The sequence below is a fragment of the Rattus norvegicus genome, chromosome 4 (genome assembly GCF_036323735.1).
Source record: "Rattus norvegicus strain BN/NHsdMcwi chromosome 4, GRCr8, whole genome shotgun sequence".
NCBI classification, from domain to species: Eukaryota; Metazoa; Chordata; class Mammalia; order Rodentia; family Muridae; genus Rattus; species Rattus norvegicus.
This window is the reverse complement of record NC_086022.1, coordinates 7649979-7705952: the sequence shown is the minus strand read 5'-3', so window position 1 is coordinate 7705952 and position 55974 is coordinate 7649979. Positions and strand designations below refer to the sequence as shown.

The 55974-nt window shown below is 48.6% G+C and overlaps 1 protein-coding gene and 1 long non-coding RNA gene across 12 annotated transcripts; one reads left to right on the top strand and one right to left on the bottom strand.

The window, feature by feature from the left end:
- Positions 1 to 8927: 8927 nt before the first annotated feature.
- Shh (sonic hedgehog signaling molecule) lies at positions 8928 to 18081 on the bottom strand. Its single transcript, NM_017221.1, is given in 3 exon segments — positions 8928 to 9763; positions 12348 to 12609; positions 17465 to 18081. Coding segments are annotated over 3 exon segments (1314 nt in total). The 5' UTR covers positions 17768 to 18081; the 3' UTR covers positions 8928 to 9014.
- On the top strand, positions 13250 to 53137 carry LOC102546975 (uncharacterized). Of its 11 annotated transcripts, none has more exons than XR_005503380.2 (6): positions 13254 to 16485; positions 16719 to 16960; positions 17428 to 18302; positions 19126 to 21527; positions 23289 to 23405; positions 23573 to 53137. It is a non-coding gene; the product is annotated as an uncharacterized LOC102546975 (long non-coding RNA). The 11 variants fall into 11 exon arrangements; XR_005503383.2 differs by having other exon boundaries at positions 13255 to 16960; positions 19126 to 20029; positions 20203 to 21527; XR_005503381.2 differs by having other exon boundaries at positions 13256 to 16960; positions 17428 to 17534; positions 17697 to 18302.
- Positions 53138 to 55974: the final 2837 nt, after the last annotated feature.

Here is a 55974-nt window from a genome sequence, read left to right as displayed (position 1 = left end):
TCAGAGCAATAGTACTTTACAGGAAGGACAGAGTCCCCATGCTAGCAGAAGTCTGGAAGTGTGTTCCAGCCCACAGGGGAGGAGGTAGCTTCAGATATTGAAGTGGCAGGCAAATTTGACTTGACCTGTGGCAGAAAGACTAGTGAATCACTGCTGTCTTTAGATTGCACACAAACAACTGAGGAACTTTTAAAAAAATAATGCCTACATATCTATGTGTGTGGGTGCTCAATAAGTTTCTTTTTGGTATTGTGAGAGGCATCATTTCCCCCTGGAGCTAAAGTTACAGGTGGTTGTGAACTGCCCGACGTGGGTACTGAAAACTGGACTTGGGTCTCCTGGAAAAGGATTACGTACTCGTAACCACAGAATCATCTCTCCAGCTTCTAGACCAGTTAGTATCATTTGAAAAGGTAAACTCTTTCTTATTATCTTCTTTACCTCCTCTTGCTGACCCTTGTCAACAGGAAGGCGTGTGTGTGTGTGTGTGTGTGTGTGTGTGTGTGTGTGTGTGTGCATTGTTCTCTCTTGCTTGCTACTGTGACACAAATAGAGTCACCTAGAAAGAGTTGGGGAAGTGCCACTCTCAGACTGGCACGTGGGTGGGCACATCTGTAGGGAAATTTTCTTGATTAGTGATTAGTGGATGGTGCTACCCAGGTGGTGTAAAAAAGCAGGCTGAGCAAGCCACAGAGAGCAAGCCAGTAAACAGTGCTCCTCCATGAAAACTGCATCGCTTCCTGCCTCTCAGTTCCTGCCTGAGTTTCTGCATTGGCCTCCTACAGTGATGGAAACCAAGTAAATCATTTCCTTATCAAGTTGCTTATAGCAATAAAAGGCAAACCAGGACAGGGAGCATGTGTGCACATGTGGATATGGAGGTCAGAGGACAATCTCAGGCATCATTCCTCAGGGTCCTTCTATCTTTTGTTTGAGACAGGGTCTCTCAATGGCCTTCTCCCAGCATGGTTGGCTGGCTGGGTGACTATTCAGTGTAGAGATCCACTTGGCTTCACCTCCTAGCTTGCCATCATTGAGATCAAGTGCACACCATGTAAGCTCATTTTCTCACATGTGTATGTCATCATTGTGTGTGTGTTTGTGTGTGTGTGTGTGTGTGTGTGTGTGTGTAGACCAAAAGTTGATGTCAAGTCTCTTCCTTGAACGCACTCCATGTTATTTATTGAGTCAGACTCTCTTGCTAAGCCTGGAGCTTGCTGACATGGACCAGTGTGCTTAGTTTGCCCTGGGGATCCCCCATCTCTGCACCCTTAATGCTGAGGTTACACAGGTGGTGCCCATCTATTTTTAGCCAAATGTTGGGGATTCAAACTCTCATCCTCAGGCTTTTGGTGTAAATATTTTATCCACTGAACTATCTTCTCAGCCCAGGCTTGACTTACATGGACTCTGGAAATCCAAACTTGGATCCATGTACTTTTGTGGAAAGTGCCTTATTGATGAGCCATCTCCTTAGGCCCTGGAAGGAAGTTTCTTGAGATAGAATCTACCCCGTGACAACAGAGGAATCAGGGCATCATGGAGACTTAGCTCAGAAGCAGCAGCAGAGCTGGAGAGGATTACTCCAGGGTGAGAGAAGAGTTCTCAAACAACAGGGAAACTACAGGGAGGAGTGGACAGGTGTGGCACATCCCACTGTCATTAAGGTAAAAAGTCATGTTGACCACTCTAGCCTTCCACAGCCACCACCCTGATCAGTCAGCAACAGTCGGCAGCACTGAAGCCTGAGCCCCAGAAGCAGGTACAACTCAACAGGACCACATGGTTCTTGGCTACATACATAGATACATACATGCATGCATACATGCATACATACATACATGTGTGTGTAACAAAGGTGCAACTACATAATACTACATAATGCTACTACACACTCAATAGATACTAATGAATGGTGTCTGACTCTACGTGCCTGCAAACCCAGTAAGGGGAATGAGACGGGAAGATTTCCAAGTTTAAGGCCTATCTGGGCTACAGCGTAAATTTAAGACCATAGGAGGCCACTAAAAGAAATCTTATTTCAAAACAAAAAGTGTAAAGAAGGTTGTTCCCACGATGCACTGGCAGGTCCTGGGGTAGTTTGTTACCCAACGGCAGAGTGTCGAGGCAGGGGAACTGTGCATATATACAAGCATGATTGGTCTGTATGAGGCTTGGCAGTAACAGTTATGACAGATTCCACCATAAAGCAGGTATTACTATATTTTTCCTTTCAATACAAGTTTATTAAAAACAGGGAGGATGGCGTGAGAGATGTCTCAGCCATTAAGAGTACTGAGTGCTTTTCTAGAAGACTCAGGTTTCATTCCCAGCATTCATGAAAGGCCCACAACTGTCCATAACTCAAGTTCTTGAGGGTCTGATGTCCCTTCATGGGCACTCCATGTATATGGCACACAGACATGCCACTGTAGAATGTGTTAGGAGGTCTTGAATATCACAGGACAGAAACTCCTGCTGTCTAGGCAGCCTTGTCTTATACCATATCTTTCCTGGAGTAGATCCCACATTGCTCTCCAATCAGGGCTGGGTCTCCCCAAGGGATCTCCTCATGTTCTTGGATAGCATTTTGGATTCAGCAGCCTAGACTCCTGGCTGGATTTCCTTCATTTCTTTACTTCTCAGCCTTTCCTTTCTGCAGGAGCTTGAGTGAGTAAGATGGCAGTCCCTCCTCTGTAGCCCACCCCTACTGCCCTCACTCCTGTGTTCTGAGTGCTCTTAGCTCAACCCGGCAGCTTGATTTGAAGGTAGATACTGGATCTGCTGTGGCTGAGTAAGCCGAGGTTCACCCATGATACCAGGCCTGTGTTCCCTGTGACCTCTGTGTACCCATATGCTTTTCTGTTAGCACGGAAGCAGGGGCAGGGACCTTGGGGAAGTTTTCAGTGGGGCCCCCATGAGTGCGTGCAATGGTTCGAGATCTGTAGCTGTCTTTGCCCTCCACCCTTGGTCAGCAGACCACTTCCATTTCTAGATTACACCTTTCCTCCTTGCTTGTCCTCATGGCTAGCGTGACCTTGCACCTCTCCATGTTCCTTTCTCAGTGGTTCATCCCACTGTGTGCAGTGCCATTCCTTAGGACAGTGGTACTGGGATGTATGCCAAAGCTAGATAAGCATGAGACCAAAGCAAGCTAACAAGCAGTGTTCCTCTGTGGGGCTCGCCGACTGTAACCTGTGAGCTGAAATAAACCCTTTTCCCCCTAACTTGCTTTTGGCCATAGTTCTTTTAAAGTCATAGCAACAGAATGAAATTAGAACACTGTCAGGCCCCTTCCAGTCCTGTGAGCAAGGGTGCCTTTCTCTCCCCCAGGCCTCAACTATCTGCCATCCAACTTATCTTTATGAGCTCTGGACGAGCCACACCTCAGATGACTGGACAGATGGGGACCCACATGTCCACTGCTACAGAGTAGGGTCAGTGCAGTGCTCCTATTTGACTTTTCTTTTTAAATTTTTATTTATTTGTACAGGTATATATCTCCTAAGCCAGCTGGTTGGGTCCACAAGACTTTCTCCCAACATGGCCACCAGAGGGCGCTCGGCCTCCACGCAGGGAAGAAGGCTGTGCTTGTGTCTTTTCTACCTAGCAGAAGAGACCATAGAAAATTCACAGCTGCTAGAAAATGAAAGGGAGTGGGGAGGGTGGGGTTCACCAACACAAGACACCCTCTCACCCATGCCTCATGCTTATGAGATGGATGGAAGTCAGAAAATAGAGAGGACATTGTATGGGCACGAGTACCTTTTTCACTTCAGGCCAGAAGAGAGCTGGGGTTGTCCAGGCTCCCTCCACAGCTGTCTTTGGGGCACCTATCTCTGCAAGTGTTGATGGTGTAGAAGTCACAGATAGAGGATACCTGGGGTTGACCTTGGCTTCCACATGCACGTGCACGCACATGCATGCCCATGCATGTACACCCATACACCATGAACACAAAACCAAACATATACAGAAACATATGCCACACACATAAACAAACAAACGCACAAGCAAATTGGCTTGCAGGGCTGGAGACAGGGACTGGACCCATCAGAAGTGGCCTGCTTCTGTCAGAAGTGGGACTCTCACTCGAATTCACAGGACTGCATGCAGCGCCTTCCTGCCCAAGAGCCAGATAGGGCCTCAGAGGATATTTGGTACATAGCAGGGAAGTCCTGTGTGAGTGCATGTGGATGCCAAGGTAAACACTAGGTTTCCTCCTCTATCCTCCATGTGTGCCTTCTAGGAATCTCTGAGTCTATTTGTTCCAGGGATGTGAACTACTCAGGAGATGGTGTTCATGTTTCTGGGTCCTAGTCCCCTGCCTAACTGTTTGGTTTGTCCTCTTTGCCAGAGATGGGTGGCACCTGGACATCTGTCAGCAGGAACTCCATGGACTTGGTAGACAGGAATCAACATGGGCCTGGGCCTTGACAGTCCTCTCAAGGGTTTAGGCTGGCCTGTAGGCTGTGGGGATCTAGAACCCAGCCCTTGTGCTGTGCTAAGAGCCACTGGAAGGACTTTCCCAGCTGGAATGAGGCTGACTCAGAGGAAAGGAACACTTCTCTGCAGAAGCTACATGCAGACCCCCACCTTGCACACAAGACTCCACTGAGAAATCAGTTTTGGGTGGGGGCATTTGTTTTCTTTGATTTTTGTTGAATTATCATTTCTTCCAGTACAGATTTCTCAGCCTGCTAAGGTTAAACCAGCTTCCTGTTTGGAGATATGGCTACCCTACTGAACTCTAGACTGGACCATGGTAGTAAACTTCATGCCAGAGACAGGAGTCAGCACTTTTGATGTGGTAAAATAGGTATTGGTAGTGAATTTTCTTCTTGAGAATCAGGCTCCTTCCCAATCCCAGACACATCTTTTGGGGTGGTTTGGGAAGTTTCTTTTGGAAGGTGGTGGCTCTGGGCATGGGCTGTTCTCTCTGACCAAGTACATTGGGATTGGCATTCAGCTTTGAAGTTTCACCACCAGGTGGGGGTGGCTTCCCACTTCCTTGAACACAAACCCTCTGAGGTCTCCTCTGGCTCTTAGGGAGAAAGGCATTGTGTACAAGGCCTGTGGCTTCTAGTGAAAGATACCCCACTTCTGATGATAGCAGGCCCTGCAGCCCCAGTCACCAAGTCATTTTTAATTATTGATTAATCTAACTATCATTTCGTGTTTGTATAGATTAGTTTTTGTATTCACAGTGTGTGAGTGTGCATGCATGTGTGCACATGTGTACGTGGAAGCCAAGGCTGATGTCAGGTGTCCACTATTTGTTCTCCTTATTCTTTAGGACTGGATCTCCTGCTGGACCTAGAGCTCACTGATCTGGCCATGCTAGCTGGCCAGAAAGCCATGGACTCTCCTATGTTCACTTCCCTGGTGCTGGGATCACAGAACAGTGCTGCTCCATTGAGTCTTTTGTGTGGGTACTGGGATCAAGCTTGGTTCCTCAAGTCTGTGTTATAAGCACTTTTGCTGACCAGACCACATCCCCAGCCACGGTTGGGAATTCTACAAAGAGGACTAGAAACACCTTGTCCACAGGAATATATAAATATAAATATAAATATAAATATAAATAAATATAAATATATATATATATATATATATATATATATATATATATATATATATCTGGAGCTCCAGAGGCCTCATGATCTCTGCTGTAACCACAAACTCTCTCACACAGGCAGGAAGGAAGCAATGGGCAAGTTGCTGTGAGGATGCTTGGTGTGTCCCAGTAAAAATTTACTGACCGCTACTCAGCTCTAACTTTCTCAGGTGCCATGAAATACTATCACTTAGATTCTCTGTGTCAGACATTTACAGGTGCTAGGAACAATGTCAGCTTACGAGTTATGTGAGGAGGACTAGATTTGACGAGATTTGTCTCCGGGTCATAACTTGCTCTTTGTCTTTGAATGTACTCCTGGCTTGGGAAAAGTCAAGACCTGAGAAGTGAATTGCAATCTGTTCCTATGAAGTCATGTGTGGGACACATCCCTGGGTACCCAGAGGGAAGGCGCCCAGTGGTTCCGGGTGTTAGGGAGCCCCATAGCCAGCTTCTTTGTGCCCGCTCGAATCCCTGGCAGGAGCTTTGGTGCCTCCTGGGCAAGCCTTGCAGCCACCCAGCATCCTTTGCACCCAGCGTTTTCCATGTGAGTGTGACTCTGACAGCAGAGATGCCACCAGGGGAACAATACGCTGCCACCCTGTCAGCTGCTGAGTCACGTGTCTTCCTGCACAGGGACAATGACCACAGCCTGACTCAATCCCGCCATTGAGAGATTCCATGGGAATTTTTCCTTCCCATTTACAGCTCATTCTCATGGAAGGCCATGAAGGGTGTTCTCGACAGCCATGGGATAGAAGTTCTGTCACATAACCAACAGTGCAGGAAGTCTGTGATTTCTTAACTTACTCAACCCATACAGCCCAAAGATGCCAGTTTTGAGAGCATTCTGATGCATTTGTTTTCTACAAGAACAGATGATCACTCGGGTATGAGGGACTGGCGATAAGTACCATAATGCGTTTTGCACAATTTCTTAATACCACCAATTCTGGAGAGGTGCCTGGGCACCCTGCTAAGGCTGGATGGCCTATATTTTTTTCAGGGTCTTTGTTTGTCACACCTATGTAATACTTTTCTTTCATGGCTATAGAAAGATCCTGTGAAGAAGGACAGAGGGAGCCCTGAAGGTGGGCAGCAGGCCTGTGCCACCCGGCCCCTCCAGGAAAAGGCGCTGGTTGGCGTTATGCATTCTGTAGTGCCCTTGTTCCCAGAGTTCCTCTCAGGCCATGGCAAACGTTGGGCTGAGTGGGCCTCCAGCTCTTGCCTCTGACCAACCAGTGCATAGGTAAGTGATCACGTTGCTAGGCACAATGGAAGTTGTTGGTGTGCATAGTGGTTCCCGTTTGCCTGTCAGAATGGACAAAAGAAAAGCAATGGCCAATCCCATGGGACATCAGACACACCACCTTTGAATCTGCTTCTGAGATGAGATCAAGGAAAAATCTTTTGCAGAGAAATACCAAGGCCTGCTGCTGCCAAGAGGGCTGGCCTTGGGGAAGCAGGTGGAGGACAAATCCCTGGCCCAAGGGGACACAGCCTCCTGGGAAAACCCCTGAGGGTAGGCTGTCGCCAAGATGTTCCTCAGGGCTGCAGACACCCTCAAAGGTCTCTTCTGGAGGGTAGGCCTGCCGAGCAGTTACAAGTTCCACTTAGTGCTGCTTTGTAAACCAGGGCCAGCCTCTGCTTTGGCTCCATCTGCCCAGAGACCCTTCCATCAGATCAAAGCTTCTCAGATGTTTCTTCCCAAAGCACAGAGTGGGCCGTGTTTCTATACACTAAAGAACCAGGGCAGAGTCCCGCTGCAAACGCTGCCAGGCAGAGTAAACTGGAAGGGCTTCTCCCACCACATCTAGCTAACACTGTCACTGCTTGAGCCCTGAGGACAAACTACAGGCTTGGCGATTGTTCCAGATAGACACAGACCAAGAGATACTAAAGTGGCCACCCTCTGGCAGGCCCAGATGGAGAAATTACTCCAACGACCATGCTAGGAGGGAACGACCATGCTAGGAGGGTCAAGAGAACTAAGTTTCTAGGAGATCCTGTCTGGCCTTCAGACACAGCATCTTCAGCTCTGGAGGTTGTTCCCTCTAGGTTGGAGGAAGCCCACAAAGAAGGCTTTGCTGGCAAAGAGTTGGGCCTGGGGTGAGACTGTCCCCCTCAATCCCCCAACTCTGGAGAGTGTGAGCAGAGCTTGGCATAGCAAGCCCAGGGCTGAGGTCTTCCAGTGAGGAGGGCAGACTGTGGCTTTGTTTTGTTGATTTTGGTTTCCTAAGTCAGTAGGTCTGAAATTACAGTAGAAGCATTACAACTCGACAGAATATGGGGCTCCAGATTTCCCAGAAATGAAGCCAAAAACAACATAAAAAGGGGCACAACAGGGATTCTCAGGAAATATCTACTTAACCACTGGGTGCGTGGCACGCTTTATTTCTATAAAACTATTACAAAATATTCAAAAATACATTTTAGTAAATGTACAGCAGTTGTTTCTCAGTTTATTAATGCAAAAACATCCTTGTTTTTCTCTGTACAAACTACAGGCTCCATCCTTGTGGGCTCACCGCTATGTGCACTTTTAAAAAATATTATTTTCTAATAAATTCTTTGAAGTTAAAAATAACAGAGTTCTTCCAGTCTGTCAAAAGAAAAAAAGTGTGTATGTGTGCGTTAACAGTCTTAGTTTCCAAGAACATGACCAAAGTGGCGGTTACAAAGCAAATACATACCTAGAAGGCAGTACAGAAGACGGCTGTTACATTGGAAAATAGTTAAATTAAAATAATATATTTTCATATTTTACACTATTTCAAAAAATGAAATGTCATTCAGTTAAGTATTGATCTCTCAAAAATCTAATTTACAATTCTGTGTATAAAAATATAATTTGTGGACCCCCATGGAGCAGGTTCTAGTTTACACTTGCGGAAAAGCAGGAGCAGAGCAGGCGAGGAATGCGGAGTTTTGCCTTCTGACACGCAGGACAAGGGACATGTAGAAAAATAGACTTTCAGCAGGTTGCTTGGCCTCACAAAATAATCTTTCCCCCACTGTGAGTACAGTTCACACGATAATAAATTATCCAAGACACAAACTAGTTAAGGCTCTTGAAGGTCCGTTCATATTATTTAAAACATCTATTCATACGAAACAAATAAATAGCCAGGGGAGGAGAAAAATAACCCAAACAAGACAATAACGAAAAAATTAAAAAAAAATATTTAAACTAAACACAACAACAGAACTCCCCGGGGTCTTTGCTTCCTTATAGTCTACTTTGGACTGTCCTACTTTTTATTGTTATTATTATTATTATTATTATTAATTATTCTTATAATTAAAAGTCTCCTTCCGTGCGCTTTCCCGGTTGCTTATCTGGCAGTCGCTTCCCGCCCCGCCCGCCCCCACGCCCCCTGCCCGGTCCCGTCGGACTTCAGCTGGACTTGACTGCCATTCCCAAGGGATGCAGGGTCTCGCTGTCCAACAGCCAGGTGCCAATGTGGTACAGCAGCTGCGAGTACCAGTGGATGCCCGCAGCCGGCCCTGCGCCCCTCGCTTCCGCTACAGATTGCGGGGCAGGGATGCTGCCCCCGCCCCCGCCGTCCGTGCGGGCGGGTGCCAGCGCGGCCAGCAGCGCGTGCGCCAGGCGGAAGGGCGCGAAGGCCCGGTGTGCCCAGCTGTGCTCCTCGATGACTGCGTAGCACGAGGCGAGCACCCGGTTGATGAGAATGGTGCCGTGCGCCGTGAGCGGCGCGTACGCACCCGCCGCCTCCTCTCGTAGCGTTACGCTGTGCACCGCGGCGGGCAGCAGCCGGCGGTCCCCGCCGCGTTCAGCCACCACGTACACGCGCTGCCCCGGACGCACGCGGCTGGCGAAGAGTGGGCTCGGTCCCGGAGTGGGCCCGGAGTCGTTGTGCGGCGCCACGAAGAGCAGGTGCGCGGCGGTGAGCAGCAGACGCTCCCGCGGCTCCCGCGTCTCGATCACGTAGAAGACCTTCTTGGCACCTTCGTCGCGGTCCAGGAAGGTGAGGAAGTCGCTGTACAGCAGCCGGCCCTGGTCGTCAGCCGCCAGCACGCGGTCCCCGGGACTTAGATCCTTCACTAACTTGGTGCCACCCTGCTCCAGGTGCACTGTGGCTGATCCCGGGAAGCAGCCGCCAGATTTGGCCGCCACGGAGTTCTCTGCGGGGTAGAGAGAGACCCAAGGTTCAGTGCCAAAGGAGACAGGTACGCCTAGTGCGAATACGTGCGTGTATGCGTGACGGCGCACGTTCAGGTCCCACTCGGCTGGACCAGGGGCGCGCGCTTGGGGGCGGAGAGGCAGGGGTGGGGGTGGGGGTAGATCTAGACTGGTCCAGAGCAGGCCGCCCTATGCCAACAATCCCAGCGCTCTAGTGGCTAAATTCACAGTCAGGCGCATTCCTGAATGACCCTCCAAGATTGCTCCCACACCGGTAAAATTTAGCCGGCTGTTTGCTCCAAGAGGCAGGGGACACTCCCAGCCTTTCTCCTGCCTCGGGCCCTGTCTTCCCCCTCCCCTCCTATGCACCCAGCCTCGCCGCGAACCCAGAAGGATATTTACTCTCCACTTGGATTCCTGAGGAAGCCTCCTTGAGCTCGCACGGGCGCCAGGCGCACTTTCCTCTTTCCCGCCCGGACAGCAGGGCGCTGCGCCTCCCTGTGCGCAGTGCTTTGAGGCTGTGCGGCGGGAACCCTGGCTGCCCCCGCCTCCGGCCTCCTCAGTGAGGGCCTTGGTGTTGGTCGGTGGATGACCAGGGAGCGGAGATCGAAAAATAGCAGTAGTCGTTGTAGCAACTGGACAAACATTCCAGAGGCTTGCCCGAGGTGTGAAAGCCCGAGACTTGTGTGGATTTTCTAATTAAAATCCAATAAAGAGCCTGGTATTGTCATTGTGATTTGTGGGATAAATAGGAGACAGCCTTGGAAGAGGGGACACTTCCAGACCCCCACCCCCATTCTCAGCTCACTCTGCAGCTCGCTGGCGGCCCCCTCCCTATTTGCTCAGGTGCAAACCCCTCCCCCTCGTGCAGTTCACACACAGGGACTCTCCAGAAGCCCGGGCCTCACAAGGCACTATTTGCACAGCCCGGCCTCTTTTCCAAGCACTCGAGATGTGTATTTGAATTTTAAATGGCCAGGCCTGCTAGGAGCGCTGGAAGCGCGGGTTCTCAAGGCCCCTTGACTACCCGCTTTACCCAGCCCTCCGTAGCTCTCGGAGGTTCACTGTCCCAGAGGACAATAATTAAGGATAGGGCGGAGCGCGGGGGGCCAGGGAGGCGGGGGGAGGTCCCAGTCTCTTTGCATTCCAATCTCCAGGATCATGCTTTTGGCAAATAGAGATTGCCAGAAAGAATCTTCCTGCTGGAATTACAGAAGGCTTTTAATCTTCTCATCGTTTTCCCTGGCATGAAGTGCGGGGCTGGCCATTGGAAGCACTCGGTAGCTCCCCGGAATGCGACCCGGGGCTCTAGCGAGCCGGAGTAGTCGTCGAGTCGCACGACCCCGCTTGACACACAAGGCGCGGCGCCCCAGCCCGCGTGTGTAGAATGCCAATGAGCTGCCCTCCCAGGCCGGGGTCTGCACTGCCTTCGGGACCCTCCGGGCTGGATTACCGCTGCTCATTTGTGAGGAGATCCCCTAGGGACTCCTGCCAGAGGGACTCCGCGAACAGGGGTGGCAGGGAAGCCTTGTGTGTTCAGCGCAGCCTTAACACCCAGGGAAGGGCTTACTTAGGGCCTGGGCCCTCCAACTGTATTTCCCGCCCCCAGACTAATAGGAGCTCCGGGGCCAGGGTCCTGCAAGGAGCCTGGTGAGGTGGAACTCCCGAAGCCAACACCTTCCTACAGGACTTCCCATCGCCACTCCTGTGCACCCTCACCAACTATTGCTGCCACTTAGTGTTTCTTGACGTTTAAATTATTTCCAACTAACATGTGTCAGTAAAATACGGTTTTGGAAACTTGGGAAGCTTAGGTGGGGGTGGGTCTCGGGAAGGACAGAGCTCTATGGAAAGTCACCGTGAGCCGCCTGTCCGCGAACACAATTCACAGAGGCACGTGCGCTGGCTGCCTGCCTCCCTAGCTGTACCTCCCCCCCAACAGCGTGTGGCGTTGCAGGCCCAGGGAACTCCGCCTCGTGCCGGCTGGGGGCAGCTGCTCCAGCGGATCGCCTTCCGCAGTTCTGCCAGGGACTTTCTGAATCCCAGCTGGGCTCCTAATAAGAACGGATGCTTCTAGGCTTGCGGTCTCCCGACGTTGGAAGTAAAGAGTTTATTACCTCCCACCAGGCCTTTCCCAGCACAGGCTTAGCGAGTGAGTTAAGTTAGTTTAAAATCCACAGACTCCCAGCGGGGAGGAGCCAGTGCCCGGGTTTATGTCCTGGACAGACCCTTCTGCCCATGGGGGAGGGAGAGGGGGTGGCAGTGGGTTCTTAAGCCCTAAATGAGAGAAGAGATCAAGGAGAGCTCTGTAATCACCAGGAGGACCCCCTTCCACAATGCTCTCTGATACCCTCTGTCTCTAGTACCTGAAACAGGGGGCTCTGGAAAGCACCCAGATATGCTGGCATGTAGCCTAAAAGGTTGCAGAAGTACCCGACTGGGGAGGGGTCACAGGCTATGATTTTCAAGAGCATTCCTCCCTTTTCTTGACTCTCCCTTCTGCCCTGTGTTTTTCCAGACCTTCTGGTGGGAAGGGTGGGAGGTGGAGGGTGATGGAGAAAAGCCACGAAGAGGAGGCTAACTTACCTGCTTTCACAGAGCAGTGGATGTGAGCTTTGGATTCATAGTAGACCCAGTCGAAGCCTGCCTCCACAGCCAGGCGAGCCAGCATGCCATACTTGCTGCGGTCCCTGTCAGACGTGGTGATGTCCACTGCTCGACCCTCATAGTGTAGAGACTCCTCTGAATGATGGCCGTCCTCATCCCAGCCCTCAGTCACTCGAAGCTTCACTCCAGGCCACTGGTTCATCACGGAGATGGCCAAGGCATTTAACTTGTCTTTGCACCTCTGTGGGGAGAAGGGAGAAACCCTAAGTGGCAGACACAGTCGTTGGTGGTTTCTCCACCAACCACAGGTCCAGGACGCAGGGGTTGAGTGAATGAGGACATGGGGGTGGGGGCATGGCAGCTGCCGGAGGGGCAGGTTTTCCCAGGAACCAACTGACAGCCTGTCTCGAACTCAGAAACAGTAGCACCATGGCCTGAGAAACAAGAACCATTTGAGATTCCAGATGCGCTTTGGTGAGACAGGACTCCTGGCATACTTTAGGGGTTAGAAGTCCTGTGTTATTTTGGAGGTCAGGCCTTCCCTATACCTGCTGGGCCTGAGGAAATCCATAGCAACGCTGAGGGGTGGGCAGTGGGCCAAGGACAAGCAAGCAGGTGAATGCTGGTGTCCAGCATAGGCAGGGCAGAGGACAAACATTCTTGGTCTAGGCAGCCACATTCTTTCCTGCAAGGAGCTCCTCTCTGCCAGGCTGGTCTGTGGCCTGATTGTGTTCCTGTTTTCTTTGACCAGTTCTCTTCCTCCCCTCTTGTTTTCTTGGCCCTGCACAGAATGGTGTCCGGCAAGTTTGAAGAGCAAACTTAACAAGTGGATGGGGGTGGGGTGGGAAAGGTAGGGGGATGGGGAGCCAGCAAGGCCCAAGGCTTCTGAGCCCTGCCCAAGAGAGGGTCTTCTGTGAAACTCTCCTTACCCTGCCTCCTCCCTTGCAGGGCACAGTTGAACTGGGGATAGTGGAGGCACTGTTGGGTCACACGCTAAGGCAAAGATATCCTAAAGAGGGGAGTCCAGTGTCTGTGTGCTGGGTGGCTAACTCAGTGCTTGGAATTTTATGCTGCTGCTGGTGGCATACTGGCTTGGGGAGGTGTGAGTGGAGTTAACATGGTAAGGGCACATTACCCAGAGAACTGGACCCCCGTGGTGGCAGGAATAATTTCTGCAGAGGGTAAGACTGACAACCCATGATCCTTCAGGCTGAGAGGATAGCTAGCAGGCTACAGGGATGGGAGAGTGGCCCCTAGATGACAGGGCTCTAGATGTAGCCAGGGAGACTCTTGCAAAAGATTGTTGCCCAGTCTTTCATGAACAGAGAAATGTGTGTGCATCAGGAAAAGGCGTGTATTTGGCAACAATGAGGCCCAGGAGTATGGTTGTAGAGTTCAAAGCACAGCACATGGGAGGGATGCAGTAACAACAGGTCCGCTCTGGTAAGTTTCTGGACCTGCGAACAGTTTTCTTAAGGAGAAAAGTCCGAAAGACAGAGTTGGAGTTCAATCTTGGGGACTGAATCTGTTTTATATGAAAATCAGTCCTGGAGCCAGAGTCAGTTTAGTACCGAGAATCAAAGTCGCTGCGCGCAGGCGCACACCGTGCTACGTTCTGCTTATCTCCTCCTTTATTCCAACCTGCACTCCACTCGCTCCCTTCTTTCTAGGGGGGTGGGAATGGGGGGAAGCTTGTGATGTGGCCTTAACAAGCTTCCCATTCGGCAGTAGGGGAGAGCGAGGGTACGATGGACAGGGCTCTGGAGCCCAGTATCCTGAGCTGCGCCACCAGGGTAGACACAGAGGACCCAGGCAAAGAGCTTTGGGTCGAGACAGTCCCTAGACTCGGAGAGGCCAACTCTGATGGTCCCTGAGTTGGCACCGGTGCCTCAGAACCCTCCCGGACACCAGGCCCAGCGCAACTCAGCAGGGAGATGCCGGGTACTCCCCCGCCCGCTCTGGGAGGGAATGTCGGCAAAGCCGGGAAGCTCAGCCCGGTTATTAATTCATTGGGTCGTGTGCCGCTAATCAAGCCCGACTCTGTGCAGCCACCGTGAAGCCCAGCAGGGTCACTGGGGCCCAGCTTTGTGTCTGCAAGAGGCCAAGTTGTTCCTGAAGCCTCCAGCTCGCCTCCCGGATCTGCACACCAGCGCAGTCCAGGAGCTCAGAGCAGGGACTGTCACGTCCAAAGGTGGGCTTCCCACATTGTGAGGGAGGTGGCGTCTCACTTCAAGAGAGACTCCACTCTCTAAACACACCTTACTTCACTCTTCTCCTAACTGGGGGGCGGGGACAGACCCTACTCTTCAAAGCAGAAAACTATTCTTCAAACCCACACCTGGCCTCCTTTTCCTGGCTAACTCCTAAGCACGTAGGAAATTATTCAACCTGGCTCTTCAGGTGGTTCCCCCCACTTCAGCCGGCAGATCCTGCAGATCAGGCCCTTGCTGCCTCCCACCCCAGACCCCTGGCCGCGGGCACAACAGCCTGGCACTCTCTGGGGCTTGGACTGCTTTAGGAGAGTGTCTGTCTGCGCTTCCCTCTCCGGAGTTAATATTAACCAGGAGCTCCTGCGATCCAGAACTGCTCAGAAAGTTCCACTGGGGACGGTCCTGCCATGGTTGAGGGACTTGGGCTCAGTCACTTTAGAGAGACAGACTGGGAGGCAGGAGAGACTGAAGAGAGGGGACCTCGGCCCGAACCAAGTGGTTGTTAAAGGGGGGATGGGTGGGTGGAAGGGGCGGATGGCAGGTTCCCCGGAGATTCCCTGGCTTCACCCCTTCACCTCTAGTCCTGCCTTCTCGCCACCTCCTTCCTTCCCATTCCCTCTTATCTCTGCCAACCCGGAATAAGAACCAGCGAGGGTTGTACCAAGGGGAACTTCCTAGACTGCCACCTTTACAGCCACCCTCATTTTGGGGGATCTTTGCAGGGTGGGTGAGAAGATCCTGGCCTGGCCTTCCCCACCCCCACTTTTGCTGTCTCTACCACCTCTTTTTGTGTTGGGAACCAGAATGACCACTGCCCAAGGGAGAAAAGTATTTGTTTTCGTTTCCTTCGTCTAAAGGAACTTGACAGAAGGTCAGAAGTTCAAATACTGCTCGCGCGCGCACGAGGCGGCGGCGAGAGTGATCCGTTGTAGGGAGGCTAAGCTCCGGGTCCCTGACTGGAAGGGTGGCGTGAGGGAAAGGACTTAATTGGGGATCTCCGTTTAGGGCGCTGAGGCCGAGGGGCCGCGAGGGTGGCGGGGTTGCAGTCCAGGTCAGACCCGCGGGGCTCCCTGCCTTGCGACTTCTCGCGGCTCAACCCCTGCCTGCGCGCCCTAGAGAGTGAGCGCGCTCGGAGCCCTGCGCTCGGGCCCGGCGCACTCCGCGCCTGCAGGGTCAGGGACAAGCCGCCGGAGCTCAACCCCCGCGCGCTGAAACCCTAGCCTCGGGATCGATAGCGCAGGAGTAAGCCGGGCTGAAAGGCGTCTACCAAGGCTCGGCGCTCTCCCAGCTCTGCGACACGCAGAGGCCCGGCGGGCCGGACTAGGGAGCGGGCCAGCCGAGGACCCCCTTGCAGACCCATCCGAGATGAGGACCCTGCGTGTCCACGACAGGCCTCTTTGCATTGGTAATCTTTTCTCTGATCGCACCTTCCCAAGGACCTCCTTATCCTGAGATGCCCCCCCCCCCTCGGGAGGGGAGGCGAATAGGGTAGCCAGGGGATGGGTGCCCGGGGCCAGCGGGAGAACTCGCTCTTGCAAGCCGGACCAGTCGGGCGCCCCGCGGTCCGCGCAGAGTTAACTGGCTCGCGCAGCTCCCCGACTCCCGCGCGCGCGCGCGCCCCCACACTCGCGGTCCAGATTTAAGGTGGTCGGGAGCAGATGAGGGAGATGGAGAGAGAATGGCCCTGTACTCAGCCTCCACGACTTCCTTTTGCTCCAGCTCTGGCCTGCCACCCTAAGACTAGTCTCCTAGGCTTCCCACACAGCAGGTACCCGGTGGCGAGCTGCGCGTCGCGTCGCGTCGCGTCGCGCGGGCTGTTCCACTCTTGTTTTCTCCAGCCCCCGCCCCCTGCACTTGCGCCCCGCCAGCGCCGCCCCTCCAGCCGCTTGACGCACCTAGCCCTAAAGGTAGGACTTGAATATTTTAATAGGGCAGTAAAAAGGATGCTGACCTATATTTGCAAGGAAACCCATTTCCAGCTCCAGTCATACGTGCATGGAGTTTCAGAAAGTCTCGGTTTGGCTGGAAGATTGGTAGCCTAGAAATCTCAAAGGAGGTGGGATGGGAAGAGAGGCTTTGCCTTCCGTCTATCCACCCTGGTCGCCGAATATTTATTCGCGTCTAATTCTTATGCAAGCAGGTTGAAAATTAAAGGGATTGCAAAGCCAGCAAGTTCCAAGTCCCTCCCCTAAGGTACCGCGGGCTCTGGAGAACTGAGGAGCATCCTTAAAGAAATATCAATACATTCTCGACCGGCACAATTGAGGACGACGGGATCGCAGTCAGGCTACGCGAGACAGTGGGGACAAGACGGGCGACTCTGGAGCTTCTGCCTTTTGTCACAATTGCCCTCTCCTCAGCTTTCCCAGTTACAGTTCTTTGGTAGTGGTGGGGTAAAGGGTGGGGTGGTCTTGGGAGAAAAACACAGAGAAGGGAAAGGTGGGAGCTAGGGGCTGGAAATGCTCCCGGCTATGTTTGCAGTGACCTGGAGGCCCCTTGAAGTGTACAGGGCATCCCCACTCCCTCCATTTTCTGTCTCCACTTGAAAAGGGCAGACACCCACAGAGTGAAGGTCTTTCCAAGTTTCAGGGTAGAATACAGGTAGTTAGAGGAGGTCGTCCCGCGAGACTAACTAAATGAGACTAATAAGATAGAAAACCCCATCTTCTGGTGCTCCATTCCACCAAACCCTAAACTTCCTGCTGGACCCTTCACCTCCTTTCTCCTCCCGGAAGAGGAGTGCTAGGTGGGCAGGTGGGTGGGGAAGGAGAGAGCAAGCCGCCTTTCTACCTGCCCAAAGAGCAAACAGAGCAGGGCTGACTGCTTGGTCACACGCACCCCCCCTCCAGGGAAGGAACCCGTTTCCCACCCGCAATGGGTCTCTACCTGAGTCATCAGCCGGTCTGCTCCAGTGTTTTCCTCATCCTTAAATATGATGTCGGGGTTGTAATTGGGGGTGAGTTCCTTAAATCGTTCGGAGTTTCTTGTGATCTTCCCTTCATATCGGCCGCTGGCCCCTAGGGTCTTCTCGGCTACGTTGGGGATAAACTGCTTGTAGGCTAAAGGGGTCAGCTTTTTGGGGTGCCGCCTCTTTCCAAACCCCCTGCCGGGCCCACAGGCCAGTCCGGGGCACACCAGCAGCGAGGAAGCAAGGGCCACCAGAAAACATCTGGCCAGCAGCAGCAGCATCTCGTCCGCGGAACCTGAGGACTTGCGAGCCGTCCCCGCGCCGGTCTGTGCGCGAGCTGGTACGCGCGGGTGTGTGCGTGTGCGCTCCTCCTTGCGCTCGGCTCTCCCTTCCTCGCTCGGCTCGTTCGTTCCCTCTGGCGCTGCCTGGCTCTTTCTCTTCCTATATAACCTTGCCTGCTGTTGCTGCAGGGGACTTGTCTCCGATCCCCACCCAGACAGGGGCTGCGATGGCAGGCTGCCGGTCGCTGGTAACGGAACACATCGGAGTTGGGTCTCGAGACGGCAATTAAAAGACAAAAAGAGCCTGATTTTAAATGGTAGCAAGGCTGGAGAGCTTGTGAGACAGGCTGCCTTTCGCACTATATTATAGCTGGCAGGGGCGCATCTGATTGGCCAAGCCGCACAAGCTTGTCTTCAGATGTTAACCCTGAGAAAGACTACATTTCTCCCCCCTCTGGCTGCTGTGGCTTTATTTTCACCTGAAGGCTTCTAGTTTGAAAAAAGGAAAGAAAAGAAAAGAAAAGTCTTTACTAAGGTAAAGGTGGGTGCGAGGGAGGAGGCCTGTTTATTGGAATAATACCCCGCACTGCCTGCTTTGTGTTCACGGCTGCTTCCCCCTTACTTTCTCTAAATGGTAGATGCTTTGGTTAAAGCCAGCATAAGTTTTTAAAGGACAGTACAGATGCTTCCCCCCCTACAAGCTTCGACCATCGAAGGCAAAGCTGCCTCCCTCCTATTTACCTTGTTTACACCCTATCCCCAGATGTGAGTGAGCAGGATAGATATCCCAGGGTTGTGGAAACACCTCACCCAGCATCTCCTGAATAGTTAGCATCTTTGGAGAGAGGATAATCACAAGTGACCACGACCTAAAGAGTTGCTGTTTTAAGTGCTCTAAAATACTGTCCTTCATCATGCCTCACAGACTGCACCACACTCAAGCCACTGCAGGTGGATGCATCCGAGCTGAGGGGCAGGTCCAGAATGTCTGCAGGGTGCAGTGGGTGGGGTACATGTGCTGCACCTCAGTACTGGGGGTGGGGGTTGCTGTGTGCTTGGCAGGTGGAGGCAACCGAGAGTGGGCAAGGTGGCACACACGAGCCACCCCCACAATCAATCCAGCAAAGTGCAGGCTGGGGTACGTTGAATGTGGAATTCAGTCTCCTTACCACAGTTGTATTTCACCGGAGCTTGGCAAGCTAGTCTTCAAGGGCAGAAGCTGGCCAGGTGTAGGGCCTGCAGACTGAAGATCTTAGGGATCTAGGGGACAGTGTTCTGACCACAAGAGGCATCTTAGAAGAGGATATGCTTTCTAGAGGTCAATACTGTCAGAATGTCCAACCCTCTCTCTTTTTCAGGAAAAAGAAAAATTTCAAGAAAAGTCTTAAGCCAGAAAAATAGACCGTGAAACTCCCTGTTTTTATAGATGATGGGATTCTGCTCTGGCCTTTCTCCCTTCCCACTCACAGGCAAGATTCCTCTAGGATGAGCAGTAGAGGTGAGCTATTCATGAGGAATGGAGTACCTACTCAGGGATCGAGTCCTCCAGTGTTGTCCCATGGGACCAGCCTCTGGCTCCTGATCCTGTCCCAGTGCAAGCTCAACCTTCAGTGGGGTGTTTCAGAGGTTCCCTTTGCTTAGAACCTTGGTTGCTTTTGAGTTGGTGTGAGGAGAGGAAAGTGCTTGCTACTCCCTAGGATGAGTCTCAACTGGCAGGAGGGCAGAACCTCACTGTCCCAGGGTGGGAAGGGGTTGACTAAAGCTCTCACACCTGCCCTCTCTGGAGTTCTCTATCCTTTGATTTATGAGGACCAAGTGCAGATTCTTAGTGGGAGTTGGTCCCAGCTTCGTGTAGGCCAAATAAGAGCCAGTCTCTCCAGCCTTTAAGTACCAGGGGTGGGGGGGCAACCGGGAAAAATATATACAAAAGGGACCCAGTGTTCTTGCCCCAGGAGGGCGGGTCTGCATGGCATGTAGCTGTAATATTACTAGCTGGTGCTGGGCCTGAGAAGACCTGAGCATCCTGGAGCCCCATCTTGCCTCCCTCTCTTCTTGTTCTCTGTGCATGCTGACCAGCACTCTCTTCTTGATGTCTTTGGATATAGACTGGTGCATGGATCCTGCACCAGCTCTCCTCGGCATCAGATGGATAAGCGGATGAGATTTGAAGACAAACCCCTAAACTGCCTGCGTTCCATGTGGGCACAACTGGCCTAGGAGTGCCCAGACATAGTCAGCTCCCTCTTGGCTGTGGGGAAGGAGGTGACTTGGTTATGCTCTGGCCTATTGTCTGCCCCCACTCCATCTCTAGGGACAAGAGATGCTAGTTCCAGGAGAGTCTGGCAAGGGCTGGCCTTCCTGGAACCTGGGAGGATCTTTAGAAGGAAAATGAAGGGTTATTTGCTAAACCCTGTTGTTTTTTTCCTTGTACCTAGGGGCAGCTTGCTTCTTGCTCCAGGCTGCAGACCGTTTGGATAAAAAGCAATCACCGTTCATATTTGTTGTCTTGAGAATGAGACCAGGAGCCTGGCCACAGGGGAGTGGGGTGGGGGGACATGTGGCCTTTCTTCTCTGCCTCCTTCCCGGTGAATCCCTCCCACTCCCCACTTCCCAGACACCAGACACTTGCTGCCTTCCACCTCCAGACACCAGATGGCTCCCTCTCTTTGCTCTCCCCTCTAGACCATTTGGGCCCCTCCCTGTGCCTGCAAGAGGTTCCAGAGTCCAGCCTCTGCCTGGTGGGGCCAGCCATCCCCTCAACTCCCAGGGGCTACTTTTCATTCGTCTAGCTCTTCCTCCTGCTGGGCTTCGGCAGGCTCTTACCCTTCGAGCACCTTTCCATCCTTCACTCTGAGGAGCACTGGCCAATCTTTGTGTCTGCCCCACCCCCCAAGAGGCAGTGTCCTGGGCATGGCCCCCTCCCCCTTCCAGCCCCTGCCGCTAGATGGCGTCCTCACTCTGCCTTCAACTCTGGCCTGCCGGGTTGGGGAAATTCTGCAGTCTCCAGTTGGAAAGTCCTGGAAGCAGGACTAGGCTCTTTGGCTCCTCCTCTGTTCTCTGCCACCTGTCTTTCCTTCCCAACCCTTACTTCCCTTTCCACAGTTTCCACAGTTTGAGCTAGGGATCCCAGCCCAGTCCGTGCCTCCTGGCCTCTTCTCTTTTCCTGTTTTCTCTCCCAGTTGACTTCTCTTTCTTTGACAGCTCTGTCACCATCTCATTCTGCCCAATCACACAGTTACGTCTCATTTTCCTCCTGAATTTTTTTCAGTTTTGGCAAATAGAGTTTTACCTGCTCCAGTTTGTTCTCTGGGGCGAAAGCTAGGGGAGAGGAAAATTCTACAGTCAAGGAGATACCTACAGTCTGGGAAAGCTGCTTTGGTGCTAATGGTCAGAGAATCACATGCTATATCATACTTTGTCTACGCCCTGTCCATCCTTCAGTGGGTTCTGTGTAAGGTGTAAGCCATGACTGTTTCATTTTGGGTCCAAATAGGCCTCAGCTCTCTGAGCCTTTAGAGTCTCCAAATGGTTTCTGGTCCACTACAGAGCCACCAGGTACATTTGTGACTTGGAAAGAGGATGTAGGCAGGTGGCCTGCTGTATGGCCTAGAGGACCAAGGGATGGGTCTGGATGTCATAACCAGTTCTTCTGACCCCAGTTTGGGCATTTCTTTACCACAGCTGCTGTGGTACTCCAAAATGCCATCACCTCTTTCCCTCCGGTCTTGTAGCTGCTGAAGCACAGAGGCCCCTGGGAAAGGTAAGACATTAAGCCTAAACATTAGAATCACTTGGGGAGCCAACAGCTACAGGGCCTCGTTCACAAACAATCACATCAGCGTTTCTGCTTTGCTGACTCCCTTGATGGGAATCCCCAAGGCTTGGGACGGGGAGAGGAACCACCTGGCTGTAGGTTTCAGCTGGACCGTCCCTGGGGATGTTCTCCAGTGCCTTCAGGATGCTCCTGGGTCCCTAGACACACTGTTCTATGGCCACTCCTGGCTTGGAACAGCACACATGGGTTCATAGGACAGGACAAAAGACTGGAAGTAAGCTTCCGAGGTTCTTATTTTTTCTAGAGCAGGTATAGTGAGGGGCCAGTGTGTGGGTGAGGAGGTATTAAATCGGGAAGTTTGGGGTGTACAGCAAAAGCCAGGACAGAAGGCAGGAAGCTGTGACAGCCACTTTGTCCAGGTTTGTATGCTCAGATGCATCAGGGCATAGGAAGGGGTCTCTAGCTTTGGATGTCCTTCACACTGGGAAATGGGGAGGCAGAGACCATTATACCCTTTTCTTTTTCTGATTTATGGAGCTTCACTACCTGCTTTGATCCTCTCTGGCCAGAGCTCTTGTCAGACAGGCCAACCAATAGAGTATTACGTCATTTAGGTGTCTTCTGTCCAGAAAGAAGGGAGCAGAAGGGCTGGATGCTGATGTATGGAGTTGATATAGGGCCAATGTATGGGAAAGGGCACCCAGATTCATCTGGCCTGGCAGTGAGTGCCATGATGTGTCACAGAGACTTATTCTCTGCCCATTCATCCTGCTTAGCTCCAGGCTGTAGAGGGACATTGGCCCCAGAGCCACCATGGCTCCTACTGTGTCTGGAATCTGTACCAGCTGTAATGTAGACTCCTAATGTGCTGGTTGGATATTCGTCAACTTGACACAAACCTACACATATCTGGGAAGAGAGATACTCGACTGAGGAATTGAGAGTGGCCTGTGGGCAGGGCTACGGCATGTTTTCTTGACTGACCATTGGCTTGGGAGGGTCACCCTTATTGTGGACAGTCCTAACTCTGGGCTGGTAGTCCTGGGGGTATAAGAAAGCAGGCTGATCAAGCCATGGTGAGCCAGCCAGTAAGTAGCACCCCTCCATGGCCTCTGTTTTAATCTTTCTTCAGGGTTTCTGCCTTGACTTTCCCTAGTGAAGCACTGTGCCGTGTAGGTGTGGGCCAAATAAGCTCCTCCATCTTCTAGGTTGAGTTTGGTTCTGGTTGTTTATCATGGTAACGGAGAAGCACACTAGGACACCTAGTCTTTCTAGAAAGTCTTTGGAACTCTGTGTACTCACTGAGATCTCTGACATGGTGCTGTGGAAAGAGAGGCTCAGACCTGTGTGTGACTGAAGGGGCTCCAGCAAGTCCTCTCCCCTTCCCCTCCGACTGGGAGCTCTTCCAGTGCTCAGTCCAGAAAGCTGTGACCCTAAGCTCAGGAGAAGCTGCTGGCCCAGGCCACAGCCACTTTTTAGGGGAGGAGTCTAAGCCCCAACCTCCTTCTACACTGGACACAGAAGACCACACAGCCCCCTCTGACCTCCCACGGGCTGGCTCCTGAACAGCCTGACCTCCCCATGTGGGGACCAGCTGCTGTCCATATCTCCTGTGGCCTGGGCATGGGCTGTGTTCCAGCTGCAGGGTCCAGCTAGAGCCTGGGGCAGGAGCAGTAGCTCCAGGAGCTCCAGGTGCATCAATCCATCTCATGCTTTTGAAGAACAAGTCTTTTCTGCTGTCTTCAGAGGGACCCTACCATTCTCCTTTGAAGCCAAGCCAAGAGCATGAAGCGGTGAAGCTTACGGTTCATGCCTGCTGTGGTATAGAGAAGAGGAGAAAAAGGGCTGGCAGGACGGAGCCAGGTGGGTACGGAGGGTAAGAAGGTGAGGAAAGGGAACTGGGTGAGGTGGGAAGCAGGACACAAAGGGAAGCCAGGGATGTTCAGCAAACACTTGGGTTGTCCAATGTTAGCCAAGCTTCTAGGACCCAACTCACTCAACGAGCTTCTTAGCCTGTAATATTCTCATAGACCCTTTCTCTAGGAGGCTTCAGGCGACCAGGAAACCAGGTGGACGGGTACGGACTGCTTCTTCCTCTGCGGCAGGAGGGTTTTGCAGAGGATTCTGCTGGTTGAGAAGTGGTCACTCACTCCAGAAAGAACCGCTTCCATCAGATGCTGTGCAGCTCTGCTGAGTGTTGTGCCAGCCTCAAGAGTCATGTCACGGTGGCCACCCGGATCCTGGGACTGGGACTGGAGGCTGGACAACAGCAGGGCGCTGCAGAAGATTGCTTTCTCCGAAGAGAGGACATCTCTTCCCCTCTGTCTCTCACCCCACCCTTCAGTGACCAGGGGATTTCACCTCTTTGGGGGCTGGGTTCTTCATTTTTGACTGTCCTACACAGAGAGGGTCTCCAGGCCTGAAGTCACATGTCACCTAGAACTCAGGTTAGCAAAGCTTCCTTGCTCAGTGTTGCACGTTGTCTTTCAGTTAGACTTGCACTGAATTTCAGTTTACCAACACGAACAACCCCACTGAGGAAACGAGCACAGAGTTTGTATATTCTGTCCTATCCCGCAGAGAATCTATGGCAGGAACATCAGCAATAGCAGTCCCCGAGCCCCAGAGCCTGTCATACATCTCCAGCTTATGATCTGTGGGGCCCATGGCTGTATCAGCAGAGGGGAAGCAAGGAATGGAAGCAGAAAAGGAAGCATGAACGTGCACTTGTAAAGATAAGGCACAGAGGAATGTGTGCATCTTGGGGCTCAGGTAAAAAGTGGTCCAGAATCAGAGATGCTGAGGAGAAAACTAGGGGTGTCTGAGAGTGGTTCTCCTCAGCTGCTCTGTCCTGTCGCTTCTTGCATTGGGCACACAGGGTCACTATTCTCTCTCCGAGACTCCATCCTTACCATTGCCCTGGAGGGGCATGTTTCCTCACAAAGAAAGGTGACCTCACCCACGGGCACCAAGCCATGTGTGATCCGTGTGCCCCTGATGCTGACTTTAGCCCTGGCCCCTCAACCACCTCCCTTCTTGTCTGATGTAAGAGTGTTTCCAAGAAGAATACTGTGTGCCCGATAGACACTGTGGGTTCAGGACTAGGCATGTCCACGTTGAATTTTTGTGATGCTTTAACCAGGAACGGAGGGCTCTTGCTGCTGTCCTCAGAGGTTAGCTTGTTTTGAGGGCTCCAGCTTCTCTGTGGTGGCCTGGATGGGCATCGTGGTTACAAAGGAGAGATTTGTAGATGTTGCTTCTGGTTCCTTTTCATGTTGCTGGGATGAAGTGCTACGGCAAAACAACTTGAAGGAGTTGCTCTTGATTCACAATAGGGAAGTCCTCAGAGCAGAGTAGGTGGCAACGGGCCAAACCGCATTTTCAGTCAGGAAGCAGAGAGATGAGCGCTGTTGCCAGGTTCACTGGCTTCCATTTATGCATTGCAGGGCTTAAGCCCAGGGAATGGTCCCATGTATGGTGGGAAGATCTTCTTATCTCAACTAATCTAGCAAACAAGTCATCCACTATAGACATGCCCAGAGAGCCTTGGTCAGGGTTCCTCAGTGGTTGTCACATCAGGACAGCGAGTGTCAAGTCCTATGGTCTTTGGTTGGTACTTCTTATGGCCAGGGTTCCATGTATCATGTACCTGCTGCTATGGAGAATGGACAGGGAACCTGGTGATGGTCCCTGTGGCTAAGGTGCTCCTCTCTCCATTGTAACGTTAAAGCTTTGGCAGAGTTCAGTTTTCAGATTATTCTTAGATTATTGGTGTGTGAGATTCAGGTGACATGTATCTTCAAGCAGGTGTTGTGACTGCTCAGGGCTGAGTCTATGTCAGTTCCTCTTGAGGCAAGTTGCTTCTGTCTGTGAGTCTGGCAGCTGGTTCCTACATGCTCAGTATTGAGTGCTTGGGTAGCCTTACTACATGCTTGTGTGCCTGTGTGCCTGGTCTATATGCTATGTGCAGTGGGCAGCTTAAAACAAGAGTCTTAAAGAGTGGACACGAAAAGCATGTGACTTGCTGGTGGGGTTTGTTTTGTTCGAAGGACTGAGCTGTGCCATAGTTTTGTTTTGGTATCTGAGATGGCACTCAACTCAAATGGCAGAAACCTTGGCCCCTACTTGACAGTCTGTAGAATACCTTCTCACTGGGCCCCCAGCATCTCTGGTGTCAGGGAAAGTGCGAAACCATGTACATCTCATAGCTGCCATTGAAGAATTTCCAGAAAGATTTCCAGTTAGAGAACCAGGATCAGACCTGGAAGGATTTCCTTTGGCTCCAGGTTGATGTAAAAATGAGTCCAGGAACCTCATTCTAAGCTTTTGATTAACTTCAATGGGAAGATTCTAGATTCTACATCCTTGACCTTTGCAGATGGAGACCTGCTCATGCTTGGGGAGCCCTCTGTCTTTGCCGTGGCTATCTTGGGCAGGAGTCATTCCTAGTGCATTGTGTCTGCACTTTCGCCTGCTGCCCTGCATGAGGCTTCCAGCCCTGCCACTGTCTGCTGCCATTCCCTGTGGTGCCAGACATTGAGCTTCTTGTACGTGGACTGCGTACCAGTGGCCTGTGTTGTTTCTTATAGCCAAGTGCTCTCCTGGGAGCTGAACTCTGACATCAAGACTGTGTCAGCACACCTCTGCACTTCTAGAAGGGTCTGTTGGTCTCATTCATCTAAGTTCCTAGCTAAGATGATGTTCAATAAATATTGATCACTGGATGAAAGTTTCTTATCAGTGCAGCACACTCTAGTGGTTTCTATTTGGAAAGGAATTCAACAAAAATAAACTAAGAAAACCAGTTTGGTTTCACTGTGAGGCCAAAGGCAGCTCATAGTAGGATGAGCCAACTGACTTTGGAGAGGCCATTTCTTTAGCTTGGCTAAGAAGAACATTCAATGAAACTTGAGTTTCTCTCAACAATTCTACTTCCTGTCTTTCTCATCCTGTTTGAAGAGTAAATAAGATAAACCATTGTCGGCCATCATGTAGTGGATCCAACTCTTTAGAAAGTACTCTCCTACTTTGTTCCCCCTTTTTCTTTTTTCCTGAGAGAGTCTCACTAGGTAGACCTGACTGGTCTGGAACTATGTATATCAGGTTAACCTCAAATTCCTGTTACTTTTTCGGGGCACAGACACATGTGGCTGCTTTATGCATAAGACCCCCGTAGTGACCTAGCACCGCCGACAGGCAGCACAACTCATAACTGAGTTTCCGGATGGCATCGGGTCCCCTAGGTAACACTTCCAGGTGGTACAGCAGCCACCATGGTCTCCAAAAGACAGGAATCGTGGCTGGATTCTTAGCTTAGTCTCTGCTTTAGGGGTCCAGGGAGATCCTCTTCTCTGCCTTGGAATGGGGGTCTCAGTGAGCTGTGCCATCCGTAACTTTGTAACTCTCCTAACCTATGGCTTGACCTTCCAGGAGGTCCCAGCTTCTAGTTCAGGCACTGTCCAGCACTCACTCAAAGCCATTTCCTTCCCCTCTAAGGACTGCTATGAACTGACTCCCTTGGAGGGAGCTGGCTCTTTCTACCAGCAGCCTCTTCATAGCAGGAGGAGACTCCTCAGAGCCTGTTCCCTGGAAAGTGCCTGGTGCCACTTTTTCACAGATGGGAGGGCTGGGGAGCCTAGACAGCATCTCACTGGGGGAGGGCAGGATGCCAAGAGAGACCCAGAGGTATGAGGAGGAGCCAAACTCCACTTCTCCTCTGGCCTTTTCAGTGTGAGGTGGCTTGCCCCAAAGTACACAGACCCTTAGATGAATCCAGCTCTCTGTTTGAGTGGCACCCAGACAAAGCCTGCCCTGGGGATGCTGCTCCGCTCCCTCCCACCATGGTAACTCTGGCATTCACTGGACCATGGGAGCAGGCCAAGTATGCGTGTGATTGTCTCGATTCTCTTGTTTCTTCACATTGGCAGACGGTGTTTGAATGTTGCGTACATGTTTTTCTTTCTCATCCTGACATATTTATACCCTAGTTTTGTTTTGTTGTATTTGGCCCGGTGGAGAAGGGATGTGTGTGGGAGGTGACAGAGTGGCCGGGACACCCTTTGTATTAGATTTGTTGTGAATGCCCATCTAAGGATCTTAGAATTTGATCACAGAAGGAAGGGACTTGGAAGCATTCTTAAAACTGCATGCCAATGTAATCGCACGGCATTTTGATCCAGCTATTAATGAATCAAATGAAGCAGGTATAAAGGCTTCACATACCTCAGGCAACAGTTCCATAAAGGAGGAAGTAAAACACATAATTAGGCAAATCAAATAAGGCACGGAAACAGCTTTCAAATATTTAGTCACATGTCATTTCCCATTAGTTTACTGTGTGCTTAAATGAGCCTGTGGTTTTATGGCCTGGTTAAGAAGAGCGGCAACTGCAGACGCATGGCTTTCAAAGGTGGCTTCCTCACACCTCAGGGTGTGGAGCAGGGCCGGTTATACCTAACTGAAGGGGAGAAAGAGAATAGGCCTTTCCAAGGATGGCCTGGAGAATGCCAGCGTCACATAAACATCAGTTCATGAGGCTGCAGCTAGAGGGGTCTCTGGGGCACACCCTCCATCCCATTTCTGTGAGGTGGATGGTCTTTTGAACAATTACGGAACTTTTGTTCAAATCTGCTGCATTGTGACAACTATTGGTCATCCTATCGGTCGCCTTTCTTTGTATAAATAATCAATTCTAATCAGTAATTGCATCTGGGCAACAGTTCAACTCTGCTGTCATCTTTTGGCTCCCAGCACCATGACTCTGAGGGCAGCAATACACTTTACTAGAATGGTACTCAAGGCCAGACAGCATTTATTCTTATGTTTAACCATCTGGTTAACACACTGTAGCTTCAACTCCATCTCCACTGTACGGAAAAGAAAGGCGGATACAAGGCAGAATCTTTAGAATGATGACTCCATGAGCTCCCAGAGAGGGGGTACCGACCACCTCTCTTAGTTTTCATAACTGCAACCTGGGATTATTGAAGAGACTTCTTGGGCAAGTTTCTTCTCTCTCTTTCTCTCTCTCCCCTTCTCTCTCTCTCTCTCTCTCTCTCTCTCTCTCTCTCTCTCCCTCCCTCCCTCCCTCTCTCCTTCCTTCCCTCCCTCCCTCTCTCCTTCCTTGCTAAGGTGTTTGATCCTGAACAGAAGGGAGGACTGAGGGATAAAAAATAGCTGTTAAGTCAAAGACAAACCCAAAAACTTCTGCAAAGAGCTTTCAAACCCAAGGCCTTATCTGCACGAATGAGTATCAGGTGGGAAGGGAACTCGGCCAAGGCAAACAGGTGTGGATGCAAAGCCAGCATTAGCTAGGGCAATGGTGAACCTCACTCCTTTGCTCTGAGCCTTGACACTGCGATGCAGATCAGCCTACTAATGGACTTGTATGCTAGACTTACCTGTGGGGTTGCTGTCTAATTTGGCTTTATACTTTCTTAAATTTTATGGTTAAAGGTCCAATCATCTGATTTATTGAGTAAGTTGTTCTCGGGCACCTTAGCTAGATTTAACCTTATGTTACACAACTCTAATCCCAACTACTGCTAAGGTTGTGGCAGGACAGTAAATTTAAGGCCACCTGAGCTACAAAGTTAATCCAAGGTCAGCAAGAAAAACTTAGTGAGACCCGCTCTCCAAAAATGCTAAGGAAGGCTTGGTGGTGGACAACCCGCCTAGCATGCACACGGCCAAGTAGCAGAGAAAAGAAAAATAAGCTTAATGAAAATGAAGGCTGTCCGTTCTTAACTGTCACCCAAGGTTTGGGCAGGAGCACTGGGGCGCCACGGACTACAGAACCACAGGAGCTGGTTTAAATCAGATATGACTGCCACATGCTTTTAGGGGTATTTTAAGTGTGACAATGTCCCCTCTTCCACACACCCCCTCACTTTCTCCCTCCTCCTTTCCTCTCTTCCTCCCTCTCAAGATGGAGAAGAAAAACAATTCCATTGTTTCATTAGAGAAAAAATGGCATTTGCTCCTGGTACAAAAGTTTGTGGGAGATGTGCTGTGAAGGAATAAGAACCCTATTAAAATATTTATAAATCGAAACAACCTCAGAAGCCACATGCTCTATTAGGCCTCTCAGTGTTCTGTTCTGAAAGCCAGATAAATCATCATTTGGAGAGCAAGGATGAAAAATCCAAACAGACACAGAGCTCCGAGGGCTTCAGTAAGAGGAGGCCATCCAGGCAGGGCCATGGATAGCCCAGCAAGCCTTGGCACTTCTGACTCATCAAAAAAGGAGAAAGAGGGGGAAATGTGTGTGCTTTGTGCCTCCAAAGAGCATCAGGAGGCAACTAGTTGTCTGCTATGGGCTTCTGATCCATTACAGGGGAGTGGAGGTTGTCTGAACTGAGCCCAGTTGGGTGGACATGGCACAGGGTACGGAGCTCCCACCTAGACCAGATACCACTCTGGCCCCATGTTGGCTCCTTTCAACCACCCCATGGGGTTTGGAGGGAGACTAGAATTTCTGGGTGTCCAGAAGCCTGCATGCTCACAGGTATAGCTGTTGTTGCCTATTCACACAATCAGTTAGTCCACTGCTCCTGATACTGAGGCAATGCCAACTCCATCCTTTAGTGCAAACACGAGGCCCATCCTGTGCAGATCCCAAGAACAGACTGCTTGCTTCTTAATGGCAGGGAGCCAGAGGCTGAGCATCATACCATACCATACAGTGCCTACACATGTATCATACAGTATGCACGTGCACACACACATGCACTCACGCACGCATGCACACGGAGCCAATGGCCTCTACAGTCTTAGGCAAATGTCGTCGTCTTCTTCTTCTTCTTCCTCCTCCTCCTCCTCCTTCTCCTTCTGATTTGGACACATGGGTGGTATAGGTCACTTTATTCTGCTTGGAGTCAGTACTAGGACCTTCTTGTCTCCTTAGCAGCAGCAGCCAAGCTCTGCTTAGGGCTTCATACCACTTCAGTGTCACAGACTAGTGTCCACTGCTGCATTCTCTACCCAGCAGAGTCCCTGCTTATGTGTTTGAAAGTTCTATCTCCCTTAGAGGCCATCTAAGGTTTGATTCTCTTACAGGAATACGTCAGACTTTCAGAGAACTATAAGTTACTGTCTAGTATATTTGCAGCCTAGATGATCAGATCTCTATTTGGTCCGATCTTTGGCAAGAATGCTCATCCAAGATCCTGAGGCATTTGCTAACCAGAAGGTGACAGTGGAAGGCCATCCCATTTTTCTGTTTCTTCTGAGTTGTGGGTGTTTAGACTTACTGAGAAAGATGTCAGCTGGGGAGCCATCATGGGACCCAAACTGGAACCAACATAGTGACTCAGCAACTCCACTAGTGAGAAATGAGGTCAGTGAACTTAAGGGATGTATGTCCCGACAGGCTCATCCCAGCAAAGATATGGAGGCAAAGATGTGGAAGTAACTGAATGCCCATAAAGGAAACAGATGGATAAAAATTGGTGTGTACTCACTGTGGGATATTACTCAGCCTTGAAAAAGGAGAAAAGTCCAGACATTTTCAAGAACATAGATAAGCCTAGAAGGCACAATGTGACTGGAAGATGGCCAGACATGCTGGTTTGAACAAGAATGTCACCCAGAGTTTCTGGCATTTGGATACTTGGTCCCCAGTTGGTGGCACTGTTTGGGGGGAAGTTTCAGAGGTGTGACCTCATTGGAAGAAGTGTGACATTGGAGGAAGGCTTTGAGAATTATAAGACTGGAACCATTTCGAATTAGCTCTCTCTTCTCTTTTTGCTTGGGGAGATGTGAGGCTTTAGCTATTCCTTCTGCTGTGACTGTTGTCTGTTGCCACAATTCCCTGCCATGATGGGAACCATAACCCAAATAAATCCTTTCTTCTATAAGCTGCCTTGTTCATGGTGTTTTAGCCCAGCAACAGAAAAGCAACAGATACAGAAGTGGAATCTAAAGCCAGCTGAGTGCACAGCAACAATCACAGAAGGGCGATTGTCAGGGCCTGGGATGGTGACAGAGGTCAAAGGTTACTGCAGCTCTCCTACATGCCGGGGACTATACAGTCAGGAGTAATGTTACATGCTTAAAACTGGCTCAGAGAATCAATCTCAAGTGATCTCAAGACAAGAATAAGAAGCAGGTGAGGGGATGCACGTGTGAATTAATGTTGTGACAGTCATTTTATCTCTCATATATGTAACTGAGCATATAGCTGTGCTTGCTGTGTGCTCACTAAGACCCATATAAAAGCTACACTTAGTGCCAGTGGGCAGGGGAGAGGAGATGAGAGACAGGAGCATCCTGGAACTTGCTGGCCCGTCAGTCTAGCTGAGTATATATATATATATATATATATATATATATATATATATATATATATACATATATATGTATATATATATATACATAGTGAAGAATAACTGAAGAAGACTGATGCTAGCCTCTGGGTCTATGTGGACATACACTACCACATACAAATCACACCAAATGACTGAAGCATGTATAATTTTATTGGCTATCTATATCTCTGTAAGCCTGGAACAAGGAAGGAAGTCCATAGTCCTGGGACCCAGGGCCCTGTAACCTCTTCTTTGTAGGTGCTTAGCTTACCGATGCCTTGTGCCCATCCTTTCTTGAGGAGAGAGGGCATTCTTCCCCTCTTGCTGTCTCGCTTCCAATGCCTCTTGCTGACTGGATACCCTGGGGGCAGCTGCAGGTAACCTTCACAGAAGAGCTGATTGCTGCTGGAATAACTGTCCAGCTCAGTGCCCTGCCCCCCATGATGACCTAAGTCATGCCACCGGGGGCTGGTGCTTTAATAGAACCTCTGTGCATGGTCAGCAGCAGCTCCTGGCACATCCTCCAGGGACTCAGCTCTTGGAGGGATCAATGCTATCCACTGGCTAGGTGACTGCCCTGCAGGTGACCAGGAACAGCATGGGCTTAGACATGGCCCCATCCTTCTCTCAGAGTGGTTGGCTGTATCTGGAGTGAGACTCTGAGTGCTTTGTCTCCTGTGACGTCAACAGCCCTGGAATAACCAGTTGCTGTCCCCTTACCCCAGGCCTGTTGCTCTTATGTGTGATGGTGTGGGTCTCTATGGATGGTGAGTAGGAAGCCAGACCTGGTGAGGCACTGTTTGCCAGACACAAATGGGAGGCTGTGAGCAGGTCCTTAGGGTAAGTTCTGAGGCAGTGGGAGACCCTGGAGGGAGGCTTGGGCTGAACAGCAGTTAGTAGAGGGAGCGTAGGCAGTAGGTCCAGGGAGGTTAAGTCCTGGGCCACATACAGAGCCTGACACTGAGGTGGCTAGGTCAGAGTCTCAGTCCCAGCCTCCATTGTGCAGGCAACGGAGGGAATTGCTGCATGTTGGTTGGGCTGTGAGGCTGGTCGATCTCCAGGTTAGGCTGCTTTGATGTCTGGCTATGACTTGAGTCATTACCAAGTAGTGCTTCACTCAGAAGATGGTGGGTCTCTGGAACACTTTGTCAGACTTGTCCTGAGGCCCTTTTCTGTCCTTCTCCACATGAGAGGCTTCTGCCTTGGTACTTTTGTGCATCTGGCCACCTAAGTTGGGTGTACCCGGCCAGGGACTGGAGCTACTGAAGGGGGACCCCGCTGCTACTCCATTTGTCTTTGCTGTGGCCAGCATGGCACATCTCTGAACCAACAGTGGTCTGATGGTCTTGTGGTCCCTTGTTCTTCAGATAGGTCATCTTTAAAAATGGTAGAAAGTAACAAAAGACGTCAGATCTGTGAGGTACTGAGGACCCACCCACTGCCACTGGACTCTCCACTTTGGTGTCACCTTAGAGCAAGCCATCTGGAATGTTCTAGAAAGCCTCTGCCAGCCTGACTTCTGGAAATGATGATTTGAATTGTTTGGGGGTGGTGCAGCCTACTGGTCTTTTCCTAACGATTCTGATGGGTCACTGGGAGGAGGACTCACTGTCTCAGCCTTAAGGAGCCCAGGTATATGGGAGGGGAGTAGCCAGCGGTAGAGGAGCTGCCTGGAGCTGCAGGCAGTAGTTACACTCTGTCCCCATCTGGTGACTCACTTACAGTCAGGGTTTCCTTTTGCTGTGATAAAACAGAGCAATGTGGAGAGGAAACATTATTGTTTCAGCGTACAGCGTACAGCTTGTAGTCTATTATCCAGGGATGGCAGGCCAGGAGCTCAAGGCAGGAACCTCGAGCCAGGAAATGGTACCACAGGCCACAGAATCATGCGGATCACTGGCTGGCTCCCCATGGCTTGCTCAGTGCGTTCCCTTACAATATCTAGGACCACCAGCCCAGGGGTGGAGCCACACACAGTGAGCTGGGCCCTCCCACATCAATCATCAATTACTAAATGCTCCACAGGTTTACTTTCAGGCCAACCTGGTGGGGGGATACTCTCTATTGAGTTTCCCTTTTTCCAAATGACTTTAGTTTGCATCAAGTTGATATAATAGAAAAAAGTTTTTTTGGGAGGGCCTTTGGAGTAACTTAAAATAATACTTACGTCCTTGTTGGAGAGATGGCTCAGTGGTTGAGTGCTTGTGATATTCTTGCAGAAGACCCTCATTCAGTTTACAGCCTCTATCCACATGGGGACTCCCGAGGTCCTGCTCTATCTCGACTGCTGTGAGACAGCAGGAGGGTGCCACTGTGCCACGCATTTAAGTTCTTGAAGCATTTGCAATCTTTGCTAATTGCATAATGATTTTTTTTGAGACAGGGTTTCTCTGTGTAGTTCTAGCTGTCCGAGAATTCGCTCTGTAGACCAGGCTGGCTTTGCACTCAGAGATCTGCCTGCCTCTGCCTCCTGAGTGCTGGGATTAAAGGCGTGTGCACCACTGTCTGGCAGCACATAATGATATTTTTGCTTCCAGAGTGGTTTGCAGCATGTTAGTACTTTGGTCAGTCTTGGGGGGTGGGGCATAGCAGCTCCAATCCTATCCTTTAGAGACCTCTTTGCCTGACTTCCCATGGATGGTTGTTGGGAACCAGAGTCTACTTCCCCAGGGCAGAACTCTTAGTGTCTTGGGAACTTTGTGGCCCCTGGGCTGCATGGTGACAGCTGGTGGGCTGACCTCCCATATGGGAGGCTCTTCCTGAGACAGCCTAAGACTACAGAGAAGCTCAGTGTTTCTAGCAGAGGAAGCTGGAGGTATGGCTACCTTCTTCCCAGGAGGCGTTCTGTGAGTCCAGGCTTCTGGCCTGTCTTGGTTGGAGAGCCCTTGTATAGTGAGGCCCTTGTTCATGTGCAAGGACAGTTGACAAAGGACCTGCAAGCAGCGTCCCAATGCTGGAGAGGGCAGGTGTACTCCCAGTTCTGCACTCGATCTGTAAGGAGGGAAAGATCACAAGGAACGATGACCACTCATGGGGAAGGGCCAGGGGCTTCCTGGTAGCAGAATGGCGGTGGGGGCCTTACCCCTTACATAGCAGTCTCCTTATATAGTAGTCTCCTTACATAGTAGTTTCCTTACATAGTAGTCTCCTTACATAGCCATGACTGGCTTAGATTTTCCTAAGTCTGAGTTTGGGAGTCAGTTGCATACATTATGAATCCCCACTAAAAAGAAAAAAAAATCCCCTCCATTGAGATTTAGAACACTTACTATATTTTCTTAAGGTATAGAAGTCAGTAGGGCTTATCATCTTCAGAGATTATTACAGCTCTCACAGCTCAAAATTTAGAAAATTGTTTTTGTGCATAGTGTGTCTGTTCATTTTGTGTACAGGTACATGCATGTATGCATGCGTGTGTGTGTGTGTGTGTGTGTGTGTGTGTGTGTGTGTGTGTGTGTGAGACGTGTGTATGTGTGAGAGGCAAACTCTGTGTTCTTCCCCTGGCCTCCACGTTTTCCCCCCAAATAACAGAGCCTCTCATTGGCTCAGAGTTCACTGATTAGGCTGGGATGGCCAGCAAGCCCAGGGACCTGCTTGCCTTGGCTTCCACAGAATTGGGGTTACAAGCACATGCCACCACACCAGGGCCTTTCAGTATGGGCTCTGGGGATAGAACTCGGGTCCCCAAGCTTGCACTTTATCGACTGAGCCATCTCTAAGTCCTTGATAGATTACCATTAGCTGTGTGACTCCTCTTCCTATGACCCCGATCCTGGGCAAGCACGCATCTATTCTGTCCACCCCAGTCCCTTGCTGTGCACAAATCTGAAACGGAACAGCATCTTGTGTGGGCTCCTGTTTGCCTCCTTTCAAGTGGTGTGGTACACTCTAGGTGTACCTTTCATTGTAACATTGGTTTCTGCAATTGAGCTGTGTCTTGCTGCACAGATAGGCCATCTTGTATCCACACCTCCACCAAGATCACCTGAGTTTATGTTGGTGGCAGTTTTGACTATTGTACAGGGTGCCACTGTGACCTTTGTGTTCGGGTTTCAATGTGAATATGAATTCAGTTCTTAAGACAGTTTCTAGGTGGCTTTTCAGGAGCCAGCTGAAAAGTCAGAGGGAGTTTGAAAGATGCTAGCAGGAAGAGGGCTTGCCAGAAGGATGTGGGCACTGGTCCCTCGGGTGGCCCTAGATCAGGCAGCAATTTGCAGTTACTACACACTACATAGCTTGCCTGTCAGGAGGGCTGACCCAGCAGTGGTCTGTGTTCTTTCTACAGTTCTTGAAAACTTCATGTATAGTAAATGTTACCCTGAAAACATATGGACACATGTGTGGGAACATAGTCTGCAAACTGTCCTGAAGTCACCCCTCCTGTTCTCTAATCTTCAGGATAGGCCTAGCACAGTCACGTATTGAAGATGGAGTTATGAGTCTGAGAGGGAGTTGACCTGTCCAGGTGTAGGAGGCAGATCTGGGTGAGAGGAGCACAGCTCCGGCTTAGCTTTCCTTGGCTACCCTAGACTGGGGTCTCTTGCCTAGGCTCCTAGGGATCTTGCTTGTGCTCATGCCCCCTGGACCTCAGTTTCCCTGTTACTGAGAGAAGATAGCACTGGCTCAGAGCATCACTCTGAGATTGCATGTGAGCTTGGAGAATCCTTAGAGATACCCCACACTGCAGGCACCCTTACACAGTCCACTTCCATCCACATGCTAGTCACCCAGAAGCCCTGGGAGATCTTCTAGCTTATGGACAGGCTGTCCAGGGTTACATTTCCAGAGCTGCCAGTCCTGGCTAAGGACAGGTGAGCGTGGATGTAGAAGCCCCTCAGCTTCTTCTCCCTTTGGGCAACTAGTCAGAGACTTCGTGTCTTCCTTTGTTGACCTCCTATGATCACTTTCTCCAGTTCTCAAGTCCTGGTCAGGCCATTACCCCAGAACGGCTGTTCTTTATAAATGCCTTTCTTTGTTCCTAGGCAGCAGATTTTGGGGTGCTTGTCCCCAAAATTTTTGTTGTTCTCTGTCTTCTGCCTGAACCAGTGTGCTTTCCAACTATGGTATCTCTGAGTCAGGTAACTTTGCTAATCTGTGCAGCACACGCCTAATGCTTGGAACTAATCATCGCTGTGTGCAAACAGGTGTGAGCTGGACCCTGCCAGCAGGTATCATTATGTCTTTTCTCTGCTAAGAGCTGCAGGAGAGAAGCCCAGAGACTTTGGTGGCTGAGCATGATGAAGAAGGACAGCTGATTATCTGAGAACTTCTACCACGGGACCTTTGATGAATGTATGTGGTCCTCCAGGGCAGAGGCTCTTGGGCTCGGTATCCCATGTGTCAGCGGGGCCTGAGTTTCCCTCCATGAAAATGAAATCCCTGAACTTGGTCATTTACCCGGAGTTCTGACATGGGTCTCTGAGCTGGAGTCTGCTGCCGGGTTGGTGACCAGTGGCATATGGATTTGGAGACAGAAGTAGGGACTGTGATGGTATCTAGAGGAGAGAGGTTTGCAGAGGGGCAGACACTGGCCATTGGTAGCTGGCTATTGACTTTCTGTAGTGTGGGAAGCTCCTTGTCTTCTGGTCAGGTTTTGTTCCCATGTGTGAACTTGCAGAGCAAGAGACTTTCACAGGCTGCATTGGAAAGGGGTAGTCTTCTTGGATCTTAGGCTTGGAAGATCCATAGGTTTTGTTCCCCCAGAGAAGGGACTTACATGTCTCCCACATTCTAGCTCCCTTTCCCTGTCCTGTAGGCACAGGAAAAGTTTAAAGATGCTTGCAAAGGGCTTGAAGAATTGCAGTGCTGATACCAACACCTTGCCAGTGAAGGGGTCCCTGCAGATGATCACCCCATTTTTTTACATGCTGTTGGCCTGGATGGCCAAGACAAGGGGCTACTTTGCTGCTTGGGCCAAAGGGGCATGTGTCTTTCTTTATGTTGGCCACTTGGGCCTTGGCTGGCAGAAATGGGCTGTGGTCATGGTATGCTCATTCCAACTAGGAGAAATCCAAGGCCCCAGCTCTGCTGGGGCTTCAGTAGCTAGCTGTCCATATGACAGCTCTTCTTTATTTGGTAAAGAGAACAGAGCTCTTAAGACATGACCACTAGGGCATCTTATGGCTTTTGGTGAACCTCACCTCCCATTTCTTTCCAGGAACACTGATCTGGAGTCAAGATAAGGACTGGCCTGTTCACCTTGGTCTCCAGAATCTGGGCAACCATTCTCAGCTTCAGTGTTTGTTCTCAGCAACGAGGAGGGCAGGCGCCTTTGTACTCCACATTTGCCTGTGACTTGAGTCCCACATGGTGGTGCGGATACTTGGGATAATAAGGACAGATAAAAGCCATGTGTGTTGGTGCACACGTTTAATCTCATCACTTGGGAGGTAGAGACGGGTGGGTTTCTGCAAGTTGGAGGCCAGCCTGGTCTACGTAGTGAGTTCTCAGATAGCTAGAGCTACATAGTAAGACCCTGTCTTAGAAAAACAAACAAACAAGCAAACTAAAGCTTTGACAAGGGGAGAGAGTCAGACAAAGCTGACAGCCTTCCCCATCTACTGATTATGTCTCCACGTACCTGCCTTTGACAGACACTGTCTCACCCAGCAGTGTCTTCTTGACCTTCTGCCTCAGTCCGGTGCTTCATATAGCAGGAGGTAGAACAAGCTGAGACTCAGATGTTTATAACACACCGTGGATCTGAGAGCCGGTCCCAAGGACCCTCAAGTTGAAAATAAAGTAACTTTGGACTTTCATTTTCTGGACTGTCCATTTTCATAAAGACTTGAAGGTTAATGACATGAATTGAAGAAGAATGGGTTAACCAAATGGAGTCCCCCCCCATGGTAGGCTGTGATCTATGAAGTTTTATGACCCTGTAGCAAGCCTTGGCAAATGCCAGGAAAATGAAGAAAGGGTGACAGGCAGAGAGGCAGCTCAGCAGTCAGGTAGGCTTGATGCTCTTGCAGAGGATCTGGGTTGGGGTCCTGCCTCTACTTTATATCCTAAGGCTCTTCTTTGTGGCACTGATGGCTGCTCTTAGAGATGCCCTGCTTGGTCCACGTGTTCTGGCTGCGAACTCAATGGATTAAGTGCTGTGTGCTTGGCCTTCTTCGAAGGTCTTGCTTCCTGTCTCTGGACAACTGCTGTCTGCACACAGCTCAGAAAACAGGTCCAGCAGGTTGTACGTCCCAATCAGCAAGGATTGGACAGGCTTAGGTCTTCCATTGCCGTCTTCTGTGGTGGCAGCAAGGGCTCTGGCTGCCGTGGAGTCCTGCTACTCTAGGGAGGTTGGGCCCTGCTCAGGTGTGGCACTAGCATCAGATTTTCTCTTTAGGGTCTCTCTACCTTTAGAGCAGCCCATTGATGTAAGTATGCCTGCCATGCCGTCAAAGAGGAAATCTTACCTCTGTTCACAACTAAGTACACAAAGGGCAGGAACTCCACTTGGCAAATGGCCCTGTTTACTCGGGGCTGCCTTCTCTGAACTCAGACAAAGTTCAGGTGTAGTTGCTTGCAGATATGGGGGCTTTGAGTCCCTAGAGCACTTCATGGCCTGCATACCTCAGCTTTGATCTACACCAGCAGGGCTTCACAGACAGCAGCAACTCAGTTGAGAACTGAAGGCCTCCTGGTACAAGCTATCTCCTCCTGGGCTTAAGCCTCAGGACTACTCTGCCCCTTTTCTTATCAAACAAAAAGAATTTATTGGAGGTTGTGACCAAGCTATCCACAGGGAGATCTTGGACTTTACCTTACATGCAAGTATGCTTCTGTCAGGTTCAGGCAGGCCCAGATAGGGCTGACAACAGGGCAGGTGATACAGTGAAGTGCTTCTACCTGGAGGTGCGTTTGTTCCTTACGACGACTGGTAATGAAGTACTGTGTTAGTCAGTTTTCCATCCATGTGCCAGAAAGCTGAGAAGAAAGCTTTAAAGATGGCAAACCTGGCCTTGGCTCATGGTTTCAGATGTTTCTGTTCATGGAGCCTTTGGCAGCATAGTGCCAAGTGTGCAAGGGAAAGGAAGTGGCTTTCCCTGCGGCAGAGAGACACAGAAAGCATGAAAACTAGCCAGTACAGTCAGGTTCCCCGTGATGACACTTTCTCCCAGGTTCCACCTCCTAAAGGCCCCACGTCTTGGCAACCCTGTTAATTGGGACACAGCTTAAATTGCATCGCCATTCGAGGACATTTCAGATTTGAAGTCTCTTAGTACTTGTATTACGCCATTCATTTCTTCTGCGCATGGCTGGCTAACAGTGCTCACAGTTTATTGTGCACAGCATAGCACTTCTTGTGGTGTTTTCATACTTGCACTATTCTTGCGTGCGGTGCACTTTGTGCAAACTGACTCCTCTCATCCTCTCATGCCCTTCCTTCTCCCAGGTAACCAGCTCCCTTTGAACTCTAATGTCCTAGTATGCATATATGTACATCTACATATCTATGTAATATGTATGTATATACAGACATGCAATAGTGAAACTCTAAAATCTAACAGGAAGCTCACAGCCTCAGAATGGCTATTCTAACTGCATTATTAGAACATCTCAATTGTCCATTGAGATGTATAGATTTTGGGTTAATTTCACTGCATGAATTTTTATTAGCAAGCTCTTTATAATAAAGTTTTAATAAATTTGAAAAAGTCCTTCTTTATGTCTGAACAGAGCTACATTACCCACCTAGGTCACACTTTCATTCTCCGGGTGTTGTTGCTGGGCCCCTAGGCTGATTCTGCACTAGGCTGCTCTAACTAATACCATAATCAACACGGAAAAGAGGTCTCTGTGGTGTGCTCACCTGGAGTCCTTCAGGTAGGTACTGCGTGCACGGGAGGGCTGGGCCACATGACAGTTCTCTAGCTGGTGTTTTTTGAAAGATCCCCGTCCTGATTTCCATAGAAACTGCATTACTTTACCTTCCCACCCGCGGTGAATAGGCTTCCTCTTCTCCCACATCCCATCAGCCCTCGCTGTTTGTTTTCTCCCTGATAGCCAATCTGTGCGGAGTCAGATGGAATCACTGTAATTCTGGTTTGCATTTCCTTGACAGTTAAGGATGCTGAACACTTCCTCATCTTGGGCAGTTACTGCCCATCCCTACTTTTTCTATTGAGAGCTATCTGCTCAGTTTCTTTGTGCACTTGCTAGCTGGATGTTTGGTCTTTGTTTTTTGTTCTCTTTTAGGAGTTCTTCGTAGATTCCACAGCAGCGATCCCCTAGGCATTCATGTGTGTGGGTCTGTTTGGAAACATGCTGTGTTGTACACCCAAACTCTCGGGGAGAAAAAGGCAACTTTTCTTCCTTGGCACACGACTGCTCCCATCTGGACCCTGGGATCTCACAGCCCCCGGTCCTCAGACGCAGCTAGATGCCCTCCCTTTCTGGATTAAGCAGCTGTCATTTTCTAGTTGTTTGAACATAGGAAGTTCACCAACACAGACTCATGTCTCAGAACAGAGGTTTCTGGGTGCTCCATTCAGCGTGGAGATTCATAGAAGGGTGGCCTTATGTGTAGGAAGGAACACAGCCGCTGTGGGTACACATGTCTAACTCTACACCTCTTTGTGCGTCCTGGGAATATGTTCCACTGGGATTGACAGCAAGGTAGTGGACCTCGGCAGGGACTTCAGTCACAGGCACTCAGGGAGTATCAGCTTCTCAAAACTTGTCTCTGGGAGGTATTTTCCTGCCCCTTCCCACCAGCTCTGCTTTAAAAACATCTTTCTGCGTGCTTTCTTACAGATCTAGTATGCTGGCTTCTGTATTAACTTTGGAGTTTTGCTTGTCCAGTCTTGATTCATTTGGGACCAGTTCCTGACTTTGTAGACTTGGCTCTTTTTCACTTTCAGGGTTAGTGACAACCTCTTTCCTCTCTGCTCCTTGCCTTGTTAAAGAAAGGAAGGAAGCCAGTCCGTTGCAGATGTCTTAGAGCAGTGGTTTTCAACCTGTGAGTCGTGACCCCTCTGAGGATTATTGAATGACCCTTTTGCATGTTTGCCTAAGACCATTAGAAAACACAGATAGTGATATCACAGCTCATAACAGTAGCAAAATTACAGTTATGAAGTAGCAATGGGAATAATTTATGGCTGGGGTCACCATATGAGGAACTATAATAAAGGGTTGCAGCACTAAGAAGGTTGAGAACTGTCTTAGAGCTAGCATTACTTCATGGGCCATTGCCTACACCCTGTGACTGTATGTTGAGCTCTTTATGCCAAGATGAGATGTGTGCCTGCTTAGATGCAGCTGATGCCTCTGTTTTAGGCACTTCTGTTTTGTCAGATGAGGTATCCAAGGCTGGAGTGGGGCAGGTGGCTGCAAAAGTCTACAGTTGTTTCATTTTGGTCCCCATGAAGCTTGTGTGTTGATATTTGCTTTGTTGCTCCCTGTGGCTTGCACTGTCCCAGGAACATCAACTGACTGTGAGGATGAGGAGGAAGCTGAGCATCCCTGTTTCGCTGGCTTCAGGTGATGGAAATGGACAGAAATGCACCCTTGGGCTGCATCTTCCCCTGTGACACACCGATTCCCTACAGTTTGACGTACATTGTTATTTTTCTTCTCTGAGTGCTTCACTTTGATGGTTGGTCAGTGAGCTCTGAGCACAGCACATGGATCCCTGTCCTCATCATGCTCTGTCTAGGGGGAAGATTATGGCCAGGCCAGAGACAACCCCACCTCATTCCATTCCCTACCTCGATATTGAAATCATCTGTAACAAAACATGGATGTCATGGTACCTGGAGCCTTCCCTGGCTCCTTTGCTGTGTGTATGGGAACCCCTCAGAGCAGCAGCTTTGCTCTGCTGGCTGACGTGGCATACAGGAAACTGCCAAGGTCTACTGACACTGTTACCTTCTACAGCAATCTACTGAATCTGTGTGTCTATCTGCTATGGTGCAGTGGGGCAGGTGCCTATAAAAGTCTACAGTAGTTGCTTCATTTTGGTCCCCACAAAGCTCATGAGTGCATCAACGGGTAGGCAGAATACACCCAGTGCTGCCCTGTGATTCTCCACAGTTGATGTCCTGAGATAGCCCAGAAAGAAACTCCCCTTGAAGACTGGCCAACACTGACATGGAGGAGGGTAACACTCAAAGCTGCTGGAAGAACAGGCACAAGAAGAAAGATTTGAGCCCTGGGCCTGGGTTCTTGTGTATGTTCAGTAGCCCAAGCAAAGGCCAGACCACTAACCAGGGAGGGCTGAGGACTGTAGGCCAGGGCCACCAAGACTGGAGGTGCCTCTGTCCATGGGATTTCCTTACACGTAGAAACATTTCAGAGTGTCTGAAGCCAAGGAGTGCCCCCTCCTTCCAGTCAAATATGAGGGCTTCTCGGGCTTCTGGGGAAGGTGGGAGGGGATGAATGCGAGCCGTTCACAGTTGTTCTGTTTGAGTTTTGCACATAGGTTCTGCTTCGTGCACATGTAGGTTGGGAGTCTACCTGGCTCGTCTCTTTCTCTCAAGGGCAATGTTAAGTGAGTCTCATTCAAGGCTAGTTCTCATTTGGTCCTTGGTGACTGTGTTCCCTGGGGGCCTGAGAAGGCAGAGGCCCCAGGGTACCTGGGATGGGGAGATCCCTGTCAGCACTGAATGCACAATCAGGATAGGGTTCAGCCGTGCTGGGCAGCATGGTCACTGGAGACTTCCCCAGGCTGCTGCTGTGCCCTCTCCTGCTTCACTGTTCCTGTAGCATTGTCTCAGGGAGCAAAGAAAGTGCATAGACCTGGCGGTTCCCAGGAGAAGCTTTTCTGCAGTGGCCATGGGGGCTGGGAGTTTCCCCCTGGTTATTTCCTTAAAGCTCTGGGCCTGCAGGGCCGTGGCTCTCCTTGGGCCCAGACACTGTTAATGATTAACCTGTGAGCCTCTGGTGCTCAGTGTCCCCTCTCTCCTTGCACATGAGCAGCCCTTGTTCTTGAACCTGAGCCAAGGAGTGCTGCAGAAGGGCACAGTCTGTTCAGGGGAGGATGGAAGCCCAGGCCATCCTGTAGAACTCTAGGAGGAGATCAGAGGCTGGTCCTCAACACAGCTCCACCTTTGAATTTAGCACTCTGGAAACCCAGAGACACTGCCAACCTCCAAGAGTCTGTGCAGAGGACTCTGGGACCCTTGCTCTCAGCTGCGTGAGGATGCGTGTGTCCTGCCTGAGTGGCTTCCCTGTGGAAACATCGCCTCTCTGCATTGCCACCCTCTGTCCCCTCTGCTTACCTTCAGGGGGCGGGGCCTGCTAACAGGACAGTCTGGTTTGGGGACACCCTATACTTGGAACCCACTCTAGCTGGAATCAGGGTTCTTCTATGGCTGGTAGCCTTTGCTTTTCTTCCCTTTCCCATGGAGGATTTCCCTGAGTTCAGCCAAGCCTGGGAGACCTTGGTGTTTCCACTTTCATTGGCTGAGGCCACATGCTATGTGGCCTATAAAATCAGAGATGTGATGAGGGACCTTTTAGCATCTCCCCCAGCTGCCTCTGCCTACCTGTTAGGCCTTTTGGCTGGGTGACAGAGCTCCTGGTGACTACTGCCCTGGCTAAGGGGGAGGTGATGAGTTCCCTGAGGAAGTTGTTCCTTTGTTGTTCACATTCAGCCTTCCTCACTGCTCACTCGGGGTGTGTGTGAGGGGTGGGTGAGGGCCAGTAGCAGGCTGAGGGTGTAACTAAAGGCAGGTAAGTTACATCAACAAGTATCACAGTGGCTCTGGGGCTGGGCCGGGCCGGGCTACCCCTTTCTGCTACCCCCTCACACATTTTCCCCCTTCTATTCTCCTCTGATAAAGGCAAGTTCCTCCTCCCACCCAAATCACCTCACCTTGACTGAACCACCAACCAAAGATCACACATGGGCTAGGCCTAGGCCTACCCGCTCAGACGTAATACACGAGCAGCTTGGTCTTCATATGGGTCCCCCAACAACTGGAGTGGGGCTGACCCCAAATCTGTTGCTGGCCTGTAGATCCCATCCCCCTATCAGCTTCCTTTTAAAGAGTACTTCCTTCTAGAGAGCCCTTCCCCAGCTGCTAGTGTCTCTCAGCTTAGTTGGAATTTCCCTGGTGGTCTTCATCAAAACCAGTGCCACGGGTGTACAGAGGTTTCCCAGCATGAGTTTTTATGAGGCTCCACATCTCTGCTTGGTACTGACGAGCACACCCAGGGCAGACTGACACGTGGTGGGTACCTGATTGCCCTTCACTCCTTCTTTCGAAGACAACCTTACTAAAGGGATTGGTTCTAGATGTAGACTGAGAAGGCACATTCCGGGAGGTAAGAGAGGCATGATGTCACATCTTCCCGTGTAGTCGCTCTCTTCTGGACGGTGGTCTGACCTGTCAGCGTAGCATGATTAAGCAGAGGTTGTGATGTGGTATCAATGCCCCATCAGACCAGTACTGTGAGGACCAGTTGCTCCTTTGAGCCTGTGAGAGCAATTGCCGATGGTCTATCTGCAGCCATTCTCAGGGCTGCTCAGCTGGTCTATTCAGCCATCTTTGCTGGTTGTTTGGTCAACCATTGTGGCCTCAACCTCCAGCCTCCATTCCAGCTACTACCCTCTGACCTGTATCCCTACAGCTTGGTTCTTGCTTCCCATATGGACAGAATGTGAATTGCTTTTCCTACCAGACCAGCTGGGTCTTTTGTTGGTCATTTCAGCATTGTGGATGCTTGCACGAAGCAGAAGCCAGCTTCAGGCATGGTCTAGTAACTTCCAGAGAACATACTTGATATTCAGATGTGAGCCCTGATAACACATGACACAGGGAGATGTTGGGGGCCTTTCAGAGTTAAGAGAATCCAGGTTCATGGACACACATTTTGGAAGCAAATGTTAAAAGACTCTCCATAGCTGTGATATATTTTACTTTCAAGTAAAAATTTCAAAGTTCTAAAAGGCAAATTACTGTGAATCCAGACAGGGCCCCTGTTATTAAAATCTTCCCTGTGGACCATCCTGCCATGATGTTATAAACTGTTCCTTAAATTGTATTTACATTTTTTTAATTGTATGTTTGTGGGTACATGTGCCAAGTTTCACTTGTGGAGGTCAGAGGACAACTTTGTGGCATTGTTTTCTCTCTTACTTGGGTTCTGGGCACTGAATTCATGTTGTCAGGCTTGCACAACAAGTGGTTTTATCTGCTGGGCCATCTTTGACGGTGCATCAGAAAGCTGGGCAACTGGGAGGTGCCAATACGTCTTTGCCCCATAACTAAGGAGCATCACAGGAAATCAAGCAGGTACAGTCTGTGATGGTGCAGAATCTCAGAGCTTTTCACAGTAAAGAAGCTGAGTTTTACCTCAGAGAAACAGGCACAAAGGGGCTTGGCATACTCTGCCTCATCCCTTAGTTTCAGCAGCTTGGATATAGAAAAGGTTCTTTCAAAGGGACTTTATTACAGTCCCCCGCCATCACTGCTGATATGGAGCTTCTAAGCAGAGATACCCAGGGCTCATGTCACAGTGGCCCTCAGAGAATGAGCTCCTGCTGTCACTGCACCCACATTCCCGAGGCTGCCATCATCTGGATCCTGACAAAGTACTCTGTTCTGTCTTCTACAGCCATGTTGCCATATGGCTGTGCTAATTCTGGGGTAAGACATAGCTATGTAACGCCATCCGGGGGCCTTACTGTCTCTGCCTTCTATTTCCTGGCTCTGAGATGCTGCAGACCTAGTTAATGAAAAGATAGCCACCATTGTGCTTGTGTCCTAATCACTGTGGCCCCAGTCACTGCTGAACCCTAGCATCTCTGGGGTCTTGTTTCAATGCACAATGACATCTCTTTCTGGGACATCAGGGCTCTTGTCCTGTGCCTTCAAGGTCTGCACCACAATGCTGATATTACACTGTAAGGGCCCGGGATAATAATTTGCTCTTTCCTACCTTTAGGCTTTGAGTGATAATTGTGTATCAACATTTTCAGGACCCATATTTCCATGGTGACTCACTTCTTGGGGTCTGAACCACTAGAGTCCCCTTAACCACCAGGGAGGAATTGCTAATGTGCTGTACCCTATGGTGTCAATATGTTTGGATACATTCCAGAACACAGTCTCCAACTTTGTGAAAAACATTCACATACTTCTAACTAGAAAGGGAGCCTACAGTAAGATGTCACAAGAATTCTGCAAGCCATAGCGTGTAAGACTTCTCTTATGCAACCGCTCTGAGACCTTGTACTTGGGAACCTAAAATCTCAATCTAGAATGTCCTCAGTTAGGACAAGGAGAATAGGAGGACCCATCAGTTTTTCCACTGAAGACCTCAATGGCCCTTGCTGCCATATGATGGTCACTCTAAACACCTCAGCTGTGGCTGGGACTCCTATACTCTTCACTGTCACTGTTTTCAACAGACAAAGCAGAACAAAGACTTTACCACTCACCCCTGGAATCAGAGCTGCCACACTCCACCAACTGGCACCATATATGCAAATGAATGAGACTGACACCAGTCATCAATGTGTGGTCACAAGAAACATGAAAATTCAAGGAATTGTGATATCACTCAGGAGAAGCATACTTTAATAACTGACACCAAAGAAATGGAAATATATGAATTAGCTGTAAGGGCCTAAAATAATTATGTTATGAGAGCTCAACAAGACACAAGAAAATATAGGCACGTGGTTCAATGAAATCAGGAAAAGGATATAAAGATAGTATGATGAATTTATCGAAGGGTTAGAATTTATAAACAAATAAAAACAAAATATAGTATTAAATAAAATACTCTAAATAAATAAATAAAATAGTTTTAATAAAATAGAATATAGTCTATGAATTTTGAAATGGGTTTTTAAAAATTATCTAGTGAGAGAACAAAAACAAATGAAAAAGTAAAGAACGTCTCTGAAACTGAAAACCAAAAAGCTCAGCTGAGAGAATTGGAAACAGGTGTGGGGTGGATAAAGAAGGAGCGGTTCTAGTCCCCGTTTTAGTGCTGTGAAGAGACTCCATGACCATGGCAACTCTTGTAAGTGTTGAACACATTTAATTAAGAACTTGTTTACAATTTCAGAGGCTTAGTCAATGTCTTAGTGACTCTTTTAAGAACAACATTAATTGGTTCACCATTTAACAGGTTCAGAAGTTCAGTCCAGTATCATCAAGGCAGGAGCATGGCAGTATCCAGGTAGGCATGGTGCAGGAGGAGCTGGGAGTTCTACATCTTCATCTGAAGGCTGCTAGAAGACTAGCTTCCAGGCAGCTAGGATCAGGGTCTTAGAGGCCATGACCACAGTGACACACCTACTCCAACAGGACTAACATCTTCTAACAGTGCCACTTAAGTGTTAAGCATATACAAACCATCACAATCAATTATCAACATGGTGGAGAGCACGGTGGTAGGTGTGGCAGGCAGGGCAGCATGGTGTTGGAGAAGCAGTTGAAAGCTACATCCTGATCTTCAAGCTGAAAGAAAGACACTGGGCTTGGCATGGGCTTTTGAAAACTTAAAACCCATCCATAAGGACACACTTCCTCCTAATCTTTCTAATCCTATCAATTAACACCACTCCCTGGTGACTAAGCATTCAAATACACGAGCCTACAGGGCCATTCTTATTCAACCACTACAGAAAAAGAATGACTGAAAACCTCCCAGAAACCCAGGAAAGCTACAGAGGGATTTCAAAGGCATCAGATAGATGTAACTCAAAGAGGTGTTCACTGAAACTCATTATACTTAAACTGTAGCAGTCAAGAATAAAGAGAATTTTGAAAGTAACTAAAGAAAAGTAGTGTGTCACAATCAAGAGAATCCTCCTTACTGCAAGCGTGTTCTCAGCAAACCCCTCTGGTCAGGAGAGAATGGAATGACATATTCCAAGTGCAGACAACAGCAGCTACAACAATCACCTGTCAACAACAGTAGTTTTTATCTGGCAAAACTTTCTATCAGACGTTAAGGGGAGATACTGGTTTTTCTCTAAAGCTGAGGGAATTCATCATCAGTAGACCCCTCAATGAGAAAATACTAAATGACCGCTTCCATGATAACAAAGCGATGCTGACAACTAACACAACAGATGGAGACGTGACATTTACTGATGAAGGCAATCTAAATCCGAGTTTAGAGCAAAACTGCAGTGGGGATGTATAAATCTTTAAAAAAGAAGATTCATTTATTTATTTAATGTATAGAAATACACTGTAGCTGTCTTCAGACACACCAGAAGAGGGCATCGGATCCCATTACAGATGGTTGTGACCCACCATGTGATTGCTGGGAATTGAACTCAGGACCTCTGGAAGAGCAGTCAGTGTTCTTAACCACTGAGCCATCTCTCCAGCCCCAAGAAAAACATCTTAATTGTGGAAAGGATCATTCCCTGGATGGGGTTTCTGGATTGTATAAAGTGAAGAATATATGACAACTATTATAATGTATTTATCTCTTTCAACTTCTTAACTGAAGAAGCAATGGGACCAGCTTCATTAAGATATAGATGCTGTGACTGCCTGTAATAATGGACAGTGTCTTAGTTCGAGTTTTACTGCTGTGAACAGACACCATGACCAAGGCAAGTCTTATGAAGGACAACATTTAATTGGGGCTGGCTTACAGGTTCAGAGGTTCAGTCCATTATCATCAAGGTGGGAGCATGGCAGTATCCCGGCAGGAATGTGCAGGATGAGCTCAGAGTTCTACATCTTCATCTGAAGGCTGCTAGCAGAATGTTGGCTTCTAGGCAGCTAGAATGAGGGTCTTAAAGCCCACACCCACAGTGCCATGCCTACTCCAACAGGGCTACAGCTTCTAATAGTGCCACTCCCTGGGCTGAGTATATACAAACCATCACAGATGATGACTCTGACCTGTGAGCCAACATTACCTTCCTCTCTTTACTTCCTGTAGTGGTGGACAGTGACCTGGACCTGTGAGCCAATAGAACTCTTCCTCACTAAAGTTGTTTTTGTCAGGGACTTTGTCTCAGCAACAAGGAAAGGTAGCTATACTATAGTAACTGATTTTTCTATTACTGTCATAAAGCATCATGTTGAGAAACTTATGTAAGAAAGAGTTTATTTAGGCTCATGGTTCTAGTGGGTTATAGTCCTTGATGGCAGAGCAGAGGGAGCAGGATTAGACATAGCAGCTGGAACAGAAGCTGAGGGCTTATATCATGAACAGCAAGCACAGAGCAGAGAGAGCAAACTGTAAATGATGCATGACTTTGAAGCGCTAAGCTTTCCCCAAGCAACAAACTTTCCTCAGCAAAACCACACCTCCTAAACCTCCCCAAACAGCACCACCAATTGTAGATAAAGTGTTCAGACGTCTGAGCCCAAGGGGATACCTCATTCAAACTACCATATCTTCATGCACATATAAAATTTTATATGTTGAAAATTGTGACTTTAGAAGTATTAAATGTTTGGGACAACCAAAAATATAATTTTTGTATATGATTGAAAACAAACTTCTTAATTGGAAATAGATTGGTTTAGTTTTAAAATGTTTTCACTGTTCTCACAATAACCATGAAAGATTAAAAAGCAACCAGAATTGATATATAGGAAATACTTAAAAGACATAAGACTTCAAATATATTACTGTACAATATTTGGAGGGGGTAGAGGGAGAGAGGGGCGAGGGAGAGAGAGCAAGGAGGGGGAAGGAAAGAGAGAGGAAAACCAAAAAAAAAATAGACAGAAAATAATATGATTTCAGTAGTAAACCCTTACTTATCAAGTCATTAGACTTTTAACCCAGATGGACTGCGTTTTCCTATTACAGTAGTAGCTGTAAAAACACATATCTAACTATATGCTGCCTACAAGAAACTCACCCAGCTACAAAGACAGGGGTAGGCTGGAAATGAAAGCATGGAAAAGATATTCCTTGCAAATAGTAACCAAGAGAGAAATGAAAAAATTGTTTAATAATACAAGAGTAAATTCATAAAATATGAGAATAATAAATATTTATATATTTAACTTCAGAATACCTAAATATTAAAGTTAAGGTTATTGACATAGTTGAAAGGAAATAATAGTAATAATAACAGCAACAGCAACAACAATAACAGAATTTCATATTCTACTTTCAACAGGAGAGAAATCAAGATAGGAAGGATTTTAATAACATTAGACCAAATGGCCCAAACAGACATGTACAGCAGATACTACCAAACAGCAGCAGAAAACACATTCTTCTCAAATCCACACAGAATAGTCACCAGGGCAGGTTACAGCATAGCCTATGCAATACATCTTAACACAATGTTGCATAAAATGTTATACAGTTATATGTTCATTATTGGATAATGTAGAAAAAATGTACAGATTCCTAGATACATTCAACTCACGAAATCGAAGACAAGAAGAAACAGAAAATTTGAATACACTACCAATAATTAGGGAGGATAGACCAGAAATCAAATACCTCCCAGCAAAGAAAATTCAGGGAGCTGATCAATTTACAGGTGAATTTGACTTATCACTCAGAAGAATGAACACCAACCCTTCATTAAATTCTTTAAAAGCTAGAAGGAGTACTAAGTTCATTTTACAAAGCTAGCATTACCCAGTATCAAAGCAGACAAGGACAGCACAGGAAAGAAAACTACAAGCAGAGAGAGACAAAGTTACCACATAAAGTTAAGACCGACCTAGCTAAAAAGGATCACACACTATGATAAAGTGGGATTTGCCCTTGGAATGTAAGGATGGATCAATATTTCCTAATAAACCATATGATAAACTCAACAGCGGTAGAAAAAGCATCTGATAAAATTCAACATCCATTTAGGGTAAACATTGAGGTTTAATAGAAATATACCTCAATGCAAAAAAGGCATTTCATAGCAAGTCCACAGATGAGCAGATGAAAACATCATGTGTATTGGGCAAAGTTAAAAGACTTTCCTCTTACGATCAGAAACCAGAGAAGGCACTTATACTACTTGTTTCTACTTGACCTTCTAGAAATCTTAGCCAGATGAAGTAGGCAAGATAAAGCAGCCAAGTCATTCAAATTGTAAAGTAATTTCTGTTTGTAGAAACATGATTTTTAATATAGAAAAAAACTCCAAAGACAAGACAAGAGTATGTTGTAATAAATTAACTCAGTAAAGTCCCAGGATAAAAAATGCAGTTATATACTTCTATATATTGAAAAGGAGCCACCTGTGAATGGAATTAGTAGTGAAGTAACACAACATAAAAGAATAGTAGCAACCAGTCCAACTGAAGGAGGTGAGCAATCTATACACTGAACACTATAAAATTGGTAAAATAACTTTTAAGAGATAAGTAAATGGGGAAATATTTCATATTTTCATATTTATAACATATTTTAATGTTTTTGAAAGCTTTCTTCTTAGCCTTATTTCTTTCCTTGTCCAGGCCCCCTTTGACTCTCATGTAAGCCTTTAAAAAAAATCTCAAGTCTGAAATATGATACTTGTTTTTTGGCTTCTTTCGGTTAAAACACATAACTTTCAGCTCCAATTCCTTGCATATGATGTAATCTGTTCTCCTATATTTTATTTTAATTTATTATTGTTGTTGTTGTTGCCGCCATTATTGTTATGTGTATACACACAGGGAGGTCAGAGGATCGTTTTAGAGAGTTGGTTCTCTCCGTTCACATGGGTCTTAGAGGTCAAGTTCAGGGGTCAGGCTTGGCAGCAGTGTCTTTACTAACTCTGTCACCTTGCTCCCCAGTTTTCTCCTTTGTGGGTGAATAAACTCCATTGTGTACACATGTGCAGGCATATATATGTAACACACGTGAACATGCATCACATTTTCTCTAGCCATCCATCCACTGATGAACCTTAAGCCAATTCCGTAATATTGCTATAGTGAATCCTGCCCCAGTGACTAAGGTGGGTTGTGGGCATCCCTATTGTACTCTGATTTTGGTTACTTCCTGTGTATGGCCAGGAGTGCCACAGCAGGCATCCTAACAGGCCATTCTATTAAGTACTTTCAACGAATCTCCATGCTCACTTTATGGCGGTTGGACTGATGTCTGTTCCTACCAATGGTGCACATGCTGCTGTCCTTGACAGCCTTTGTTTGCTTTCTTGAGGACAGCCATCTTGGCTGAACTGAGGTGGTGGGAGTGGGGAGTCTCAAAGGTTTGATTGTCATTTCTTCCATGGTTGAAGACAGTGAGTAATTTTTGGGTGTATTTCTTGGCCATTTGTACTTCTGAGAACTGTATGGTCAGTTCATTTGCCAAAAGCATGTTGTATGCATCTGTAAAAATGTCATGAAGCCAATTTTTTGCATAATTAATATACATCAATAAAAGTTTAACAAGGCCATTACTACATAAGGTGATTTGCTGATTCAACACAATCTCTCTTAAAATACTGCTAAGATTTTTCACAGAAATGAAAGAAAAGATCCTAAAAATCATAAAGAACCATAAGATATCTGTAAGAGTCAAAGCTGTTTTGAACACGAAAAGCATATCTGGTTGCATTGCATGTCCTGATTTTAAACTACATCACAAAGCTATAGTAACCAGAGCAGCATGGTATGGCACAAGGACTGAGGTGCCTGTTCTTTGTCTCAGAACTGAGAGTTCAGGATAAACCAAGGGCTACATGACTAGTGCTAAGAACACACAAGGATGGGTAGACTCTGGTAAACAGTGATGGGAAAAGTCTGTACCCACTTGCAAAAGAAGGAATTTAGATTCCTATTTTACACTATACTCAACACATGCCAGGCCCGGTGGAGTGGCTGAGAGGCTGAGGCAGGGGGAGCATGAGTTTAAGACCTGCCTAGGATGTAGCTCATTAACAGAGTGTTTGCCCAGCATGTGCAAGACTTAGTTCAGTCCCTAGGACCACACAACAAAACCAACTCAAAATGGATGGAAGGATTATGTGTAACAACCTAAACCACAAGATGAGGAAATAAGGGGAAGTCTCCCTGCCGGTCCTGGAGACTTTGTGACACAACCCCAAACCCAGGTGACATGAATAAAGACAGACAGATGCTGCTACATCCGACTTGTAAGCAACAAAGGGGACCTGCACAAGCCAAGGCAAGGTGGTACCCAACTGAAGAGGGCAGAGGTCCTAATAGATTCACATAAGGAATGGCCTCAGCCTATGAGAAAGTACACAACAGAACTTGTTATCACAGAAACTTTCCGGAAGACCTCAGTGAGAAGGTCAAGTGATGGAGGTGGAGAAAAGCAGACAAGTGCTTCATGTTGGAGGGACCAGAAGCTGGTGTAGCTGTTGTAGGAAACAGTGTAAGTATTCATCCAAAACTGAAAAAGAGAAATGCAACGTCTTACAATCTAGGGCTGCTTGAAGGAGTTGGACTCAGTATTCTAAAGAGAAATCCTACAAGCCTCATGTACAGTAGCCAAGAGCTGAAAACAGCCTCAATGCTTGGATGGGTGGAAGGGCAAACGATGTACAAATATGTTCAACTTCATTTCTTTGCCTATAAAAAGAACGTTTTGCCATTTTGAGTAAGAAGGATGGACCAGCTACAGGAAATCAGTGGATGCATGGTTCCATTTGTACCAGCCCCTAACACAGAAGCAGGAGTGACAAGCAGGCTGCCAGGGGTGGGGGTTTGGTGGAAGGGACAGGACTTTGCTCCAAGGATAAATTTCAGTGTGGAGGAAGTTATTGTTACTATCCAATCAGGTTAAACTTATCTCAAAATATTTTTTTGAATGCTGCAATAAATTCAGTTGTTTTCTCAATTTATTTTTGAAGAGTTTTGGATAGTTTCATGGCTTTACACATGTTGATTTGTTTGTCATGACAGGGTTCCTCTGGGTAGTAGTCCCAGCTATCCTGGAACTGGCTTTGTAGACTAGGATGGCTTCAGATGCACAGAGATCTGTCTGCTTCTGCCCCAGAGTGCTAGGATGAAAGGTGTGTGCACAGCTGGCTGTATGTTGATTTTGTATCTTACAACAAAATGGTTTTTTTCTTATTAGTTCTAGCAGCTGTTTTATAGAACCTTTAGATGTATTTTATATATATGAAGAAATTATACATTGTATATATATATTAAAAAAAAAGAAAAAAGATCAGACAGTCTCTCTCATCTTTTCCAATATAGATGACTCCTTTGAAAAATTTTGTGTCAAGGGCTTTGGAGTTCAGGCTACCCCTTGAATTCATGATTGTTTTGGTTCAGCCTTCCAAGTGCTGGGAACATAGGTGTGGGCCATCAGACTCACCTTGGAGTGTGTCTTGGTGTTGCCTAAATTCTTTGGGTAAGACTTCTAGTGCCATGTCAAACAGAAGAGAGGCTGGGCATCCTGTCTCACTCCTGACCTTTGGGAAAGGCCTCTGACTTATCACTACTGAGCACTGAGTGAGCTTACTCCTGTCTTGTCGTGGGTGTGCCACCACACACGGAGTGGAAGTTGAACCAAGTGCTTATGTTAACTGTGGTGTCACTTCAGTGACATTATTATCATGTTACATGCATCATCAAAATGTCTTATCATGTGTACCTTAATTATGTCGTCTTGAGTTGTCAGTTATACCTTGATAAGGCTAAAAACCCAAAAACCTCTCCTGAATTCATATACTTTATGTAAATTCTAGTTGAACATGGGATGCATTTAAATTTATATATTTGCCATGTTGCCTGTGAAAATGACCTTCCTGGGCAAGTCTTGAGAAAGAGCCATCTGCATATAACTTTTTGGCTGTCGTGGATCTCCTCGATTGTAGGTCTTTGTGACTCATATAATCATCTTTCATGTGAAGGTACACAGAATCCTACCCAGATGCCCAACACCAGGATAGCTGTCTTAGTTAGAGTTTTATTGCTTAAACAGACACCATGACGAAGGCAAGTCTTATAAATGACAACATTTAAAAAAATTATTATGTATAAGTACACTGTAGCTGTCTTCAGACACACCAGAAGAGGGAATCAGATCTCATTACAGATGGTTGTGAGCCACCATGTGGCTTGAACTCAGGACCTCTGGAAGAGCAGTCAGTGCTCCAGCCCCTAAATGACATTTAATTGAGGCTGGCTTACAGGTTCAGTCCATTATCATCAAAGCAGCCAGGCAGGCATGGTGCAGGAGGAGCTGAGAGTTCTACATCTTTATCCCCAGGCAGCTAGGAGGAGCGTCTCCAAGCCCACCCCACAGTGACACACTTCCTC